The sequence below is a fragment of the Tasmannia lanceolata genome, unplaced genomic scaffold (assembly GCF_043159265.1).
Source record: "Tasmannia lanceolata isolate RefF3 unplaced genomic scaffold, GAP_Taslan_0.1 ptg000006l, whole genome shotgun sequence".
NCBI lineage: Eukaryota > Viridiplantae > Streptophyta > Magnoliopsida > Canellales > Winteraceae > Tasmannia > Tasmannia lanceolata.
Genome location: NW_027518683.1, coordinates 2,631,733 through 2,685,428, shown reverse-complemented (window position 1 = coordinate 2,685,428; position 53,696 = coordinate 2,631,733). Strand labels below are relative to the sequence as shown.

General features: G+C 38.7%; 3 protein-coding genes and 1 pseudogene across 9 annotated transcripts; 2 read left to right on the top strand and 2 right to left on the bottom strand.

Moving 5' to 3' along the window:
- Nucleotides 1–6,270: 6,270 nt before the first annotated feature.
- On the top strand, nt 6,271–10,491 carry LOC143878209 (DNA glycosylase superfamily protein). Of its 2 annotated transcripts, none has more exons than XM_077380510.1 (5): nt 6,271–6,639; nt 7,586–7,643; nt 7,768–7,851; nt 8,038–8,179; nt 10,073–10,491. In XM_077380510.1, exons 1-5 carry the CDS (start codon nt 6,297–6,299, stop codon nt 10,361–10,363), a joined length of 918 nt encoding a protein of 305 aa, XP_077236625.1. In that variant the 5' UTR covers nt 6,271–6,296; the 3' UTR covers nt 10,364–10,491. The 2 variants fall into 2 exon arrangements, with proteins under 2 accessions (XP_077236625.1, XP_077236624.1); XM_077380509.1 differs by having other exon boundaries at nt 6,271–6,645.
- A 2,882-nt stretch (nt 10,492–13,373) lies between these two features.
- On the top strand, nt 13,374–27,249 carry CRLK2 (Protein kinase superfamily protein). Of its 2 annotated transcripts, none has more exons than XM_077381534.1 (8): nt 13,374–13,593; nt 15,425–15,799; nt 23,226–23,379; nt 23,710–23,836; nt 25,428–25,513; nt 25,615–25,686; nt 26,376–26,579; nt 26,711–27,249. In XM_077381534.1, exons 2-8 carry the CDS (start codon nt 15,471–15,473, stop codon nt 27,137–27,139), a joined length of 1,401 nt encoding a protein of 466 aa, XP_077237649.1. In that variant the 5' UTR covers nt 13,374–13,593; nt 15,425–15,470; the 3' UTR covers nt 27,140–27,249. The 2 variants fall into 2 exon arrangements, with proteins under 2 accessions (XP_077237649.1, XP_077237648.1); XM_077381533.1 differs by having other exon boundaries at nt 13,375–13,593; nt 15,400–15,799.
- A 1,822-nt stretch (nt 27,250–29,071) lies between these two features.
- On the bottom strand, nt 29,072–33,213 carry LOC143879253 (phosphatidylinositol 4-kinase gamma 7 pseudogene; annotated as a pseudogene). Of its 2 annotated transcripts, none has more exons than XR_013251180.1 (2): nt 32,806–33,213; nt 29,072–31,613 (listed from the first exon to the last, which is right to left on the bottom strand). The product of XR_013251180.1 is annotated as a phosphatidylinositol 4-kinase gamma 7 pseudogene, transcript variant X1 (transcript). The 2 variants fall into 2 exon arrangements; XR_013251181.1 differs by having other exon boundaries at nt 29,072–31,576.
- A 6,765-nt stretch (nt 33,214–39,978) lies between these two features.
- LOC143878208 (GDSL esterase/lipase At3g27950-like) lies at nt 39,979–46,987 on the bottom strand. 3 transcript variants are annotated; one of them, XM_077380507.1, is made up of 7 exons: nt 46,716–46,987; nt 46,339–46,541; nt 46,075–46,167; nt 45,712–45,945; nt 45,434–45,603; nt 40,340–40,607; nt 39,979–40,264 (listed from the first exon to the last, which is right to left on the bottom strand). In XM_077380507.1, the coding sequence occupies exons 2-7, from the start codon at nt 46,427–46,429 to the stop codon at nt 40,029–40,031; spliced, it is 1,092 nt and encodes a 363-aa protein (XP_077236622.1). In that variant the 5' UTR covers nt 46,430–46,541; nt 46,716–46,987; the 3' UTR covers nt 39,979–40,028. The 3 variants fall into 3 exon arrangements, with proteins under 3 accessions (XP_077236622.1, XP_077236620.1, XP_077236621.1); XM_077380505.1 differs by having other exon boundaries at nt 46,075–46,541; XM_077380506.1 differs by having other exon boundaries at nt 46,075–46,524.
- Between the last annotated feature and the right edge of the window lie 6,709 nt (nt 46,988–53,696).

The window sequence follows — 53,696 nt, the reverse complement described above, 5'->3', positions numbered from 1 at the left end:
CGAAGACATACAAAGCTGGCACCTGTGGTGGTTCTTCCGGTTTCACCAACAGGAAATGAAAGGGAAGAATAAGAAAGAAGATGGACACCGAGCTCTTACCCATTTTCTATATAATTCATTTGTCAAGCAATATACGTAAGAATCAGTTTCTGTGCATTCAATTGTAACAAAAAAAAAAAAAAAAACATAAGCTAGCAGGAAAGAAAAAAAGATAGAAGCAAGGTCCAAAATTTTTCTCTTTTATATCTCTAATTCATATAACAGTTATGTTTGTGTTCTTGTTCTGAAACACTAATTCTTGTTAATATTGTTCTTATTCCAGATAGTTTATATTCTCGTTTAAGATTGTGATCTTTATTCTAAAATAACACAATTAAAATAATCTTTATTTCTAACTTTGTTTAGAAATGATAAATATGTTTTTAGCCCGGGTAAAAGTGTTACAGTGGCTAATGCAAAATTAATTTGGTCCGAGTTGAGAGCTTACTATTTTAACTCCCAAGGCTTTACTTTTAGTTTTTAAAAAAACATTAAAAGCTATCTACATGGGAAATGTTATCAGCACTACTGTATTTTGATGAGGGCACTCTCACTTTATTAAAAGTACGATATGGCCCACACCATAGGATGATCCAAACCATTCATTACGTGGGCCACAGCCTAAATAGGTTGTGCTTCCAAATTTTTTTCCATAGGTTGATCGTAACCCTACGATCTATAGAGGTTTAGGATCAACCCTCTAACATTCAGATAGGAGAGTTAGGATCAAGCTATCGAAATGATTTTTTGGCACAACCTGTTTCTGCTGTGACCCATCTAATGGACGGTTTGGATCATCCTATGGTGCAGGCCATACCGTACTTTTAATAAAGTGAGGAGTGCCCTCATCAAAATACAGTAGTGCTGATAACATTTCCCATCTATCTACATATGATAGAGACAGAAGAGTTTTTAAACTAAAAGCAATCTATGGCAAGATAAACTCTCTGTCATATGTCACCGTAGATCATTTTATTTATTTATTTATTGCTATCAACAGTTTAAAAAAAGCTACACCCCTTTTTAAGGTGATTTCACGTCAAAAAGCGTCAACGTACAAGGGAGGCGTACCATCCTACAGGGGGCGTGAAAAAATAATCTCCCTTATTTATATGAGACATTATACGAGGAAAGGGCGTAGAAGTACGTCCAGACTTGTTCTCTAAATTACAGAGTGGCCGACCGTGCATGCATGGGCAGCCCCAAAATGCAGTAGGGCCCACAATATTGTTTGGGTCATCCAAACCATCCATTAGATGGGCCTTTGACATAGATAAGGTGCGCCCAAAAAAATCTTCTCCATAGGATGATCCCAACCTCGGATTTGTAGAGGTTTATCTATTTCAAGCCCCATCTAATGAATGGCTTGGATCACTCAAACAATGTGGGCCTCACTGCATTTTGGGGCTGCCCGACCATATAATTTCTCCTATTCTTATATATCTCTGCTTTTGTGTACTGAAATGAAAACGGGAGAAGAAAGAGGAACCTGGTTAAGAACAGAAACTGGTGGGTTGAAATGAGAAATCTAAGTAGTAAAGCCGATACAAGATGCCATTTATAATAGAGATTTTTTTGCCTTTATTGCTGATTTGCATTAGGCCCCCTTTCCTCCCTCCTAACGTTACCAAAAAACGCATGCTCTCCCCTTGGGTTATGGCCAGACCATTATGGCCATTAACCTAACACATGGCATCTATCCCTTAAATGGCGAGACCATTAAAGATAGTAATTATCTTTAATTTGGATATATGTTTTGAATGTTAAGAAGAAGTTTTTGCTAGATTTGAAGCCATATCAAGGCATGGTTTAAAATACCGGTTTCTGTCCCTGGGAAGACCGAAATTCCAAAATTTCGGTCGAAATTTGGTAAGAAATTAAAAAGAGTATTTAATTAATTTCAAAATTTCGGACTGAAATTCCGAAATTTTGTAACAATTTTTTTAAAAAAAATGTCGAAATTTTGTATTTAGCAAAAAATGGGATTTCGGGAAATTTTGGTTTCGGTCGATTTCGGTCGAAATTTAAAACCATGTATCGAGGTGCACAGTAGACAATGCCAAGTGAATGGTAAAGGCAAGTTTTTGGGAAATGTTGCTTACTTTAGGCCCTCTTTGGATATAGGAACATCCCATGTGTACGATAAAGTTTACACTAGATACATGTAACTTGTTTAATTTGTAAACTAACATCCTATGTGTAATTTAATTTCCTGGCAAGGATGAAAAAATTATACTTCCAATACATACCCCACCAAGGAGAGAGTGAGATTTGATCAATTTCCAAATCGCATCTTAGATATTCTAAAAATTGGTCCAATGTTATTTGGGTTTTCCCAGAGGGATATCAGCACAACCACTTTTTTGTTATTTGCGCGGTTCAAGCTTTGTCTATTATTTTTTAATTGGCTTGTGAGAGCTTTTTGGGAACTGTAATAACCTTTTAAAAGCTCTTTAAATACTAAAAAGGCAATATGGGTCAGTGCAAATATCAAAACATAGTTGCCGTGATATCATTTCCCTTTCCCAAGATGTCTAATATTTCAATAATGGGAAATTATATATTCACCTCCTTTTCTTCCCTGGCCACCCCCTGCAGGGTAAAAACAGCAGTCATAAATACACGAGAGGGGAGTGGAGTGGAGTGGTGGACCGGGGAAGGAGAGGGAGGGAACCATCTACATAATGACTCCGGCCTCTTTTTTTAGGGGTAGAGAATGACAAAAATAAATAAATAAATAAATAAAATAAAATTGAAATCCCTAAAATCTTATTCAGCTCACCCGACCCATCATCACAAGCTTGTTTCTAAAATTTCTCACGTTTGCGCTTTTTACATAGGAGTGCAACTCGGGTCGGGTTTTGGGAATTCGGGTTGAGCTTTTACTTTGAAATCGGGTTGGGTTCAGATAGATTCCAATTCATTTCTTTGCAAAACTCAACCCGACCCAACCCAAGTTGCACCCCGGCCTATTTTTACACCCTAAAAAGATGGTATTCTGCCAGTGAGTGGAGTTGCTCACCGGATCTCATCAATCCGTTTCTCGCATATTTATTTAGCAGAATGAAAAGCCATGCCAAACACACATCACTTCCCTTTCCTTATATATTCCTTTTTCAGTTCCTTTAAATGGATGCAGATTGTGAAGGAATTTTGGTCTTTCGGTAGCTATCTCTGGGGGCATGTGAAATAGAGACACATTAGCCAAAGAAATATCCCGGATGGCCCCAAAAGCAGAAGCCATAATCAAGGATATAACAACGATAGTATATCCATTTATGTAGGCACTAGGAACGACGATAGATCACCTCGTCTATTGCTTTAGGTTTGTTGAATGAGTGAATCTTGCTGAGTGTCCATGCGGCATGACTAACATGGTTAAGTTGTTATTGAGAAAGCATCTTTAACATCAATTTCAATTATGTTTAAAGCTTATTCATACGTAAAACTTGTAAAAACTCAACGAGCTTAAGCTCACTTGTGGCCTCTCTCTTTTTTAGGGGGTTGGCGGGGTCTCCACAACATGTTGCACATGTGGCCCCTCTTTTGAGTTGGCCCCACACATGGATTTTTAATATCAAAGAGGTGTTTGGTTTTGAATCCACCTACCGTGAGGCAATAGTTCTGGTACCATATGAAACAACCAATTAGTCCATATGCTTAAGCCATGTGCAAGTTGAGGTTCTAAACGAACTACATGATGCCTAGCTATTTGCAAGTTGGGTCGGACTGGCTTGACCCTCTATAGATCCAAGATGCATTTTGGCTCTGGTTGGGTTTAGCTGTTTAACTTAACTCAACCCAACACCAACCAACACACTTATGTATTCTAATAGAGAACAAGTCAGCAGACAGTAAGTATATAAATTTAAATCTGATGCATGAGTTTATAGATTAATAATATGACAAGAAAATGAAATGTTGTAAGAATGATTGCAATTGAATCAAGCGAGTATTTTCAATAGATAAATGAATCAATCAAGCTTAATGTAGAGATTCAAAAGGATTCGCATGAATATAAATCACTAAAAAGTTAATTATAAAATAAGAAATAACCAAATAAGATAATCAAATGAATGGATTCTAATAAATTTTAAATATAATAATCTTTAGATTTAAACATGAATACTAAATAGAGTTAATTTAATATAAAGTAAATAAAAAATAATAAGGGAAATGCTAGCGTCCATCACAAAAGGCATTCCACAGATGGTTTGTCGCATGTAAGACCAGCCACACTGTGAATGAAGACAAAATCTGCTGAAAAGTGATCTTGTATGGTTGGTCTGACATGCGACAGACCATATGCGAAATGCCTTTTGTGATGGATGCTACCAAATCCCAAATACTAATGTAAATTAAAGGAATGGTAGAATGAAGGGCGCCCTTGCAAAAAACAGCTTCAAGGGCGCTCCTATTGGTTATTTTTGCAAAGTCCAATGTCGAAAATGTGGGATGTGCCTAAAAAAGTGGAAAACGTGTTGACTTTGCGAAAATCAACCAATAGGGGTGCTTTTAGAGCTGATTTTTGCCAGGGCTTCCTTCATTCTATCATTCCTCTATAAATAAATAATAAAAAGCATAAGATTGTGTGAAATTATTAAATTTTTCCATGAGAATTGCTAGGGACCATGGCACAATGCATTTCGCAGACCCGCTGTTGAATGAGAGAGCAGCCACATAGGCTCACTTTTCAACAGATTTTGTCCTTATTCACTTAATTCATCTGAGGTGGCTGCTCTCTCATGCAACAGCTGGTGTGTGAAATGCCTTCTACGATGTTCCCTAGCAAACCCCTTTTTCCATTGATGATGCGATCAATATAAAGATATAAGGGTATCAATACGTCAACGGCCTGATTTTTTGCTCTTTTTGGCAACTTGATTTGGCGCACCATACACATGACACTAATTGCCTCTTGTCCGAACATGATTGGATCATCCTATGCCGTTGATCGTGGAAATGATTCTAAGATTCAAGAGCCGTGGTTTAGCGGCCACTGGCCAGAACCAATAAAATGGCAAACAACTATCTCTCTCTCTCTCTCTCTCTCTCTCTCTCAAATGGTAAACAGTAGGTTAGAAGTCTCCCTTGCAAACCAAGAAATATGATTTTGGAAAAATTTACATGGAAAATGAGTTTAACAAAAACCTAGAAAATCCATTTTCAAAGAAAAAAAAATCTAGAGAAAAAAATTCCCCATATATCCAAACCGCCCCCAAGACCCAGTTTGGGTTGCAGGAATTTTTTTTTTTTTTTAATTTGGAAAAAGAAATTTTGTAGAGTTTCTTTCTTTACCATTTGTTTCATTACAAGTGAAAATCATTTCCCCGGCACAAGAGGTGGTATTCTGATTCCGTCTCGGTTGAAATGAAATTTTTTATTTTAATTTTTTTCATCGGAATAGGAATCGAAATCGAAATCGAAATCAGATACCGATCCTGATTCTGGCCATCCAAAAGCAGCTTAATGGTCACAGCATTGATGTCAAAGGGTTCAACCTAGCTGACCCACTAACCGATCCAACCGATATCCTCTCTTTTACTACATCTAACATTTAAAACTTAAAAAGAACGTGATAGATAGGATATCTCTTTCTTTGTTGGCAAAGGGTAAGTTCTCAAGCCTCCTTAAGAGTGGGATTTAAGTTTGTTATGGACCCATTTTCACTCATTTTGAGAAAAACTCCACAACTAATACATCGGGGCATTTGATCTTGTGGGTCAACAAAATATCGGTCCATCGCTATCTGTTCCACTGTGATTGGACTATCCTAACCCTTCATCAACATTCAAACTTGTAGGGAAAACCCAACAAATCATATCTCTGGGATCAAGCCTGATCAAGGTTTAGGATCATTCAATTATGGTTGCACTGGAAACAATAGACAGATTCATGCCAGTCGAAAAATCCAACGATCCAATCATGTCTACTTGTGAACTGGGCCAGAGTAGTCCTTGTAGATCTCATCTCATGAAAAGGAAAGAAATAGTATGAATTTACATTAGTCAATTTGATAACACTAGAAATTATGGGATAGATTACATCATTACACATTTCTAAATTCTAATTACAATATCAATTCTAGTTTCTTTAGTCACAAAGTAGCTTTCATTAATCTGCCGTGAACTTACATTCCACCCAACAAATTAGGCTTTGGGTCCTTTGATCTCTCTTCCATATTAAAAACCCAAGACTCCAAATATCAACACACATTCACATCTACCGGTATCAACTGCCTGAATTGTTTCTTAAGAATGAATACAGGAAATGTGAGACGACAAGATTTGGAGAGGTGCCGAAGTTTGAGAGAGAGGGAAAAACCCAGTAACAGTTCCTTATCAAAGCACCTCCAAAAGGTGTACCCAATTGGGATTCATAAGAGCACTTCATCTTTAACACTCTCATCTCTATCTCTGTCTCAGTGTTCAAACGATTCTTCTCTCAACAGTTGTCTTTCTCGTTGGGATAGGAAGGTTCAAGCATCTCTTCATGGGCTTGGATCTCTTGAGAAAAGGGAGGCTTCTGTTGCTGATGTTGGAAAAGGGAGCTTGGATTCTAGAGATGGAAACTTGAAGAGGTGCCATTGGATTACAAAGGGTAGTGGTAAGCTGTATCTTTATCTTTAGATTTTACCACATTGTAAGAGAGAGAATACTTTGTTTAATCATTTAGAGTCATAACATTTAATCTCCAATTGGTTGTATATTTACAAGCCAACAGAAAAGGAAAGTGTCAATGAGGTTAGTATTATCACCCTATCACTAACATTTAAAATAAAGAAGAGTGCCAATGTCAAAACAAGGGGCGGTAGGTGTCAGCTTACTTCCTAAAATGTTTCTTAAGCTTAGTTGGTGCAGAATTAATCTTTGATCAAACCATTGAAATGCTCGAGCAGCAATCTATCACATTGTGCTTCAAATTTAACCAGGCGCAAACTCTAGCATCTAACTGTGGTATGATAGGAGTCCATGTGTAGGGCTTATAAGGATTTGGGCACCTTCTCCTTAACAGCTGACTTTTTAGGGTGAGTTCTACCCGGGTCCCAGCCATAGTTAGCAAAACTCCGTTTAAAAAAAAAAACCTTTTTTTTAAAAAACGTGTTTTATTGGTGTGCCGTTTAAAACTTTAAAACTGAATAAAAGTTAGTTTTTTGAGGCAAATGTTTTAAACACCTTTAAAACATGTTTTTTTGGCCAACTTTCTGTTTTTACCCCTACCATATTTTGTGAATGACTAGATTCTAAACGCATTTTCTTGTGTTTCCGTTTTTTTACTACGTTTTTTGAACCAATACCGTATTAAACTCGAATTTTTGCCATCCCATTTTTTTGCCGAATCACGCGCGTTTTGCTAACTATAATCCCAACAAGTGGTATCATCATACTTCAGTGTGAACATTTCATATTAGGTCGTCTACCTTCTACATATATTAGGACATTCAAGTGTCACAATGTTGCGATAGAAAACAAGGAAAATGAAGTTTGGAAAACATTTTTTTTGGAAGAATAAATCAAAGTGAGGAATTTGACATATGTTGTCACAGACCAGGTCTACGTTCTATTCCACGACGAGCGTTGGGGTGTCCCTGTTTATGATGATAGGTGAGCTTTTTTCGCTAGCATTTTTTTTTTTTTTCATCTTTTGCTTTTTGCTTAATTATGCACCATAAAAGTTTAAATTATTTATCGAATCCTAATTAAATTATTACTAATAATTATGGCACAGCCAGTTGTTTGAGCTACTCGCTTTATCAGGCATGTTAATGGATCAAAATTGGACCGAAATTCTCAGCAGAAGGGAGCTATACAGGTTCCTTTTCTCTATTCAGTAACTAAAATTATATGCTTAGACGCATTTAGATTTTTCTTTTTTATTGTTATTTATCCTGAGATGAATGATTGGATCCAATCACTAGGCATCAAAGAGTCATCTGATTTTCGAGTATCATTTTTTGAGCATTATATATAATTTTGATATATGATTGGATTGTTACAGAGAAGTTTTCTCTAGATTTGATGCCAATGTTGTTACCAAGATGGAGGAGAAGAAGATCATAGAGATAAGTTCCAACAAGAAGCTTATGCTAGCAGAGAGCAGGGTGAGGTGCATAGTAGACAATGCTAGGGGCATTCTAAAGGCAAGTTTTGAGGAAATGTTGCTTACTTTAGGCCATGTTTGGATTTCAGGATTTTTTTCTGCAAAAGTTTGGAAAAGAATTTTTTTTTGCCAGAATTTCCTATATTTCTTGATTACACATGAAAAAAGTGACTTGAACCATCATAGTTCGAGATTATTTTTTTTTTTCAGAATTTCCTTTACATGTTAATTTCATCACATATGAAAAAGTGACTTGCATCATCATAGTTCAAGATGTACAGGACCTTTAATTTATAACGATGTCCTTCTAAATAAGCCATAATCATATCATGTCCACTAAATTATGGAAACAAAAAAAATTCCAAGGAAAATATTTTGTTGCAAATAGCAGTCCAAACATGGCGTCCAAGACTAATAATGGCCGTTTGGGTGTCTAACCCAATTGCATTTTAGGTGCAATTTGTGTGTAAAACGCAATCTCTCAGACAGGGTTACATACCCAAAATGGGAACCATTTCACGAATCATGGCATCCCACCCATTTCACGAATCATGGCATCCCAACATACTTTGTTTTTCAAAATATTGAAAAAAAAAAACACAATCTTTTGATAAAAAAGAGAAACTTCAATGAGAACTCGTAATAATAAAATGGTGAACGATAGGATGCTTAGGAGTTAGGATGCCATTAACAGTCCTAAAATCCCACCTTTACCAATGAAAGGATATGTCGGTCATTTAGAAAAGCTATAAGGATATTTTTGTCTGAACATACTGCCCATGAACCTGTGTCCATTCAGTGGCTGGTTAGAGACGCCTGTTAGGAAGCTCCCCGCCACCTAAGGGTGCAACTAGGGTCGGGTTGAGGCCAAACCCAACCCAACCCAAGGAACCATTTACTCAACCCAAAACCGACCTGACCTGACCTGAGTTCCAACCCAATGACGGTCAACCCGACCCAACCAGACCTGAGGAAGCCTTTTTCCAAACCCAACCCAGCGATTTTTAAAGCTTTAAATCATAAAAAAAACTAAAAAAAATGTCGGGTTTCACTTGGGTCGGGTTGCCCGAGCCCTCAACCCAAGCCCGACCCGAACTTAACCCGGGTTAGGAAACCTGAACCCGACCTGAAAGATACCCAACCTAACCCGACTTTTTTTTTGGGTTGAACCAAACCAGAGTTGCACCCATAGCGCCACATATATTTTAGCTTTCTAATACAAAATAGCTAATTTGTTATGGTGCAAAAACTGTGAGATGGCAAAAATGTTTTTAAATCATTTTAGAGTTTTTTACCAAGAATTTCTAAATTTTAATAAATCAGATTTGCTAGGCAATTCTGCGGAAAGCCATTTCGCGGCTGGCTTTCACCTGTGGCTGTGCTTTCATGCAAAAGTCAGGCACAAAATGACTTTCCCTGCAATGGCCTAGCAAATCCCATGTTTTAACGAAACTGGATTTCGTTTTGGAAGATAAAGACGAAATCCCATGTTGTGCTACATGCGCAAAAGACAAGGAAGCGAGCTCGTAACCCCACAAAATGTCAAAAAAAGAAAAAAAGAAAAAAAATCCAACAGTGGAAGTGTTTTCCTTTCTTTTTTAAGTGGTTTGTGACACCTTAAACCCTAAACCCTAAACCAACTGTAATAACCTTTAAGAGCTCTTTAAATACTAAAAGACAATATGCATTGATGAACACATCAAGACTTGGTTGTGCTAATATCATTTCCCTTTTTTCAATTTTCAATTTTTTACCAATTCATAAAAATGTAAAGAAAAAATTAAAATTTCTAGAGATCTTCCCTTGCCGAGAAATTACCCGAGACATTTTTGTGCCCATGGTGTTTATAATTTGTTCACTGATTCATTCTATGGAACATTCATGTTTAATCTTTCTTACATATTTCCTTTTCATTTCTTATAAATGGACGCAGATTGTGAAGGAATTTGGGTCTTTTAGTAGCTATCTCTGGGGGTACATGAATTACAGACCCAACATCAGTAGATATAGATACCCAAGAAATATTCCTCTGAGGACCCCTAAAGCAGAAGCCATTAGCAAGGATCTAATTAGAAGAGGGTTCCGATTCGTCGGTCCAGTGATAGTATATTCATTTATGCAGGCAGCAGGAATGACCATAGATCACCTCATCGATTGCTTTAGATTTGTCGAATGTGTGAACCTTGCTGAGAATCCATGCAGCTTGACTAACACGGCTAAGTAGTTCTTGAGAAAGCATCATTAACTTCAATTTCAATTTTGTTTAAAGCTTCTTCATATGTAAAGCTTGTCTTTTGAAAGTAAATGTATTGCCTAATGTGATGGAAAGAAGGTTGAAAGTTTTCAATTCGATGAGCAGGTGCATAGTGAGAAATAAATGGTATAAGGCAACAATTTGCAAACTAATAGATAGGAAGAGTTTTGAAATTAATAGTTTAGGTTTCTAGAGGAACTACCTGGTGCCTGGCTATGTGCAGGTTGGGTCTAACTACATTAGGATTAGGATTAATAGTTCGTTAGATATATTAAACTTTAATACGAATGGAATTGTGAGACATCTCTCTACTGCCATCTAACTGACTATAAGAATATCTTCTCCATCATATAACAGGCCACCTAGAGAGGCAGTAGAAGATCCAAGCCAGATCGATCGACCTCCGCAGAGGCTCGAGATGGGTTCCTGATCTATTTTATATTCTAGATAATTTGCATGATTAGATGATATTAATTCAAAATAAATCTAGCAGAATAGATTAATTAGATCTATTATAGAGATCTTGGAATTCTAGATAATCAAATTTGTGAACTTGATTGTGATTCCTTGATCCAAGATTTACATTCAAATCCTGTAAGAACTTGATTGTGATTCCTTGATCCAAGATTTACATTCAAATCCTGTAATGACGATGGTGAGGGTATAGAATGAATGAATGGAATCTGGCAATTGGAAAACGATGGATGAGAAGATGGAGTGGCACAAGCTTCTTGTTGTAACCGGAAACCTGCTGTTGAAGGAGATGGCTATCCAATAGATAACCATCCCCATGTCTAACATTCCCAATAGAAACATTTAATAAAGATTCTCGTGGCGCTATTCTTATTTAATAATCTTTATTAAAAATCCTTGGTTAGGCCTACTAACTTTCTCCTAACTTGTCCACTAAATGATGTAAAGGAGGGAGTGCAGGATAGTGGAATTAAAGAAATGAGAATGCTTTTTTCAATCCTTGTAAGAAACAAAAATGAGAATCAATATATTTTTGTTGAAAGCTTATTTTTCTCATATGATGCTTAGATTCAAACCTTAGCTAGAACTAGTGCCAAACAATAAGACATCCAGTAATGGGAGGAGAGGGTAAAAATTTGTTTCCATATAGCTGGAGGGGCATTATAGTTTGAGTTCTGAAGAAAAGAAAAATTAAAAAAAAAAGAGAGGAAAAGGTTGATAGAAGTTGAGTGGGCCCCATACATATTACTCCAATCTGTACTGTGAAAATCAAATGGGTACAGCTCTTATAAGCCCAGTAAAAGGCCCACTGGGATTTTAATTCCAGTTACGGAGTTACCCACTTTGGTCATCACCTACTCCACTTCAATCACCACAATACAAATGTACAGGGACCTAGAGGAAGTTTCGCCGTGGGCCCATCATAGATGGACTCTTAGCCCAAAGCTGCAATGGGAAGTGATGTATTAGCCTGTCTTTTTTGGAAAAAAAAAAAAACCTTGGGACAACCCCCTCTATATAAAAAAAAGTAGCGAATATATCATTTCAATTAACTATTTAGGCACTACTAAATATGGATATCTAAGACAAAATGGCCACTGCTTTTTTTAAAAAATGGTGAAATTTTATAAAAAAGTCGGGACCGTTACAGAGGCAGTCATGGAAACAAAGGGAACAAGAAAAGAAGAAAATCACCACAAATACACAATTGCTAATCGAAATTTTTTAATGCTCATTTAGACACGCTAGATGGTCTGCCTCCCCATTCTCCGATCTCCTGATGTGATGAGAGCGAACTAAGTGACTCGCACATGGTCCAAGATCTCATCAATAAACTCTGAAAATCTCCAAGGATGGGGTGATCTCACATACAAGCATATGATTAAGGGAATTTCCCTCCAATGTATAAGGCTGTCGATCTAGGCACGCTAGATGGTCTGCTTCTCCATTTGCCGACTTCTTGACATGATGAAGGTGAATGACCTCCACATGGTCCAAGATCTCATCTCAGTGAACTATGAAAATCTCCCTCCACTATATGGTTGTCCGTATCCCTACCCACTGCCAACTAATCTAATGCCTTCGAGGTATTGCTCATACTTTGGCATCATTAGAATCCTCGATTCCGATCGGCCTAGGAAAGGTCCACTTGGTTAAGCCATCAAAATGGCCAATGCTTTATATTGATTGGTGAAAGGAATGCTCGGCAGGATGCAGCCTCAATGCCTCATTGTAAAACACCAATACATAGTGGGTCCTACCTTAGATTGATCTGAACTGTTCATTTAATGGGACTCAGTTTGGATCCCATATGACCCAAAATCTGTTCAATCATGTAATCATTAATTTTTTTTAATGTAAATGAACAAAAAAGTATAAATTATGGATATTAGCATTTGCATGATTGACTTACTTTTTGATCATACGTGATCCTAACCAAGGCCTTTGAAATGGATGATTCAAATCAACCTAATTTTTGACCCACTATGCCCTAGTAGGCCCGACTAAATCAACTCCTCGGATTGATGATTAGAAGTGAGTGGCTATTCCAATTAGGGGTGCACCGATAGCCCGAGCCAAGGGTCGAGGATGGTCAACCCTAACGCAACCACCCTCTAAATCTCTCAACTATATATAACCCAGCCCATCTAAATTGTCGTTTCGAAATTGGGTCAGATTGAGTGAGCGTGGAGTTTGGGTTGGGGTCGGGTCGGGTTCCCCAAGGCCTCAACCCTAACCCAACTTGGAATCAAATCGAGAAAGTGCCAACCCAGCCCCACACAAGCAAGTTGCACCCGTAATTCCAACCCTTGGGAAAATAGTGAAAGGGATACGTATTAACGGTGTGGTCCCGCAACTATAAATACGATCCTATCTACGAAAACCCATACGGCGGAGATTGAGAGCTCTAGCATCTAATGAGCCAAGTCCCACGAGCCGTCACTCCTCAAGACAAACAAACATGCGCGTTTGATGTATTCAAGGCAGGGGGCTCCCTAATAAAGTCAAAAACAAATTCCAATTCCAATTCCAACCTCACATCCTTTCTCTTGAACTCTTCTCCTCTCCTTTTTTGAAGCAATCAACTTCACCACTTTCTTCTCTCTCTCTCTCTCTCCCAACAATCAGAAGAACAAAAAAAAAAAAACATTCCCCTGTAATCCCTTTTTACAAGGCAATCGTTTATCATAATCTAACTCTAGATTCACCTCTTTACAGCTCCAAAGGTAGGTTATTCTCATCAACACAATCTCTGCTTTTGCTGATTTTTAGGATTCCTCTTAAATAAGTTCTTAAGCTGTTCTTAGTTCTTATTTTTCCTCCTAATTATTTGAATTTTTATCGTTTTTCCTCTTCGCTCCTGTTTTTTTTTTTTTTTTACTGTGAAAGCAATTTATTAAAGCAAAAGGGAAACAAAACCCTACGAATACAAAGATATCAAGGTGGATGATGATAAATAAGGTGATATAGTTTGATCAGTCTTGTAATATAAGTCTGAAAATTAGTGGATCAAAATTTTAATTGGTTGTTGAAAATGTTGTTGACTAATGAAATATATGCATAGATAATTAATTTATACAAAACAATTGAAGCTTTAATGGCTGTTCTGCTTTGAGGAAAAAGAAGAAGAAGAAGAAGAAGAAGAATCAATTAGGGGGTTAGCATATAAATTAGTTTGAATTAGTTTCTTTTGTTTTAATGATTTCGACGTGATCAAACAGTTTTCTGCATACAAACATGATGGCTTTGGTTGGAAGAAAACAATCATGTGTGACTATTGTTATTTGTTAAGCTCAATTGCCCTTGAATTTCCAAACTGAGATTGGATTCCTACTTTTTTTATTGTAGTCTGAAAATCAAATTCTATTTTAGACTCTCAATGTCCTGCAAAATTGTTCACTTCCTTGCCCTGTTGTTTACTTATTTTTACAAGCAGTACATGAGTTTATAGATTAAGTGCTTGTTCCCCTGCAAAGATTTAACGAATCCCTTGGAAGTACCATAATCTACCAAAGTTGTATCCCTTTGGGAGAACTATCAATGCAGCCATTAAGCGTTGCAACCCTTTTAAAATCAAAACTTGGTGTGAATCATAGAATTCTTTTGTCACACTATGTCCTTGTTCCTCGCTTAAGTTGCCTATTTTGGCATTGACTTCGATTTGGCCTACTCTTATCCTATCCTAGAGCAATGCTTTATAATTTTTACTGTGAGGAAGCTGTATCATATGTTTTGCATCATTATTCATCATTACTTCCTTTGATCTAATTACTTTGTTTTCTGCATATGTTCTTTACAGCGTAGTTCTTGTCCAACCATTTGTTAATAGATGTTTCATGTCTCCTCGATGTGGTTTGGCACTATCCTTTGATCCAATTGCTCTGTTGGCTGCATTTGTTCTTTACAACATGCTTCTTTCCCAAACATTTGTTACCAGATGTTTCACGTCTTCTCAATGCAGTTTGTTACCCGCCTAATTTGGTGCTTGGCTAAAGTTATTATGCTAGCCTGCTATTAACATTTTAACACTAAAACGTATACATAGGGTTCGGCTATACCTAGATCTCTGCTGCATTAGTCTTTACATATCTTCTGAACTAGTTCCAGCTTCTCTTTCGCAGTTCAATATAGTCCCTTATGGTTGCCTCTATTATACTATTTGGAATGTTGTACACCTTGATTCAGCCTAATATGTTATTCCACAATCCACACATTTATTCTTAAAATATCAATATTTTGAATAGGTATATCACTCATATTTCTTTTCCTGTGTTGTCAGTGAGGGAGGTTTGTTTAAATGTTATGCATCTTCCTTTGTTACTACTGTTCATTTGTGCACTACAGTTTTGAATTTTATGAGAAAGGAGGTTTGTTCTGCACAAAGTATCCTGCCTCTATTTCATGTTTTTTCACATCCATGGCATTCTATATTTCAAGTTGTTGTTATTCCTTCATTATTGAGGAAGCTTGCTAATAAATTGTTGTTTATACGGCTTATGTTAGATAACATTTTGGTTTTATTCTGCGACCAGGAGCTTGACATTCTGATACTGTTAGATTTGCAAGATGTTCTCACCTTCTGAACATCGAAAAGAACCACAGAATGGGACATCAAGCTGATTTAGTTATTATTGGTATCACTGTTGGGGTGGCCATCGGAATCTTAGCAGCAGCCTGTGCTTTTTTTGGTATAAGATTGTACAGAAAGCGTTCTCGTCTCCAGCACCATGCAAATGAGAGTCATGTCACAACTCTTCCTATCCGTACAAATGGCATTGAAACAAGCATCGATTCTTGTGCATCAGTGCCTGATTCCCAAGCTGTCCATGACTCGCAACATTCAGCCAAAAGGAACAACCACTGGTCTTGGTGGGGTCACCACGATAGTGATATTTTTGCTTCGACATCTGGCATTCCTAGATACTCATACAAGTATGTGCTTTGTTCTTTTCCTACGAATTCGTCATGTTATAATTTGGATGCATTTAATGTTTGTTGATTGCAATATATGAATAAAATTGACTCATAGTTGTTATTATGCATGTTCAGTTTTAAAAAAATTACTCATGCTTCTGAATAAAATTGACTCATAGTTATTATTATGCATGCTCAGTTAAGAAAAATTACTCATGCTTCTGTTTGATTTGGATATTTCTTACTTGATAGTCATTATTGGGATAATATGCCAAAATATCCTTCTTTTTAATTTACTCCCATTTCCTTGTTTTCCTTGTATTTTTTAATCTTAAACTGCAGAGAAATTCTTGCATGTATCCTTTGTTGAAGTTCTTTTTTTTTTCACATATAACTGGCTTATTGCATTAAAAAACCAATTAAATAGATGAAGTCCTGGGCACAATGCTATGGGAGATCAATTCCTGAGGTCTTGGTAACTGTTGTTTACCTTGTTTGTCTTCCTTAGTAGGGGCTGTTGGATACTTGGATCAAGGGAAAAAATTCTCAGAAAATGTTTTCCCTGGAAAATGAGTTTTCCAGCATTTGGCAAACTCATTTTCCATATAATAGTTTTTGTAGGATTCAAAATTCCCTGTTAAGTAGGAAACTTTTATTCCTGCTGGACCCTATGGAATATTTGTATTTTCGTGGAATTTTTTTTCCAAGAATTTTTTTTTTCTCTAGAGCCAAACTGACCCTTAACCTACCTAAGCCGAAGCACTTGAACACAGACGAACTTTCCCCTCCGTTCGGCCCATGGTCTTCCTTCAGGTCTCAACTCTCAACCATAGAGGGCCAAAGCTTACCCTACAATCCTTCCTCATTGTTGGTTTTTGGATGCTTTTGCGGCGAACCATTGTAAGCAGCCACTGCATCCAGTTATCGTTGTGATGACTCACCATCGTGGCGTAGTTAGGTCTCATAATGACCCACAATCGTGGCATGCCAAATCCTCACCACAAAGTGTTGCAGTGCTGGTCATAGTAGGCGCTTATATGGAGGAAAACGGCCTTCAGAAACAACCTCAGAGAAGCAAGAGGATGTATAGTCGTTTTTGTGACATTGAACATGTGCAAAATTGTTTTGCCATAACCTTTGATCAGACCACTGGATCAGGCTGGTTTTTATATTGATTTGGGGCTACTCGAGAAGATGCATCCAACGATGGTCATTTTGTTGTCATCTGATATTGCTGCGCACTCGGACCGTCAATCCAACATCATTTACTAGTATAAATCTTTATTTGTAACCTGATTTTGGGGAAGAATGAATTGTGGAGATTTAGCCCTTGACTTTTGGATTTGTATTTCATTTTCTTTGGTTTCGTGAAATCCTAGGTCTATTAGAAACAATTCTGACATGGTTCGTAGTAGGATTCTACCATATTCAACACCGTTCTGCAATCCAACTTACATCATATTAATATCAGAGCGAAGGTTGCCACCTCAAGCAGAGTACACACTGCTTTGGACGGTTCGTGCAACTGTGGCAGAAGAATTGTGTCAGAGGTCAGAAGTAGCAGAACTTCGTCAACAGATCGAAGCCCTAACTCTTCGATTAAAGGTTTTGAAAAAAATTCGCAACCAGAGGATGACAGACATCTAGATGAAGATTTACTGAGTCCATTCCATGAAACAACACCACGATGACTGGCTCAACAGAAAGATTAGCCAGGAGATTCTAAGCAATGGGAATCGGGGATCAAAATAGAGATGCCATAGTTTTTTGTGGTCCATTGGCAGAATGTTTTGTTGATTGTATCTACATTATAGTTGAAGCAATGGATTTTGCAGATCAGATGAAAGTGGGTTTGGTTGCAACCTGCTCAAAAGAATGAACGGAGACCTGGTGGAAGCTAATGTAGGTCACGCGAGAAAGGAATAGAAGGGGGAAAAAATACTTGATTGTGAGAAGATTAAGAATTTCTTCCTCACAACTGTGATCGCTTGATGTACCAAAATCTGCAAAATCTTCTACAAGGCGAGGGTATTGCTGATTCCTATATGGAGTGGTTTTACTCATAGTTTCAAATCTCTCCCGCGTTGTCGTGAACTCTCCCGAGTCGACTCCCTTTCGTTGGCCGCGTTCCACGTTTTGCCATACAGAGTCAATAAATTAAAAACTCCTTTGACTCTCCCGAAGTATGACTGCTTCGTGCCGAGTTGATTGCAATTTTCTTTGGCCATGTTTTGGCCCGCATTCACATTTTTATACAATGATTTTACTAGTTTCTATCAAGAAATGATTAGGCGAAGAGTGACTTGTAGTTGGTGGAATGTTATTTGGGAGACCTACGAGCGAACATACAGGATGCCCTCTGCCAATTCGATATATTTTTCTGTGTCAGAACACCAGGGAGCCCTAGCCTTATATAGACAATATTCAAGGAGGCTAGCCAGTAGCCACAGTTGGAAGATGCAATGGTGAGGAGGCTCAACTATGTGGTCAGCTTCCAAGCCTGTCTTTCCGCAGGCTAGGGCATGCGACCAAGCACAATGCAGAATCATACTAACAACGGTAATATCTAGATCCAAGTATTTCAAGAGGGGGGGGGGGGGGGGGTGCATAGGGTTATACATTGCAAAAAGAAAGAAAAAACCCCTGACTGGGAAGCAATTGCTCCTGAAGAAAGAAGAGATGATTTCGGCGAGGTTGACCTTGTCGATGAACTTATTTTTTTATGATTTTAAGGATAACGATCCACAGGTCATGTTATCGGGTGATATTGGGAATGCCTTACTGATGTGGAGAACATGTTTTGCATCAAAGGAGGTTGAGGGTGTTGTGTGACATCAAAATAACATATTTCACACTTTCTGCATAATTGGGCAGAAAGTGTGCCATATGGTGATCGATTCAAGGATTATTTGCAGCCTTGAAGAAATGTTACTTTATGGCAAACAAGGTGGTATTTCTGGTTATATAGTTTCATGTGGAAAACTTTCGGCGAGGTTGACCTCGGCAATGAACTTATTTTTGATGATATTGAGGATAACGATCCACAGGTCATGTTATCTGATGATATTGGGAATGCCTTACTGACACGGAGAACATGTTTTGCATCAAAGGAGGTCGAGGGTGATGTGTGACATCGAAATAGCATATTTCACATTTTCTGCATGATTGGGCAGAAAGTGTGCCATATGGTGATCGATTCGAGGATTATTTGCAGCCTTGAAAAAATGTTACTTTGTGACAAACAAGGTGGTATTTCTGGTTATGTAGTTTCAAGTGAAGAACTTTCCGTGGACTACACAGAAATTGTGTTGGAGTGGCGGTCCTCTCAGAACGTGCACGAGGCTCGAAGCTTTCATGGCTTCATTTCTTTTTATCCTCGTTTTATTCCACAGTTTAGCACCATCTTGGAGCCATTTACAGAGTGCGCAGAGAAGGGCCAGTTTTTGTGGATGAATTGCAAAGCTTTGAGAAGATCAAGCAAAAATTATGATCCGCACCATTACTTGCTTCATCCAATTTCGAGCAACCTTTTGAGGTTCACTGCGATGCATTGAAGGTTGGTATTGGAGCAGTCATCAGTCAGCATGGGCGAGCAGTTGCATACTTCTGTGAAATAATAAATTGGGTTGAAGCTGAAATCCACTACATATGATTTAGATTTTTATGCAATGGTACAAACTCTCGGACATGGGTGACACTATCTCATTGACAGGGAGTTTGTCTTGAACTTGGATCATGAGGCACGGAAATACATCAACGGAAGCAGAAGCTTAGTAGTCAACATTATAAGTGGGCAGGATATTTTAAGGAATTTCCATTTGTCTAGAAGCACAGGTCTGGCGAGCTGAATTGACTTGTGGATTCCATCTCCTTACCATCATGTGCACACAGGAAGTGGGTTTCGATGTTTTTCAAGATTTATTTTCTACTGGTCCATTCTTCTCTCGAGTGGTGAAGGAATTACAGGATGAAAATTATTCAGACTATGAGATGGTTTATGGGTTCCTCTTTAGGGGTACCCGGCTATGCATTCTTGATAGTTCCCTACAGTTGAAAATCGTGCAAGAATTGCATGGGGACAGGCAGTTTGGACGCGATAGGACCTTGTGGTCACTGCACAGTACTTCCTGCCTCAATTGCAGCGAGATGTACTTAGCCCAGGATCAATGTAACATGCCAGCTGTCCAAATGTATGACAATTAATGCTGGACTATATTTGCCCTCCTCCATTCATGAGTTCTGCCGGTCTGATATTAACATGAATTTTGTATTGGGGTTACCGAATACATAGAAAGACGTGGATTCATTGTTTGTTGTAGTAGACAAGTTCCCGAAGATGTCCCACATTATTGCATGTCGGAAAGCTATGGATGCATCTCACATTGCTGACATGTTCTTTAGAGAAGTGCATTGTTTCAATGGGTATTCGATGGATGCATCTCACATTGCTAGCATGTTCTTTAGAGAATTGCATTGTTTCAATGGAATACCCAAATTGATTAGCTCTTATAGGGATTCCAAGTTTGTGAGTCACTTTTGGCGAAGTTTATGGAAGAAGTTTGGTTCAATAGTCTCCTCCAACAGTGCATACCATAGTTTCAAAACTCCCACGTCATCGTGGACTCCTCTGAGTCGACTCCCTCTTACCTTGTCTGCGTTCTTGTCCGAGTCCGCATTTTGCCATATAAAGTCAATCAAAACTCCTTTGACTGTCCCAAATTATGACTGCGTCAACTGAGTACTCAGCCACGCCAACCGAGTACTCGAGCGCATCGTGCCGAGTCGACTAGGTTTTTCTTTGTCCATGTTTAACATCCCCGTTTTAAAACATTGTCTGCATATCACCGAATAGATGGGCAAATAGAGGTCGTTAACTTGAGTTTGGGTAATAGTTGGTGTAAAGCAACCTGAAACAATGGGATCAAGCATTATTCCAGGCTGAGCTTGTACTTAATCACTCTGTCAATCAATCAACAGGATTCAGTCCGTTTGAGGTAGTGCTTTGACTAAATCTGAAATGTGCACTAGACTTAGCTCTTGTACCACAGATGGGATGAGTAAGTGTAAAGGCAGATGATATGGTGAACATGTTGCAGGATATGCATTAGTAGGTACATCAAAAGTGATTGGAGGCATCAACAATATATAAAGTGATAGCAGATCGCCTCCGTCGACAGGTCATCTTTGAGGTGAATGACTTTGTTTGGGTCATTATCACCAAAGACCGGCTTGACTTTGTGAGTGCAATGAAAGTTGAGCCCACACATGATTGGACCATTTGATATCACTGAGCGTATTAATGATAATGCCTACCGAGTGAAGCTATCCACATCCAGACATTAAATGTGTTTACTATAAAGCACATGGTACTATCATGGTGAGTCGGCAGATGATGAGTTAGTGAATTCGAGGGTGAATTATTTCCAATCCTGAGAGGATGATGCAGTACCGGCCATAGCAAAAGAATTATATGGAGAAATGTGACCTTCAAAAAACAACCTCGGAGGAGCAAGTGACCCAAGGGACGCTTTTGCGATATTGAAATGTGCACAAAACTATTTTGGCCATAACTTTTGATTCCGCCACTGGATCAACTCAATTTTATATCGATTTTGATCTACTCATGAAGACGCATCCGTATCTTCCAACATTGTTTAGTAGTAGTTTCTTATAACGATTTGGGTCTACCGGAGAAGATGCCCTCGGATCATTGACCCGACATTGTTTAGTAAGATTCTTTCCTTTTTTTTTTTTTGCAGTTTTTGATTCAGAGGCATGTTAGTCTTAATTTTTTTTTTTTGGTGGCTCGTATAAACTTTTGGTTGTAACCCAATTTTGGGGACTTTTGTTTATTTCGCGCAAGGAATTGTGGTGATTTAGCCCCCGAATTTCTGGTTTTCTTTTCATTTCTTTTGGTTTTGTGGAACCCTAGGATGATTATAAATTGTTTTGACACGGGATTCTTCCATATTCAACAATGTTTCAAGTTCTAGCTTGCATCACCATGGCATCAGATTATGAAGATAAGCAAAAGCAGCAACCCACGAATTGCAAACCACATTAGTGCTAGAGCTCCCTAGGAGTTCACTAGTGAACAGCATGAGAAACTTTTTAAATCGCACTATATAATGCTGCCCAAGATGATTAAATCTGTAGGATCATTTTGTAACATACTCTGGACTCTTCATTGCAACAGAAGACCAAGTCTTGAATGAAGACTTGCCAACGACACATGCCAGTTACCACAAGCGAGATGCCTCTACTCCATTTGTTTTTCGAAAATAGTTATGCAGTCTCCTACCACATGTTCACCGCATTCAATGGCTGTGGTTAGGTGTGGGATTAGTGACTGATCTTTCGAATAGCGTTGCTGGTAACCATTGGATCACCGGGCTAAAATACCCAAAATTTACAAAAATGGAACCTACTGGAAATCAAAGCGGAGTTGATCCATGATGAAGTGCAGTGTTGGTGACAACCCGGGGTTTGGGTGGTGGTGTTGGTGTGTGTGTGTGTGGGGGGGGGGGGGGGGGGTCGTCCGATAATCATATACATCTCAAACAACCTCATACAGATGCTCCATACTTGCAGCCCGGAATTGTCTCATCAGTTACATCTCAAACTTGAGTAAGGTATTGATTTAATTAACTTCAACACTATGACTTGACAACTCTGTTTGACCTTGTAACCATGCTTCAGACAACTTAGACATGATTAGAAAATGAGCTGTGCATTATTTATTGCATATAAATTTGATTATTGGATACTTTTCTGTAATCTCCCATATGAATTTTTACCAAGGAATAAAATTTGGTCTTGGTCCGGACTTCGGTCCCCACATAATCGAAAGTAATTCGCGGAAGTTTATGGAAGTCCATGGAAACGATGGAAAGTTAAGATGAAACTTCAGGTAATGCTAGAATAAGCACAAATACACACTTAGAAACTAACACAGAAGCAAGACAACCATTTATAGTGGTATAACAAGATCAAATACATTGTGACATGCACTGTCATGCATGCTTGGCGCAACAAGGTTGATTCTAAACATAGATATTTCACATGATTTGAAAGCTGATGATGGTGCAATTTCTTTTACTTTTCAACTTACTCATCTTACTAATGGAATGTGCATTAATTTTCCTGATTATGTGAGGTTTTTTTTATATTCAAGCAAGGAATCCCACTGAAACCGACACATTGTCGGCTGATGTTTAAAACCATGATTATAATATCTGCTATTAGCTTCCCTTAAAAAGATATGCCATAATTCTGAATTCTTCAAACTGTTCGCATGCCGAAAAGCATGTACACACACACACATTAATTTCATATAATGTTCTCCGAGTACTGTTGATCTTATTAAATTTCATATGTTGGATTGGTGCCTTACATTCACTGGATATGCTATACAAGTTTGAGGCTAATCCATTGTGTTTTCTAGGGATATTCAGAAAGCCACACACAATTTTACTACTATCTTAGGACAGGGATCTTTCGGGCCAGTCTATAAAGCTACAATGCTGACAAGTGAAGTTGTAGCCATTAAGGTGCTTGCCTCTAATTCAAGGCAAGGGGAGAAAGAGTTCCAAACAGAGGTACAGTGTTGCAACTTGTTAATCAGAAGGTGGATTTTTTTCTCTCTTCCAAAACTGCTCCCATGTAAAAAATATCCCTTCTAATAACTTGTTTCAAAGCACGTATATTTTCCAGCTAGCATATTGTACTGTAAGAAACACTCGGATATAAGTTTTTATGTAGCTTTGTTTTCTAATCGAAACCTGTGGGTTGAGATTTATATCCTTCCATAAAATGCTCCATATTATGGACACATGGATTCGAGTGTAGGAATCAAAAGTATCAGTATTAGGAAAAGCTCTGCTACAAAATGTAGGCATTTGTATCATGTTTTTGCTTGACTTCTGCAGGTACTTTTGCTAGCCAGGTTGCATCACCGGAATCTTGTGAATTTGATCGGATATTGTGTAGATAAGGGTCAGCACATGTTGATCTATGAATTCATGAGTAATGGGAGCTTGGCAGGCCTGTTATATTGTGAGTCAAGAATCTTATTATTGAACCACCAGAAACTTATGTTCCTTGGCTTGCATATTATTAATGTAATTTCGTAGAAGCCGTGTCCATGTCCTAGCATTCTTACATATGACGGTCTTTATTTGTATGTGGAAGGAAAAAAATAATGGCATAGTGAATGTATTAACTTATCTGTTAGGATTAGTATGCATTGTGACTAAATGACTGGTGATTAAGGGCAATCGATCAGTGTTGAAGTTGGTAAAATAAAGAGCACAACTGTGGTATGGAAATGTGTTCAACTATTCACTAAATGTCTGGATCTTGTTGCTGTTAAAGCATAATTTACAAATCTCAAGCTTAAGAGTTTTTAAGATCATTAGAAAAAAGCCAGAAAATAGGCTTGCAATGATTCCCATGTCTGGAGGACTGATGCATGTGCTATTTGACTGAAGTGATTACTTTTTGCATAATAAGTTTCTTACAACTACAAAAATAAAAGATGATGTAGTAGAAAACACAAAAATAAAAGATACTTGTGCTTATGGAAATATTTTTTGTTGTTTGGTTTGAGGTTGTGTTGTATCTTTTTTTTTTGGAAAAAAGAAATCATTGAGGGGCAATCTCTGCCCCCTCCCTTAGTGGTTCTGTATTCTGTTTTTGTTATTTTAATAAATCAGTCACAATTTTAAAAATGTGTTCTTTAAATATTTCTTCTCAGAGATCATTGACTTGGGCTTGTTGATAATGCACTCCTACTGTTGCTTGCTTTCTTGTGGAGTTTCTTTTCTGAAATGTTTGGGTTGGATTCTGTCAGGTATTCCTTTTGCTTCCACATAAGTTAAGCCGTATAAATATGTTTTGAATTTGATCTTCATGAACAAATCAGGACACTCGATTTGCTGTATTTGTAATTCTAAAGGGAATTCAATTGCTGAATTTCATTTGATTGATTTTTTTTTTTGAATGGTGAATTTCATTTGCTAATGCCCAAATAAATAGCAAAAGAAAAAAGAAAAAAGTTAAATATGGATTTTTGTAAAATTCTTTTTCGTAGTTAAATATTGATTTTTTGTGAAATTCTTTTTTCATGGTGTATTGTTAAACATTAACAGCTCTACAAAACCTCCTAATGAAACGATTAGATTCATTGTAATTTGTTTCTTTTCAAGCATACATGTCATATGAGAATTTATTATTTCTCAATGCATAGGCATTGCTTTACTGTTTTTGTTCTCTGCATATCCATCTGGAAGGAAGAATTTGATATGCTCTAATTGCGTTAGTGTTTTTTCCTCTCTTCATCTAACGGGAAGGAAGAATTTGATATGTTCTATCTTCACAGTTTGTCAAAAGCTTTAGTTTGTGCTTGCCACTGAATCTTATGGTCTGTTGGCATATCCATTTCTAACTATGATTAATATTTTCAAAAAAAAATGTCTTACTATGATTAATCACCCCAAGGCTAACTGTGCATATGAACTGAGCAAATCTGCTATCAGTGAAATTTAGTTTGGGTCATCCATGCCCCATTATTTTTGTGAAGTGCTCTGCTATTCCATTCCGTTTGAGCCAAAGTTTGAACTAATTAGAAGTGTGTTGGTATCATTAGGTGAAGGTCCACGAGTTTTGAGTTGGGAAGAAAGGCTCCAAGTCGCTCTCGATGTTTCGCATGGAATTGAGTATCTGCATGAAGGGGTATGTTGTGCTTTTGAAATTTTATTCTTCTGAAAAGCACCAACTGATTTCCATATGCCAATCAAACCTAGTGGTATTTAAGTATTTGATTCTGCAAGCAGGCGACCCCACCTGTCATACATCGGGATCTAAAGTCTGCTAACATACTGTTGGACCAATCAATGAGGGCTAAGGTATGATAACATCATGTCCATCATTTCATTACTCAAATTGCAAGCTGACCATAACAGGGATTGAGCCTCTAGCTCAATGGTCAAGGCTTTGGTCTTCAACCTAGAGGTCGGAGGTTCAATCCCAGCTTACCTATCCAAAAAAAAAAGGCTGAACATAAATGTTAAGTGAGTGATGGAGCTAAAAAGTATATTATTTAAGCTTCCATGTGAGGAGTTGTGCACAGTTTCGCAGGACTTATTTACCACGTTACAGCTGTGTGTGTTGGGGGAATTGGGGGTGTAGGTAATCTCAAATCACATGGCCTCAAAGTTTACATGTAAACCACTGTGCAGGACATCTAATGTTTACACCTTTCACCATGCAAAAAGACTAACTATTAGATTTTCTAAAAGCTACACACACCACACAATTTTTTTGCTTGAACGTAAGTTCTAGAGCTTGTTAGATTTCTGGGTTTTCTAGGATGTTGCATTTGAAATTGAACTCAATTTTTGTCAAATGTGTAGTAACGCTGAGAGATATTTTATTAAGGATGTGTGCATGATGTTATAATTCATACACATAGTTGTGGAACCTTGGTCCATATGGAGCTAACAGCTTGCTTTATGACATTTGTGGTAGTCCATAGATGAGGTTTCAGTTGTGGAATCTCCATGTGTCTGAGCTTTGCTGGTATGCATGTCTTTAGGTTGCTGATTTTGGGTTGTCCAAGGAAGAGGTTTATGATGGCAGAAACTCTGGCTTAAAGGGTACATATGGTTATATGGATCCTGAATATGTGTCAACGAACAAGTTCACAAAAAAGAGTGACATTTACAGTTTCGGCATAATACTTTTTGAACTCATAACCGCCATCAACCCCCAGCAAGGCCTCTTGGACTATATCAATCTTGTACGTATTATCTCTTCCAATTTGTTCACTCGGTATCATATTCAACACTTTCCTTCATGAAAATGATTCAGATTCGTTGTACAGATTCACTCCACTGATCTTTCTTCAGCATATGAATGTTTATGTTTTAGGCAGCAATGAGTGCTGATGGAAAATCTGGCTGGGACGAAATACTTGATAAGCAACTCGTGGGTAAATGCAACATTGAAGAGGTCAGACTTCTTGCTACTATCGCTTACACATGTGTGCAGAAAGTGCCGAGAAAACGCCCATCAATAGTAGATGTGTCTCAGGCCATATCAAGAATTAGACAGCGGCACGTCACCAAGGAAGATCCTATGTCCTTCTCAAGAGGAGATTTTTCTCAAGTTGTGAAGCGGATAGAGCATCAGCAAGTCGAATTGAGTTATATGACAAGCATGAAAGAAGATCGCAGGAATTCACCTAGTTTCACTTTGCCAGTAGATGCTGACACCCTTGATAAAGATGATAACAATAGATGTTTAGAAGATAATGGAGAAGGTGATGGACTTGAATTGGGGTTGAACAACCCTCTATAAACTCTAATTTTCTTCCTTTTCCTAAAGGATTTTTTTTGCCAGATGTTAAAGAGTTATAGTTGTTATGATAGATGGGTGGAATGGTTATTCACTCCCCTTGATTTCTCCAAGCCTTACCAACAGTCATTCATGTGGCATACGTATATGCTGGTTAGAGCCATTGATCTTCGGGCCCACCATTAGAGTTTTAAAAAAAGTTGTGATTGACCCAAAAATCTCCACTTGGACCGAGTATTCAGTTAGTGATTCCAGACCATGATCGTGCCAGCTAACAAGATCAACGGCCCCAATAATCGTACGTGGATGTGAAGTGTCCTGTGTGGCAAGGGGCAGAGACTTCTCAGCTTTGCCCTTTCTAAAATGAGGAATGATGGCATGTAAGCAGAATGATAACCTTAAATCATGACTTGAGGCCCCTACCATTTAAATAGGGAGGTGAGCAGGTTCATACCTTCTAGCAGGTGGTCGGCTCTGGGTCTGATCCGAATGTGATCATTATAGATATACACTGTACTTTCGCGTATATTTTATACACTGCCACTGCGCCTACCTTATTAGATCAGGGACCCATCAGACATAAAATTAAAGAAGTGGGTGAGGAAAGCTCTAACCCCAAGATTTTAAAACACTCATATGGTTCTTTTATTACTCTTATGTAGAACTTCAAGAGAATTGTTTGTTCCGATTTGATTCTCTAGTCTACCACGTCGAAGAAAACATTAATAGAAGGAATAGAACAGGTAAATGAGTTTCAGGTCCTTTCATTTTCCATTGTCTAATCTACTCCACCATCCTACAAATTTGATCTTTCTGAGGGTGAAATTCAGACCCTAGGATGTGATGAAGTTTGACACTCCCACATGGCCGCCAAGTCTTTTGCATGTTAGACAGAACTTGGGGGTACACTCTAACCTTACAGGTGTCCATGTCAATTCCCTGATGAAAGGTTCTTTGTCCTTGCAAAGAACTTGGGGTATCTTCCAACCTTCTACAGTTTTATTGAATGAATAATTCAACTCCCGGACCTAAATAGTAACTAGTCACAATCACTTCACATTCATGCCTTCAAAATCAAGCATGATGTAGATGATATTATCGCCAAAAGTAGGCAGTCCTCGTGACATAAAGGTAGGGCTGCAACTCGGGCCGGGTTTTGGAGAACCCAACCCTACCCGAGAAATATCTCGGGTCGGGTCGGGTTTTTTTTCGGAAAACCCACGATTCCCAAACCCGGCCCTACCCATGATAAATCTCAGGTCGGGTCGGGTTTTTTCACGTTGACGCAATTTTTTAAGGAAAATTCTTGTTTGGCAAGGCAACTCAACTCATAGAAGTAGAAATTACACTCACAGTACACTTGAATCAAACAATGAAGTAATTACACTCACATTACACTTGAATCAAAAAAGCTGAATCAAACACTTGAATCAACTCAACTCATAGAAGCAAAAATTACACTCACATACAATAACAGTGGGTGCGTGGTTTTCACTTTTAACTTTTAACTAACAATAGAAAAACATGTACGTACTATAACTTATGTAACTCGGGTCGGGTCGGGTCGGGCCCCTTCAAACCCGGCTCGACCCGAAACCCATGAAACCTGAACCTAACCCAGGCTATTTTCGGGTCGGGTCGGGTAAAACCCGGCTCGAGTTGCAGCCCTACATGAAAGCAAACACAATCTGCGTGACCATAAATAGCGTTAAAGTTGGCCTAAAAGAGGGGCGCATCCTCACTGCAGGGGGGGGGCCTAAAATTTCTCATCCTATTTTCAGAAGCACATTGCGAACATCTTGTCACCCAAACACAGCAAAACACTGACGGATACGTCTCTCATTCAAGGCTCGTATATCATCCCCCAATTATCACGCATGAGACCATTAACAAAAACACCAATCTAAATACACTACAGATTATAACTACTGAAACTTCATCAGACAATGTACATAGCTTTTCTTCTATATTCTTTTTTGGGTTTTATTATACTGATTATCCCATAGTGCAGAAGAAAAAAGTGGAAATGAAGAAAGAAAGAAAAAATAATAATAATAACAATCATACTCGCCTCCTTAGGTAGCAGCTACTGGTACTCATTCAAAAATATTTACAACATCTCCATCTCCATATCCTACACTACAATACCTGATGAGAAAAGCCAGAAAACAGAGCTACAAATCTCTCAACCCAAACCCAAGTCTTATTCTTCTTATTCTCCTTGGTCCTTTCTTTACACCAACAGACACAAACACTCTCTCAAAACTGGCACGAAGTCCCCAGCCTATGCCTCTGCCTTGGCCCCGTCCCCCCACATTTCCTCCCAGCGAACGCACCCTGCAACAGGTCCTGAAACCTTTCCATAAAGGCCTTCCACCCCTCCTCACTCATATCAGCCAATTTCACAAAGCTCGCACTTGCAGGAATCTGCTCATTCGCGCTCCTCCTATTGCTTGATGAGCTTGCCAGAATATTGCCCTCCCCTTTTGAACCCTGATATCGCTGGCTCTTCTCGCACAAACTGACAGTCTTTAGCGACATGGAGAGCTTTGAAACAGTTGGAACCCGCTCCAGAGCCAGTTGTAGGCCCACAAATGCATCTGCCTCTGCCTTCTTGCAAGCTCCTTCCCCCTCACTGTCTTCCTCCTCTTCCACGCTCTCCTCTAGTTTAGAGAGTGGATTTCTGCCATTTCCACCTTTAAACCCACTATGGGACAATGCTTTGGTCATGAAATCATCTGCCACTTTGGGCGCAAAATCAGCTTCTTCACAGTCTATATCAAACAGAAACTCTTCATCTTCCCCTCTATGGGATTTGGGGGAGAATGATGTTTCTCTTTCAGCTATTAATCTCCTTGCTTCAATGCAAACAACTTCAAGCTCGCTTGGCTCCTCTTCAAGCCCCCGAAACTCCCTACTCATCATCTCACCAATCTCTGCTAAGCAAAGACCGAAAGCAGCCGCTTCCTTGAGGAATAAAGTGCAGAGGACCAAGACTCGGAGGCATGCCTCTCGGATCATTGGCAGCTCCATTCGAAGCATGTCAGTATCTTTAACTGGGTCAAGATTCGCTATGTATTCAAGCTCATCTTCAGAAAATGGTACGGACGCCTGAGGCCAATGGATCCACTCAAAGTATGGGTCTTCCAAGCTCTCTGGCAGGCAAAGGCCGTGATCGATTGGAATAAGCTCCACCTGACCAAATCTCCCAACTCTGTCGAGCTTCCTAACCAGAAGGTTCCCAGCATGCCTGTCTGTATTGAAGATTCGCACATCTAATATCCCTATCCTATGTACAGCTGCTACAGGGAAGCTCGATGTCCCATGGTCACTGGCATCAAAGTCATGAGGGATGAACTGCTGGAATGAGGCAAACTTGCTAACCTCCTTCCTGTCATGAAACTTGTTGGTGTTCACCCCATCGTTGACATTGAACACCGAGTGGGTGATCTTGACAAGGACTGTGGGGGGCACATTGGCAAAACTATTATAGTCGAGAAGGTAAGCGGCAACTTCTCTGAATCCTGTCTCACCAACCCTCACCGACCGTTTCAGACCTGGTTGCCCAAGAGCTTTACCAACAAAACCCTTTGGATTGTTCGGCGCAAAAGGCTCTTCATCCGTCGGTTTAACAATGGCTACACTGTCTCCCCTGCTATTTCTAAAATAATAAGCGCCTCCTAACCCACTTTGGACGGGGATAGGATCAACACCACTTTTAATTGCCTTCACAACATCCTTAACCAGCTGTTTTGTTCTAGAACAGTGACTTGAGCAACCTAATACTTCAATCGGCCCACTTCGGTCTCTCTGTTGAAGATCTTTTCCAGTAGGTGAAAGACACGGAGTAGAGGAGCTTCGGTGTAGGAAGTTCCTTGTGAGGAGCAGAGGCGAATCATTCCGAACTGCGCTGAGATCGTTCTTCAACACAAGATCTCCAAATGTCAACGAACTCTCCGCTGTTGGTACATTGAGGGCCAACCGCAACCTCCTCTTCACAGTGTGGGCATTGTCACTCCGATCCAATTCTATACCCAGCACACTGCCAGTGTCAGTTTGTACAAACACACGCCGCCTAGCAGCAGGTTTTCCTTCCAACCTCTTGCTTCCATGGTATTCACCTTTGAGGGCGGCATTAAAGACAGCAACTGCCATCTGGGTCTGAACAGGGCTGTCCAAGTTAGGAGACATGGAAGAGAGGGGAGCACCGAGGGTTGCCGAGGCCGGTATAAGCGGCAACAGAGAAGCTCCTTCTTCTCTCTCAAGCGCTCACTAAACTTGATCACCGACACTGGTTCAAATAAAAGGGAGATGTATCTCCCAAACAATTATGAAGCAACTGCGTGGAATTTGAATTCTCTGTCTAATTCTCACATCAGCAAAATCTCGGTAGAAATGATCAACAGAGATGTAACAATCGCTCTACATTTGGGAAGCCATCTGATCACAACAATGGGAAAAGGAGCAGAATCCAAAGCTGTTAAAAAAAAAACCTTATAAGACATCACCACTAACAAAGAAAAAGAAGAAGAACGCAAATTTCCAATATCCGATAATTCAAAAGGATACAATATAATCGAAAAAATGGCATGCATCATATGAAGCATATGACTATATGAGAATAGATCCTTAACAAATGTTGTTAAAACATATTTCTGTAAAGTCACATAAAATATAAGAAGAAGACGACATTCAAAGAGAATCACATCCCGTGTTCAGAAAATTTGCAAAAAATAAATCTTTCACAGAAGCCGACAGATTCATTCAAACGAGTGATACTAGATCTTTAACAAATTAGGCAAATAATAATATTGGCTGAATGTTATAAAGAAAGAGGAAAGGTTCTACAGATCAATGCCATGCACTTCCTTCTTGAGACTTCTGTGGATGAATTATAATAAAGTCGATATATATTGACAAAAAATCAGTAAGTTCCATCATTCCGTAGAAAAAAAGTAAAAAACTCCGAAAAAAAAACAGATTATTCAAAGAAAAAGGAATCAAGCCATGGCAAAGATATCAAAAGCCTTTAACCTTCCACTGATCAGACAAATGTCCGAAGTAATTCGTGTTGGCTTTCTTGAGCACTTTCTCCATCACTAAGACATTATTTCGTAAATAAATCCGATAGTATCTCAGATCCACCAAGTAGAATAGAAAACAAATAACTCAAAGAAAATTTGTCGATCTACGAGAAAACAGCAAAAATTACTGCCATTTCCATAAAAATGAAAATGAGATCTCTTCTGCAAATAAACCAAACGTCACTAATTTTAACATCGATAGAGAAAGATCGAGAGAGACTGTGTGTGTGTGTGTGTGTGAGAAAGAGAGAGAGAGAGAGGGAGGGAGGGAGGGAGATCTGTTCATCCTCCGCCTATTTCAATCATTAGCCAAAAATCTCAGAAATAGGTCGAAAATATAATTGGAAACCCTAAATTTCTACCGATCGGAACCAAAAAAACCCTAAAATTCCAATAGGACATCAAAACCGCACGGGAATCTTCATAGGTCTACGAAATCGAAAAAATCCACTAGCAGAAAGCCAATTCAATAGCAAATTCACGAGTAGAATTACGAGCAGTAAAGAAAATCGAATCATTCACGAGATTTAATTTATGTTTCAGATCGATTCACGAGATTGGAGAAAATCGATGGAATTAACTCACTCGGAGGCCGGGATCTGGAAAAAGAATGACAAGAAGCTCCAGCAGAGAAACGCCGACCGGCCGCCGGCAACTTTTCCGGCAAGACGGAGATCGAAGTTCAACGGTTAGGATCCGAGATGCAGAAGGATCATCGGTCCAGAGTCGAACAGTTCTGAAACCCTAAGTCCGCCAAGCCAAAACCCTCTCTCTCTCTCTTTCGCTCTCCTTTCTTTCGTCGAATCTCTTCTCTAACTCTCAGAGCCTGAGGGGTTAAAAACCTAACTGTGGTTAGCGTTAGACGACCGGGTTTTCCCTTTCTCGAATTCGAAGCCTCTAGAATCGCATCTCTGACCGTTGGATCACTTGTGGAAAGAGGAATCCTGATCGTAGGTTGCCCACCCCGACCGATCATGTACGGATGACGTATTTTTAGTATAGCCTGGATATATTTCATTGGTCCGTGACGTGGCAAGGTTCGTCTAATTGGTAATGGATTCTGCCGGTGACAAAGGGGCAGCGAAAGGGAAAATTAATTTTTTGAAGGTTGCTTTTTTGACGCCGAATCACGTTAAAGGGAGTGCGAATTATCTTACAGTGGGTGCGAATTTATCAGCTTCCTTTTTGAAATGGCCAAATCCCGTTCTTTTTTAGTGAAATATCAAGATTGCCCTCCCCCGCCTGCAACCTTCAGAGTGACGGAACAGTGTATGGTTTATGATGGCCAAAGACGGTGCATGAGGCAAGGCCAATCTGGTTATTTACGCTATCTTCTGAATCATTTACCGCCCCGTTGCCAGCCCTAGTGGACTCGCAGGTCTTGTAAAAAAAGCCAAAAGAGAAAGGACCAACCTTTTATAGCAATTCTTTTTAAGTTTTAACAGAACTGTTAGCCCTATTTTTTGTGAGGGTTTGGTAATTTCTCACACAAAAAACTGCCCCTGCATAATCTAAGAGCCCATCCAGGGAATTTCCTTTGAATGACAAAACTCGAAGAGGGGCATTGTAGTCATTTATTGAAAATTTCCCCAGTCCTTTAACAAAATCAGTCTCTGTATCACGACACATTCAAGGAATAAACTAGAGTCGGTCAAATGTCAAGTAGGAAATCAAACTTCAAACATTATAAATTGGGTGTTACAAGGAAATGTTATTAACACACACTTATTTTGGTAACGACACTCCTCACTTTATTAAACACTTTTGGTTGGCAGATGATAGCCACTTGGCAGTAGTGAAGACCTTCAAATAGAAAAATAAAAAATAAGGATTGGACCGACATTATGACTTATTAGAGCATAGGATAGGAGTTTGGATAACATTTATTATCCTTAATCTATTACATAATGACACTATAGAAGTACATAGGCACGTGACATCGTTGTACATACAAAATTAAAGTATGGAAAATCTATAGAATAAAATAAATGGAATTGAAGCGTGATAAGTAAAATAAATCAAACCAGTAGAGAAAGGAAATGATATCAGCACAACTATGTTTTCTTCTATGCATGGTCTAACTTGTATTTTCTTTTTTAATTGCTTTTGGAAACTGTGATAACCTTTTGACAGCTCTTTAAATACTAAAGACAAAGCTAGGACCGTGTATATAACAAAGAAGGGTTGTGCTCGTATCATTTCCCTCAAGAAAATAGAGCAGAAACACATGCAGAAAGATTTATGTACGTCCACATAGTGCCTACATCTAGGGCTGCAACTCGGGTCGGGCGGGTAGGGTTTTGGAGAACCCAACCCTACCCGAGAAATATCTCGGGTCGGGTCGGGTCGGGTTTTTTTTCGGAAAACCCACGATTCCCAAACCCGGCCCTACCCATGATAAATCTCAGGTCGGTTCGGGTTTTTTCACGTTGACGCAATTTTTTAAGGAAAATTCTTGTTTAGCAAGGCAACTCAACTCATAGAAGCAGAAATTACACTCACATTACACTTGAATCAAACAATGATGTAATTACACTCACATCACACTTGAATCAAAGAATTGTTTTAAAAAATTTCTTTTTCTTCTCTTTCATATTAGGTAAAACCAATGTTTTGAAATTGACTTTGAACCTTTCATATACAGAGATGACAGATGACTACCAGTGAAACGTTACCCAATTATAACTAGGAAGCAACATTATTTTAATCTTAGTAGAAGACAGAATGAGTTTAGAGTTTATTAAACCTATGGACTAGAGCTGAAAATTAATATAAAAAAGCTTACGTTCTTATCCCTGTATTTCTGGCAACAAACTTTTATTTCGTTAATAACTTCCGCTTATTTTATTAATTAAATGAGTTTGTTACATGATTCACGAGGAGCGTTCTCAACGAACTGTTTGATTCGTGGATAGGAAAGCTAGGATATAAATCCCTTTTATTTCCGCAATTTGGGATTTTGGAAATTTTTTCCTTTTCCCGACTTTTCTGAAAAAATCTGGCAAACCAAACAGAAACAGAGCCCACCTATGTTGTTTACTTGGAAAATTAGCACTTACCAAACCTCGGAAAAATCGTTTTCCAAGGAGAAATTCTTCATGATTACGGGACATGGTCTAAATTTTTCTACTTAGATAATTAAACACCACTATATTGTTTCTAATTAAAATGTTAAGGCCCAGTTTTTTTAGATTCTGAGAATCGAATTTGAGTTCAAACTGATTATTGGTTTCAAAATTGCATTAATTTGGAGCCCAGTAATCAGTTTTGGACTCAAAAAATCGATTCCCAAAATCCAAAACAAACAATGCCCAAACATGAGACCCACCTTGAACAATCTGAAACATCATCACCATGGCATGTTCCACGTCAAATTTGTCTTGTCTTCTTATCCTAGTGTTAGTACTTTTTTATAAAATGATATTTTTAAACTTTCACTTATCTATGATTTTGTTACTATCTCCAAAATGGGATTTGCTAGCGTTCATCGCAAAAGGCATTTCGCAGATGGTCTGTTGCATCTGCATTTTTTTTGTGATCCAACCACTGGATTTCATAACCATTAGACTACTAATTGTAAGTGTGTTTCCATACAATGACGCAGCCATTTTGCTCTCGGAGCTGTAGAACGACAAAACATTGATCGATAGTGAAATTACAAAAAGCTCCCTAGGGTTGAAACTCAAGTCATCTTTGACGTTTCAAAGGGTTTTTTCGTCATATCGAAAGAAAAAGCGTACGTGATGCTCACGTGGAGGATAGGATTTGGTTGAGGAAAGGCTGACTCAGCACCCTTGCCCATTCAGTGACCGTGCAGTCAACAGCCTCCAAAGACTCCGACACGTGGAATCATGGTAGTTCAATTCATGGTGGGATTTTGTCTTTTTTGTTTTTCTTTCGGAAAAAGAACCACATGCCGGCATTTCTCTTTATTGAAGAGCCCCTGGTTTCCGTCATTTGTGTATTTTCTTTCTCCGATAAATCCCTCGAACCTGCAAAATGGTAATGCCACCCACTTTAGTCACTTCCACGTAGTGCTCTTTGTAACCTCTACAAAAGACTACAGAGATCATCCAAATAAAGAGATTAGTGTCAGTGGCCAAAATAAGCCAGCCCTATAAAAATTGGGAAATGATATTACCACTGCCATATTTGTGATGATCGCACTTTTATTAAAAAGTACAGTATGGCCAGCACCATAGGATCCAAACTGTCCATTAGATGGTCCTGAATCTCATCTACCACATGCGTAAATATTAAAAAATGAAAATGGCTCCCATCCATCCAATGACACTTATGAAGAAGGGCCACACTAGGAAACATAGGTATAGTTTCCGGTTCCAAGGAAAATAGTTCCCATTGGTATTTCTAACACGGGAGGGTCATGGATCCTAAGCACAATGAGGGGTGCCCAAAGGTGACCTGTTGGGGGAAGAAAAGCACAAGATTGTAGGGGAAGGGGAACATATATGTAACATGCAGAAACTTGCTGCATGCACTGATCTCCGTTCAAACCGGTTTCAATTTGGAACTTGCCATCGGAACTGGTTTTGACCGTTTTCATTAGGTCTTCGGGAGGGCAATCAGTGCAACGTAGCTCAACTTGGGCACCTGAGACCACGCTAGACTTGCCTCCTGAACGTTCCTGGTTTCCATCTTTGCTACAATACACAACTCCCTCGATTTCTGCTAAAACAATAATGTGGCTATCCATAAAAAGGGTGGCCAGGCTCAACTCTACACTGGCCAGAGCAAGAAGAAGAATAAAGAGTGCAGATGGGGAGGCCATCATCATCGATCTCTTCGTACGTTAAGATGATTCTATCTGCACATTAAAATTAATCAATTAATTAAATTAAATTTTATAAGAGAAGTATATGGGCCCGGGACCGGATCATATTAATCAATAGCAAGCTCGATAATAATGAAAAAGAAGATTTTATATGGTGTAGTACTGTATTTTTCAAGAATTACTGTACGGGCCACATAATAGGATGATCCAAACCATCCATGTGATTGAACACAACATAAATAGGTTGTTCCCCAAAAAAATTTCAAATTCAAACCCTATTTGAAATTCTAAATCCACTACCACTTCCCTAGCATTAAAGTCCCCACTTTCCATATCCACTATCTCCAACCAAAGCCATTACTTCTCTACTTTCCTTTGACTAAGCCTATTCTCATTTACTTCATTTTGATAGAGATTCTCCACTATCTATTATTGCACTCAAAATTATGTTTAAATTTGAGTCCAACAATCGGTCTAGCTCACACAATCGGTTTTCATAATCTTAAACGTATAGTGCCCAAAGCAAGGGAGAGTTTAATAACATGAGTTGTAAATTGTAGGGTACAGACAAAATGTTTGGTTTGGTTTTACGGGAAAAATTAAAAATTAAAAATTAAAATGAAGAATCAGAAGCTTTCAACACTTGAAAATTGGGTTTTATTCTTTGATTGTCATTGCCTGGTAATAAATGAAACCCTTGAGAGTTAGAGGACTCGGATACATCTCCTATAAAGATCCCTAAAGTTGCACTCATTCAATGGATTTTATTTTATAGTAGTTTGCATGACATGTTTCGAATGTGACTTTCATCATGTTTTGCTCTTCACGCCTTCTTGTAAGCTGATTTTTTCGGTAGCACTTTTATGGCAAGAGTGATTGTTTTGGGGAAGATGAGTGATGGTCCCTACTATGTAATTGGATCTTTCAACTCTACTATTGGTCATCCATATGTAATTGGAATGCGATCTATGAAACTTGAAAGGTTTGAAGGCAATTGGGAATGTTTGTTTGCTGTTTTTTTCAAGGTTTTACTTGCTATAAGTGCCTTTTTTTTTACAGAGAAAAGCAGAGGGTTATTGGATTTCTTTCTGTTTCTTACTCCTCATAAGAGAAACTTCTCCAAGGATTATCTACAAATTTCAAATATTTCTACTCTCTTTACCTGCTGCTTTTCGTTGAAACTGTTATCCACCTTTCAAAAGTTTATACACATTTATTTAATGCTCAGTCTTGCATGCTTCAGTACAGTTATGTGAGTTTATTAGAGAAACCATTTCAAGATAGTGTTTTATAGGAGTTTATTAACAACAACATTGGTTGGATTGGTCATGAAGATGGCTAAATCAGTACAGGAGTTTGGCAAGAAAAGGGCATTAGCTGTCTCGGATTTTTCCTCACACCCAAGGCTGGGGTGGGGACTAACTTGAGCATCTTCTCAACTCTCAAGTATCCCCGCATTCTGTCCCCTCAGATAAACTGACTTGCGTAGACCACTATACTGAAACCTAATAATGAGTTGTGGATATTAATCGACAGAGAGGAGAAGAAAAAAAAAATGTCATTTTTGTTTCTGCTGGCGATTTTGAGCCGCCGGCAAAGACAAGTCCAGACATGGAAGCAGTAAAGACTGATGATAAATGGGATGAGGAAGCGCCGCTGGAAATTGAAGACGAGGAAGCTGTACAGCTTAATTTCATCTCACAATTGGCATTCTTATCTCTATTCTCGTTGTGATTCTAACAGTCTTCTTTAGCATTCTTTTTTTGGTGGGAAAAAAAGTGAGTATTGAGATGAGTAGTTTATGTACCTGATAATTTCTCCCCTAATGTTAGCTTTTAAAATAGTAGGATTTAAAAACAAGGTTAGCTCCAATTGTACTTCTAGCCACTAGTATTGTCCATGGGAAAATATGCACATCCTTGTTGATACAAGTGCCCCGAGAAAATATCCTTAAATATCAGGTTCTAGCCAGGTCCTCATTTACTCAATAGAAGGGCAATGTGATTCACTTTTGCACATAGGGACATATGAATAACTAGGGCTGCAACTCGAGCCGGGTTTTACCCGACCCGCATCGACCCGACCCGAAAATAGCCTGGGTTGGGTTCAGGTTTCATGGGTTTCGGGTCGAGCCGGGTTGAGCAGTCAAAAGCCCGCATGAATCTCGGGTCAAGCCGGGTTTGAAGGGGCCCGACCCGACCCGACCCGACCCGACCCGAGTTACATAAGTTATAGTATGTACATTTTTTCCTATTGTTAGTTAAAAGTTAAAAGTGAAAACCCACGCACCCACTGTTACTGTATGTGAGTGTAATTTCATCTTCTATGAGTTGAGTTGATTCAAGTGTCTGATTCAGCATTGTTTGATTGTAATTACAACATTGTTTGATTACAGCATTGTTTGATTCAAGTGTGATGTGAGTGTAATTATATCATTGTTTGATTCAAGTGTAATGTGAGTGTAATTTCTGCTTCTATGAGTTGAGTTGCCTTGCCAAACAAGAATTTTCCTTAAAAAATTGCGTCAACGTGAAAAAACCCGACCTGACCCGAACCGACCCGAGATTTATCATGGGTAGGGCCGGGTTTGGGAATCGTGGGTTTTCCGAAAAAAAAACCCGACCCGAGATATTTCTCGGGTAGGGTTGGGTTCTCCAAAACCCGACCCGCCCGACCCGAGTTGCAGCCCTATGAATAACCTAGGTGGCTAGGTTTATGATGGGTTGGCAAGCATGAGCATTCGTGTAAATAAAAGCTGAGATAGTCATATAAGACAAGCAATGACCAAGGTAGAGATGGTCTTACAAAACAACAAGAAAGGGAAAATACGACAAACCAAAAAGAAGGGCAATGATAAATCGACTCCCCATGTTTCTATCTCTCTCCTCTTTCTCTCTGAGGAGAGAGAAAGACACATGGGGAGTCGATTTATCAATTTGGGGAGTCGATTTATCACTCCCCCAAAAAGAAACATAAAAAGTATGATACGGATGATCACAATCAATGCAGAGACTTCTCACAAGCATGAGACTGGAAGTTGTGGGTCCGAGAGAGAGCCATTAATAATGTGGCTAAAAACCCATCGATTAGCCGCCTCGGTATAATGTGCCCCATCCCAGTAAACGTGTATGGATGGGTTCCCACACGGGGAACCAGTCACTTCAGTACCATTAATATTTCTAGTCACCCCACACCCTACATAAGTCTCTCCAATAAAATGCCCACAGCAGATCCGGAAAGGATCAATAAATCCTGAACCACCCAAAAGAAAGTGAGGAAGATAGCTTTATACATATGAATTACCTACATATAGAGAAAGAATAATACCTTGCTTATGGGCATCCGAAGTCAATCTATATTTCGCACTATAAATGTCGACATAGGTCAACAAAGCATAAGGAAGCTCTTGCCTCAGCTCGGTCACTCTAAACTTAAGTTCCCTATTGAACTCTTGTATAATGTCATTCAGAGTTTTCACACACCCAATTTGATCAAAAATACGAGGCAAGAGAACATTTTTTATTGCTAAAGGTAAGCATCCCATGGGTCCTATGTTATGTATCAAAAACTCTCTTGCCCCTTGATAATAAAGTTCCTGCAACACAAAATAAAAGTTACAATCTCAGCAAATTTTGTTAGAAATCATCACTGTTGTCAACCTCTTTGAGATAAATATTGATATCTTTTCTTAGCTTATTCTCCTCCCCCTGGCCTCTCTCGTCTCGTCTAGTGGAGTGCCATCCTCTTTGAGATAAATATTGATATCTTTTCTTAGCTTATAATTCTCCCCCCCCCCCCCCCCCCCCCCCCCTCTCTCGTCTAGTGGAGTGCCATCCTCTTTGAGATAAATATTGATATCTTTTCTTAGCTTATTCTCCCCCCCCCCTCCCCGCTACCAAAAAAAAAAAAAAAAAACCCAACCACGCACAAAGGAAAAAAAAGAAGAAGTTTCTCAGTCAAAATCCTGAAAATATTTGTTACTAAATTACCCAGTGTTAGATTATAACTTCTAATTATTACACCCTTTCCCAATAGGTCAAAGTAAAGGAGTCGACTTGGGCGAGTTCCTTGTCGAGTCAAGGAGTTTTTAAACATTGCCGGTAACTCTCTCTCTCTCTCTCACAATGAGATGAAGCTGTTATTCTCCTAATAATGACACCTCTGTCACCCTTTTTCCTACGTTAGAGAGAGAGAGAGAGAGTTCATGGGAAATTGTGATTGTGTTTAAAAAATATAATTAAATAAAAGATGAGTACGAAAGAAGAGGAATTCCAGAACTCAGTTGCAATCATGACGGATATTTCTCCAACCTAGGATCTTACTAGTCACTAGGGAAACTATCTCGGCTCAAGTCGGGTAAGGTTTAAAAAAAACACGAAATCGATAAACCATGACCCGACCCTACTCGAGATATAGTTTCACATGTCGAGCTGTGCAATGTTTTCCCACATTTTCACCTCGATACACGCACGATGCACTGTAAGTTCTATTCCCATGGTTGAACTTCTAGTGCATGATCGATTCCTATGGTTGAACTTATTTATGTGGTGCATTATCAGTATCAGCTATTTTCCAATGTCACTGAGTGTCGATATTGCCAAATCAATGACTATTGCTCTGTTTATAATATCCTGAAAATGGATATTGCCAAATCAACGACCATTGCTCTGTTTACCATGACTTTAGGAAGCATCTATCTCGTGGAACCATTCCGAAGTTTATGATAACCCTGCTAGAGGCATTGGAAACCTTCAACACGAGAATTTTTTTCTCGGATATACTATGTAATGTTTACGACTTTAACAATAGTCACTATGGCAAAAATGTTCTAGGTAACTAGATTCTATCTATACGGAAAGCTGTCAGAGTTGTAGAAAATCAAGAGATCAAAGACACAAAAGTTATACTCTTATTCACACAAAGACAACACAGCAAGAAGCAAACCCACGTACACAAACCACAAAAGACAATGGAGATGGATGGAGAGAGAAATATTCTATTAAATATTATTCAAAGACAAAGTGTAGCACACCTTCTTCTCTACTGTTCAGATTTTTTCAAAACGTTATTAAGGTTTTTACTCAACTCTCGGCTATGCAGGTTTTCTATTATCCTCTCACACAGTAACGTTTTGGCAATATTCGCCTTTATTTATAGACAAGCCTACAATACTTAGAATCCAATTCCAACTCAACTCTTTAAACCAAAACCGATTCTAACTCTACCCATTGATAGAAACCACAATGACTTTTAACTAAATTAGAACTCTTAACTTAGCAAGGACTCAACAACTCAAAATACCTAAAACCACGAAAATGAAATGTAGAGGCCATCCTGCATGCTCAATCAAAGAGCCCATCCTTCACTTATCCTTCCAGAATCACTGGTAAGATGCACATATGCCAACAAGGGAGAAACATTACTGAGACATGACCATGGTTTTAAATTTCGACCGATCGGTCAACATCGAAATCCAAAATTTCGGAAACCAATTTCAGAAATTTCAGTAATTTCGGCGAAATTTCAAAGAAAATATTAATTTTTTATTCCTTTACAAAATTTCAGCCAAAATTACCGAAATTTCAGCCCAAAATACCGACATTCGAGTCTGTTTACCGAATTTCGGCCAAAATTTTGGGATTTCAGCAGAAATTTCGGTTTCGGTGGGGACCGAAATTAACCCCGAAACCGAAATTTAAAACCTTGGAAATCCCCACTCCTCCCATTTCCACCTCCATAGTAGGAGAATAAGAACGGTAGCTGAAACACACCATTGACTTTAATTTCAGGTGCCATTAAAAAATTTATCTTTCTATATGAATCTATAGATCAAAGCCGTAGCCCATAGACAACCCCTTCTAAAACATAGCTAGCATCCGAACCAAAGAAACATAAAATCAAAGATGGAACCTTCCTGTTTCATACTCATCTAAAACCTGAATACAAACTTCAAACCTCAGGTCCAATCCTAAACCACCAAGTCAAAGATCCGCTCTCCATTTCGAAATCTTAAACCAAAATCCGCTCTATTCTGTTAGAATATGTGAGATCTCACCAATAGGTTAGATTAGACAACTATGGTTTGATTAGGTAGAATAAAATCACATCTTCCAAGATTTGATTTGGATTAATTGGGGAATAATATGCAGGCATGCTAGATTAGGTATTGGGATTATCTTCTCATATCTTGTCAAATCTCTTTCCATAAATCTTGTGATACTAGTTTCTATGTTTATCCTCTTGAGTGTTCTATATAAACACTCATTAGGCTTGATTGTAAGATAAGCAAAGATTAGTGGAAATCTTCAATATTTTACATGGTATCAGAGCCACCAATCTTGGAGTGACCACAAGACAAATAGCTGCTCTCTCTGGCGGACGGCCGATCTAGCCGTCCGCCTGGCCACCATTGCTCCCACATTCTCTTTTTCAAATTAACACCACTAGTAGTGCCTTCCTTACCAGCTTCATTAGTTTCAATCTACTTGCATCCTTAGCATTCTTGTTCAATCTTCTTGCATTCTTTTCCCATATAATTTTCAAGACTTTCTTGGTTGCCTTCAATAACCCCTCATCTTCTTGAATGCGCCCTTCTCATCATCTTGTGCCAATTACACGGTCTCCTTATTTTGCTGCCAAAACCTTCACCAAAAAAATAAAAAAAAAAGGGATTTGCATTTTCAAAACACATATTTGACATTTGCACACTTTTTCCCAATGTCCAATTTTTCGTCGATAATTATTGCCACCATTCCTAGCTGCTATTTGTCGCCTTCTCTTCTATTTCTTTCATCTCTTTCTTTATATTTTTGTCTTTCGCCTATTTCGGTTGAGGTATCTCTTTGTGGTGCGTGCCTGAAATAGAAGCTCTACTCAGTTGATGGGTCTCTCTCCATGAGGTTTGTGCCTGAGAGAGCAATTTCTCTCTTTCATAAGGATCGGTAACTCAAACTGACCTGTGAAGTCTGCCCATTGAGGCTTTCTTTTGCCCATAGAGGCCATTTCTTGCCCATTCCGGCATTCGCCCATTGTGACGCATTTCTTGCTCATTCCGGCATTGGTTCATTGTGACTTATTTTCAGAAGGTTCGATATTCTAATCGGCCTAATGACTCGCCCATTCAGGCTTGAGTCCAATCCAGTTCATTGAAGCTCTTCGCGGCTCACCTTTTAATGCGACACATTCTTCAACAACAGGCGGCCATCATCTTCAACAATATTGGCAACATACATCAAGCAGACATCAATCGTGACAATGTGCAACAAAATTGGCAAATTTTTACATTTTTTTGGAATATTCATTGTAATCAAACACATATCGATTTTCAATCTATATACGTTTGAGGGGGCATGTTAGAATATGTGAGATCTCACCAATAGGTTAGATTAGGCAACTATGGTTTGATTAGGTAGAATAAAATCACATCTTCCAAGATTTGATTTGGATTAATTGGGGAACATTATGCAGGCAGGCTAGATTAGATATTGAGCTTATCTTCTCATATCTTGTCAAATCTCTTTCCATAAATCTTGTGATACTAGTTTCAATGTTTATCCTCTTGAGTGTTTAGTTCTATATAAACACTCATTAGGTTTGATTGTAAGATAAGCAAAGATTAGTGGAAATCTTCAATATTTTACACATTCAAACTCTAAAATCCTAATTTGTTCAGGCAAATTGACAAATAGAGAAAGAGAGGTGATTACATAAAGGTAAAGGTATCGATACAAGGCTAGAAAAATGAAAAGAAAATAAAACTTACGGAGAATACTATGCAACGATTTTCAGAGGGGAACGGAAAGGGCAGCTATTTTAGTCAACTCATGCTAGCTTTTAGAAAATGTACCATGGATGATGCAAAAATAATAATAAACAACATAGGGGCCAAAAAGTACTTGGGATTGGCTAATAACAATCAAAAGAAATTTATTGAAAATACAGGATTATGAAAAAACAAAATGAAAATGAGAAAAATCTCTACTTATAAAACATCAATAAGAAAAAGTGTAGTATGGCTATTAGACTAATAGCTTAGGGGGGATGTTTGCCTTTTGTACTCAAATAAGGTGGTTGAGTTAATTCTCAACTATTTTTACAACCTTCTATAGTGTTCGAACATCGTACATAAATGACGGATTTCGAGTCTTTAAACGAAGCTTTTGATAGATAGAGTACGATTGAGAAAACATCAAAGAAAAAGTGCTTAAATCTCATGGTAATATGAAAAGGAATTATCATCCTACACCCCAAATCAGCAACAAAAAAAAAAAAAAAAAACTAATTATTGCTAGGAACATTAGAATCAATCAATAGAGACTAGGTCATGTTATTCTTGCTTAAGTCAGTCCCTAAATAACCCAGTTAGAATTTTTCATAAAACAATAAAATGTCGGCATTGATACGGAATTAGATTTTACTTACTTCAACAGCTATGGAGAGAAGACTGAGGATTTTGGGAATAGGCGCTCGAACTTCCTCAATTGGCATTGATACTAAACTTAAAGACAAATCAAGTGAGCCTATGTCCAGAGTGAAGAGAGCCTTGGTGAAATCTCCAGGTCTTGGAAAATTGCGTTTTGAGTGGAATTTACCTGGGGCAAAAAAAAAACCCAAGAAGAACAAGTCACCCCATATCAACTATATCTCTACTAAAAACCTCAGGAAAAGAAAAACACAGATCAGTCTCTCATTCTCCCAACCTTCACTCTCATTATAAACATATTGTGTGAATACTTTGAATTGTGAAAATTGCAATAGTTGCATTTCCAGAGAATAAAGGCTTATGATTTTAGCAGTGGGGTAATCGCGAAGCGGACGAATTGTTGCTCCTTCTACTGCAAAATTTGCCCCATGACGAAAACTAGCTCCACATCGGAAACTTGCTCCCACAGAATCCAAGAAAGCATTCAAGTAAGGCAGCCCGAAGTGTTCAGCTGCATAATTAGAAAAAATATTTCTGAAATGCCAGAAAAATAACTTGAACCAACCTTATTCGATTTTAATTCCTTTTTAACGTTAAAAAAAAAAAAAAAAAAAAAAAACAGAGGTGGGGCCGAATTTACCTATTAGATCTATGATTAATCGGCCATCAGAAGGCCTTCCACTTGGCTCCTTGAAGAAAGTTCCCCAGTGAGGAGATAACCGTCCCGATGTGGCTGCGAATCCTCCGGTGTCGGAAATAGAGTCGCCGAAATTGAATATTGCAGGAAATTTGCAATGGAGTGCAAAACCCGTCAGGCACTGAGCCAAGATTAAACCAAATACGGTGCAATTTGAAATCCAAGTCATTTCGTCTGTACTGTTTAGGCAAATAGCAAATCTCTGACCTGCGGTTTGGAATGGAAGCTGCTGGTGACGCAGTCTCCAACGATGGGGAGGGGAAAGATTGGATGCAAAAGCTACGGGACATGTGTTCATCTTATAGCGGGTGAATTTACCAAAACTCAAACCCGTATTTTTGCTATATTCTATTTTTTATTGCGGTCCATATGGCCAAATCCTGAATCAGTCCTCTGCATTAGAAAGTCATCTGAAGGGCAAGTTTAGTGAATTAGACAGAAATAATGACTGTGATGTCTCTTTTCCGAGTTTTAGTCAACAGATTTGAAAAACCTACACTACATTCCTACTTATTTATGGCTATCAATATCTTCAAATTCCATGGACAGAATTATAAAAATGGGAAAATGATCAGAAAATGTACCTTTCGTCTGAAATTGCCAGTAAGGTGGGGCTGTTTTCTACATTATCAAAGAAGGGAGGAAGGAGAAAACTTAGCCCATTTTAAGATGAGAATGCCCTTTGTAGCCTTTTTCACTGTTTTTTTTTTTAATACTTTTTCATCTTTTTACCTCATCTTCTCCAACTCCATTTTCAATATATTTTGCCTCTACTCTCTCTGTTTCCCGCCGGCAACGAGGACCACCCTCTGGAGCGATTCCACTCCATCTTCACCACCTCCTCGAATGAAGTTGAGGTTAGTACCTTCTCCATTTTATATTTTCTCGAGGTTAATCCTTTTTCCACTTGGGTTTGTGGTTCTTTTTGGGAAATTGAATTGACACACACTTATTTTGGTAACGACACTCCTCACTTTATTAAACACTTTTGGTTGGCCGATGATAGCGAAGGCCTTCAAATAGAAAAATAGAAAAGAAGGAGAGTACCGACATTATCAGAGCATATGATAGGAGTTTGGATTTACATAATGACACTATCACACTACTATGTTTTCTTATATGCACGGTCTAGCTTGTATTTTCTTATATGCTTCAGTCTTCGGAGAGTTTTTTGGGAACTGTCGTAACCTTTTGACAGCTCTTTAAATACTAAAGACAAGCTAGGACCGTGCATATAACAAAGAATGGTTGTGCTCATATCATTTCCCTAAGAAAATAAAGCAGAAACACATACGGAAAGATTTATGTACGCCCACAGAGTGCCTACATCCATTAGGCAGATGAGAAAATTTCAACTACCACTACGATTAGGGTTGCATGTTTTTATCTCTTATTCTCAAAACCCAAAATTGGAAATATTTCAAGTAACCCTAGAAAATATAAATAGTTGATGTAAATATAGAAAATAGAGAAATTATCCCAATAATATAGTACCATATGGTCCATTTGGATGGACCAAAAAGTAGGAAATTATATGGACACATTTTTCATTTCCTTACAGTGTTTCGTTGCCAAGCTGTAAATCTTCCAAATGTAAGCTATCTTGACTTCTTTGACTTTCCTCCCAACTTTGGAGAAAAAGGGAAGTAAAGAAATGTGTCTCTATTCCAAGATTTTATATAGTGTGTGGCCGTATAGTCTAGTCTTTTTCAAAAACTATAGTATGTCTCACTAATATTCAGTTCCTTTATAGATCAAGGGCTAGGATCATCCTATGGAAATGATTTTGGGGGCACAATACGTTGTGTCCCATCAAATGGACGGTTTAGATCATTCTATGGTGGAGGCGGTACACCATATAAAAACTCAAATTCTTTTCCATCAACTTCTATACTACATACATCCAAACAGACCCGCTAGAACACGAGACATCTATATATAACAACATTTCATAACCTAAAATTGTTCATCTACTTGATTACGTAGGGATACAAATAAATATGTACTTCTAAATAAATTGGTAAGGAAGCAAACAATGAAAACTAAATCAGAAACAACCTTCGTTCAAGTTTTCCAAGCAGACGGTGTGAATATTAGCCAATGAGTGTAATTTTAGGCTGTAGTATCTCAAATGTAGGACCCATAGATGAACGGACCAGATCATGTTGATGCCCTTAAGTGGGCTCAATTGGGTGTCTCACATACTCAATTGGGTTGTCTCACATCTCATGCCAGTTTCTAGAGCCTTCTTCACGAATGACAGATGCCTGTAGCACCCATAACTTGATAGAGAAAGAAATTTAAAGATGAAATTAACAAATAAAAGAATTGTTTTAAAAAAATTATTTTTCTTCTCTTTCATATTAGGTAAAACCAATGTTTTGAAATTGACTTTGAACCTTTCATATACAGAGATGACAGATGACTACCAGTGAAACGTTACCCAATTATAACTAGGAAGCAACATTATTTTAATCTTAATAGAAGACAGAATGAGTTTAGAGTCTATTAAACCTATGGACTAGAGCTGAAAATTAATATGAAAAAGCTTACGTTCTTATCCCTGTTTTTTGTTAACGTTCTGCTTATTTTATTAATTAAATGTGTTTGTTACATGATTCACAAGGGGCGTTCTCAACGAACTGTTTGATTCGTGGATAGGAAAGCTAGGATACAAATCCCTTTTATTTCCGCAATTTAGAGGGAAATGATAAATTTTAGGGATTTCGTTATAAAGGTACCCGTGAATAAACTAAAACTGTAGTTCAACTTACATTTTTTCATATTTAACCAATCAATGGGAAAAGCATTAGATTTCGGAAACCTTTCCTTTTTCCTGACCTTTTTTGAAAAAATCTGGCAAACCAAACAGAGCCTATAACTATATTGTTTACTTGGAAAATTAGCACTCAGCAAACCTTGGAAAAATCGTTTTCCAAGGAGAAATTCTTCATGATTAGGGGACATGGTCTAAATTTTTTTACTTAGATAATTAGACACCACTCTATTGTTTTTAATTAAAATGTTAAGGCCCAGTTTTTTTGGATTCTGATAATCTATTTTGAGTTCCAAACTGATTATTGGTTTCAAAATTGCATTAATTTTGAGCCCAGACTCAAAAAATCAATTTCCAAAATCCAAAACGAACAATGCCTAAATAGGAAATAACCAGTAGAAGAGACCCACCTTGAACAATTTGAAACAGCCTCGCCATGGCATGTCCCACCTCAAATTTGTCTTGTCTTATTACCCTAGTGTTAGTATTTTTATATAAAATGATATTTTTAAGATAAACACTTGAGTGTAGGAAACAAGGGTGCGCCTACATTTTTTGGGTGATCCTAAGCAATCATTTGAAAGGCCCCATCATGAATGGGGTGTATACAAAAAATCAGCTCCATTGCATCATCTTAGGGTGCCTATTTGTGAGGGGAAAAATGGACAGATACTGTTTGTCCACAAATCTGTCATTTTTTCACCTCACAAATGGAAGGGTTAGGATGATCCAATGGAACTGATTTTTGGTACACACCGCATCCATGATGAGGCTTTTCAAATGAATTCTTAGGATCACCCAACAATGTGAGCCCACCATGTCACCTGCCTTATCTGCGCTCGAGCGCATGAACTGTTTCCTCTAATTTTTCTCCAACATTTGTATTATCTCTTTTTACACTTAATTGGGCATGTGTGCACGATATCACAGGTGGTCCAGCTCCCCTTAGTTCGGTTCACGTACATGTGGCAATGAATTTTTGTTTCTTTGTTAAATTTTATTTTATGAAAACTAAATATGGTTTAGGTAGGGTAATGACAAATTCGCACCCCTTGTAGGATAATTCGCACCACTTAAATGTTGCAAAGTGTTAAAGAGGTGCGAATTATCCTAGAGGGGTTGCGAAATTATGATACCATCGCCGTATATTTATTGCAACTTATTTGAACTGTTGAAATTCAACAATTGCATTTTTTTTTACTGATCCAACCACTGGATTTCATTAGACTACTAATTGTCGTGCTAATCAATAACTGTGACAAAACATTGGATTGATGGTACTACTACTAAAGCGTGAAATTACAAAAAGCTCCCTAGGGTCGAACTAAAGTCGTTTTTGACGTTTCAAAGGGTTTTTTCGTCATATGAAAAGAAAAAAGGTACGTGATGCTCACGTGGAGGATAGGATTTGGTTGAGGAAAGGCTGACTCAGCACCCGTTCCCCATTCACTGACGGAGCAGTCAACAGACTCCAAAGACTCCGACACGTGGAATCATGGTTGTTCAATTCATGCTGCGATTTTGTCGTTTTGTTTTTCTTTGGTTGTACAGTAAATCGAGAATAAAATCCACATGCCGACATTTATTGAAGAGCCCCCCTGGTTTCCGTGATTTTTTGTATATATATACAACATCCCATCGGAGTCCTCCAAGAGGATTGTTTGAAGATCGGGGGATCAAATCAGCAGAGAGGTGATCTCCCTTAATCAGGCAAGCAGGAAATCAGCTGCACGACTTGCCTCTCTCCAAATATGGGATATGAACCAGTGATCCGATGAGCGAAGCTTGATCTGAATATCAGCAAGAAGAGGCTTGTTCCTCCAGGGGGGGCATGGGCCAGAACCAACAACAGTGTTGACGGCGAGGAGAGAAGTTTATCTCTGGTGCTCAATCGGTTTTGGAAAGCAAGCCAGGAAGTGAAACTCGTTTTGGGGATGTGGCCTTTAAACCAGAGGGAGGTGGTCCATTGGACTTTTGGGAGGTGATTTCGAATTGTTTCCCAGGCACTTTTGATGGTAAATTTCCCGTCAGAGGTGTTTTTCCAAATGATCTCATTCTCTGAATTTCCAATGTGGAGAGTTTTCCAGAGGATTCCGTGTATATTTGGGAGTCTCTGGAGCATAACAGGATCCCACTGACCAGCATGGAAGATCTGATGGACTGAGGTGTTAGGGCTGAAGTCATTGAGTTGCTTTCCTTCACGGTATTGGGTGAGCATGGGTCCTTCCGGGTGCCAAGGCTGGGTCCAGAAATCTATTCCTATCCCTTCTCCTACAATGTAGCAGACAAAGGGTTTGGCAGTTTCTCTAGCGTTCAAGGCAATCCTAGCTCCCCAGCAGGAGCACTTAGACGGGCATTTGATAACCCAAAAATCTCGGCCTTTCAGATACCTTTTGTCAAACCATTTGGCCCAGAGAGATTTTTTGTTATGGTTTATGTTCCAAAGTTGCTTTAGTTCAGCAGCTTGGTTCACATCTCTGATCCTCCGAACCCCAAGACCCCCTTCTTGCTTTGGATTGCAGACGGAGTTCCATGATATTGAGCGATGCACTCTAGAGACAGAGGTGCCTGCCCAAATGAAGTTCCGGAGGGCCTGCTCAATTTTCTCAATGACTCCAGCAGGGATGTGGAAGGAGGTAGCCCAATACATATGAAAGGAACATAGAGCTGATTAGTGTAAGTGGCCAAAATAAGTTGGGACATAAGCCAGCCCTATAAAAATTGGGTGGAGGGACCCACCATTTTTTACTCATATTATGATGGTGTGCGACCCATCAATTTATAATCATGCAGAATATCATTAATAGAGACTTTTATTAAAGTAGAGAAAGGGAGAACCCTGGATGGTCAATACACAAAAGAGTGAAAGCTACAAATAAAGAAGACAAAACAAAAAATAGGGGATCTCATGGTGAAAGTTAAAAATGTTGGGTATATGATATAATCCATGTATGTTCTAGTATAAGCCCAATAAGATAATGGACCGGTGTAGTGGGCCTACATGGGCTAGAGTCCATTAACCAGTCATTAACCCTAATTTATTTATATATATATATATATAGGGGCTGGAGGCAACAAACTTTGTATTCCAAACCAAATACCTTGGGTGTAATGCTTTAAGCAACTTCCCACTTGACCTAATTCCTCTAACAAAAAATAGCTCAGCTAACCCTACCAACTCCTCTCGCCCAGGCTAACATATCCGCATCAGTATCAGCCGACCTTCTGACATGCTAGAAGCAACCGAAAAACTATCTGCGTGTTCCTGAATCTCGTCTACCACATGCGTAAATATTCGAGGATGAAAATGGCTCCCATCCATCCATCCAATGACAATTATGAAGAAGGGGTCACAAGGCAACATAGGTATAATTTCCAGTTCCAAGGAAAATTTGGCCCGTTGGAATGTCTGACACGGGAGGGGAGTCATGGATCCTAAGCACAGTGAGGGGTACCCGAAGGTGACCTGTGGGGGGAAGAGAAGCACAAGATTGTAGGGGAAGGGGTACAGATATGTAACATGCAGAAACTTGCTGCATGCACCGATCTCCGGCCAAACCGGTTTCAATTTGGAACTTGCCATCGGAACTGGTTTTGGCTGTTTTAATTAGGCGTTCGCGAGGGCAATCAGTGCAACGTAGCTCAACTTGGGCACCTGAGACCACGCTAGACATGCCTCCTGAATGTGCCTGGTTTCCATCTTTGCTACAATAAACAACTCCCTCGATTTCTGCTAAAACAATAATGTGGCCATCCATAAAAAGGGTGGCCATGCTCAACTCTACACTGGCCAGAGCAAGAAGAAGAAGAATGAGGAATAAAGATGGGGAGGCCATCATCTCCATCTTCGTAAGTTTAGATGATTCTACCTGCATATTAAAATAAATATTAAATTTTATGAGAGAAATATATGGGCCAGGGATATAGTCCTGTATTTTCAACAATTAATGTATGGACTAATGGACCGCATAATAAGATGATCCAAATCATCTATGTGATGGAACACAACGTAAACAGATTGTTCCCCTACAATAATTTCCATAGGATGATCGTAGCCCTCTGATCTATAGTGGTTTCCATAATATGCAGTTAGTCTAAAGACTGGAGGGTTGGGATCATCCTATAGAAATAATTTTTTGGGCACAACCTATTTACGTTGTGAGCCACCACATGGACGGTTTGGATTATCCTATAGTGTGGTCCGTACCCTACTTTTTGAAAAATACAGGGCTATGGCTTACACCATATAAAAACTCATGAAAACGAACAGCAAGAGAAGAGTGGTTTGAGAACAAAATCTGGTGTCTCTATATAAAGAGGAATGAGAGGCGTCTGTTTGAATTAATGTAAAAATGAACGGTTATAAAATTTATAAGATTCACAAACCGTAAGCCCAATGGTTTCCACCTTGGCATTCCCATCTTATTTTGATGATTCCAATACACAAGTGATTTATGATCACTAATGTGTTTGTTTGTCTAAGTTGTAGATCACATTGGTGCTAAGACAACATTGCTTGGATTGAGGCCAAGAAGATCTCATTGGACCACATCATGAAGGCCAAAGACATCGAAGTCCAAGACAAATGAAGACTTGAAGAATCCATTGAAGATCAAGTTATATTAGATTATATTAAGATCCAATCCTAGTTTAGGATTTTGAAAGGCATAATTAAGTAATTAAACACACACCCTAAATATATAAGTGATTGTCCTTGTGGAGTTCCAACACCTTGGAACCCTCATAGCAATCCCAACTTGGTGTTAAGTTGGAAGCCTAAAAACAAGAA

Bases quoted from the DNA above. Each gene is read 5' to 3' on its own strand.
- LOC143878209 (XM_077380509.1), top strand. From the start codon at position 6,297: ATGAATACAGGAAATGTGAGACGACAAGATTTGGAGAGGTGCCGAAGT. The intron at 6,646-7,585 runs GTAAGCTGTATC...ATGTTGTCACAG, and splicing joins TTGGATTACAAAGGGTAGTG to ACCAGGTCTACGTTCTATTC. The intron at 7,852-8,037 runs GTTCCTTTTCTC...GGATTGTTACAG, and splicing joins AGCAGAAGGGAGCTATACAG to AGAAGTTTTCTCTAGATTTG.
- CRLK2 (XM_077381534.1), top strand. From the start codon at position 15,471: ATGGGACATCAAGCTGATTTAGTTATTATTGGTATCACTGTTGGGGTG. The intron at 23,837-25,427 runs GTGAGTCAAGAA...TGGTATCATTAG, and splicing joins CTTGGCAGGCCTGTTATATT to GTGAAGGTCCACGAGTTTTG. The intron at 25,514-25,614 runs GTATGTTGTGCT...TTCTGCAAGCAG, and splicing joins TTGAGTATCTGCATGAAGGG to GCGACCCCACCTGTCATACA.
- LOC143878208 (XM_077380505.1), bottom strand. From the start codon at position 46,429: ATGAACACATGTCCCGTAGCTTTTGCATCCAATCTTTCCCCTCCCCAT. The intron at 45,604-45,711 runs GTTGGGAGAATG...TTTTTGCCCCAG, and splicing joins TGTTTATAATGAGAGTGAAG to GTAAATTCCACTCAAAACGC. The intron at 40,608-45,433 runs GTAAGTAAAATC...TTTGTGTTGCAG, and splicing joins TTCTCTCCATAGCTGTTGAA to GAACTTTATTATCAAGGGGC.